At 33.8% G+C, this 59,808-nt stretch overlaps 2 protein-coding genes, 2 long non-coding RNA genes and 3 pseudogenes across 5 annotated transcripts; 3 read left to right on the plus strand and 4 right to left on the minus strand.

Moving 5' to 3' along the window:
- The first annotated feature begins 4,838 nt into the window (after positions 1-4,838).
- On the plus strand, positions 4,839-5,717 carry LOC146916109 (uncharacterized). The gene is made up of 2 exons (XR_015013708.1): positions 4,839-4,979; positions 5,174-5,717. It is a non-coding gene; the product is annotated as an uncharacterized LOC146916109 (long non-coding RNA).
- Positions 5,718-12,493: 6,776 nt separating this feature from the next.
- LOC146916110 (FBD-associated F-box protein At1g66310-like) lies at positions 12,494-13,899 on the plus strand. Its single transcript, XM_085721548.1, has 2 exons — positions 12,494-13,563; positions 13,729-13,899. Exons 1-2 carry the CDS (start codon positions 12,538-12,540, stop codon positions 13,897-13,899), a joined length of 1,197 nt encoding a protein of 398 aa, XP_085577674.1. The 5' UTR covers positions 12,494-12,537.
- Positions 13,900-26,360: 12,461 nt separating this feature from the next.
- LOC146916111 (uncharacterized) lies at positions 26,361-27,907 on the minus strand. Of its 2 annotated transcripts, XR_015013709.1 has the most exons (3): positions 27,505-27,907; positions 27,139-27,216; positions 26,361-26,870 (listed from the first exon to the last, which is right to left on the minus strand). It is a non-coding gene; the product is annotated as an uncharacterized LOC146916111 (long non-coding RNA). The 2 variants fall into 2 exon arrangements; XR_015013710.1 differs by lacking the exon at positions 27,139-27,216.
- A 3,374-nt stretch (positions 27,908-31,281) lies between these two features.
- On the minus strand, positions 31,282-34,800 carry LOC146916112 (phosphopantothenoylcysteine decarboxylase HAL3a-like; annotated as a pseudogene).
- Positions 34,801-37,018: 2,218 nt separating this feature from the next.
- On the minus strand, positions 37,019-37,339 carry LOC146916113 (uncharacterized). The gene has a single exon (XM_085721549.1). It carries the CDS (start codon positions 37,337-37,339, stop codon positions 37,019-37,021), a length of 321 nt encoding a protein of 106 aa, XP_085577675.1.
- A 13,123-nt stretch (positions 37,340-50,462) lies between these two features.
- LOC146916114 (putative F-box/FBD/LRR-repeat protein At1g66300) lies at positions 50,463-51,870 on the plus strand (annotated as a pseudogene).
- Positions 51,871-56,058: 4,188 nt separating this feature from the next.
- On the minus strand, positions 56,059-56,650 carry LOC146916115 (phosphopantothenoylcysteine decarboxylase HAL3a pseudogene; annotated as a pseudogene).
- Between the last annotated feature and the right edge of the window lie 3,158 nt (positions 56,651-59,808).

Genomic DNA, 59,808 nt, shown 5'->3' on the forward strand with positions numbered 1-59,808 from the left:
TAATATGAGTAAGTAATAATAACAAAAAAGAAGTAACATGTTTATTGTAGGAAATTTACAAATGAAGAATTAAGAGCAATTAAGTCTTGTAAGCAAATTAAAATGTCACGTGTACTATTTTTTTTATCTTTATAATAATATAGATTCGTAATTTCGTATATAGTGAATGAGTTAACTTGTATATACCAACAATTTTTTTTTATTGATATATCAAATCACTTTGTTTTATTGGTGCATCTAATCAAATTGCTTTATTTTAAAATATAATTAAAAAATTTGAAAAAATAAACAAAGACAATAAAAACCAACCAACAATATTCCTTCAAAAAAAAAAACCAACAACATTAACGTAGCAAAATTATAATTTGAAACGACCAAATTATTTTTCTAAGGAGAAACAACTAAATTATTCCTTAAAAAAAATTAAATTATATATTTCAGCCAAAATAAATAAATTATCAACAAACAATTTGATGATAATACCAATAAACACTAAAAAGAACATTATTACGTGTTTATATCCATGTTTCATAGAAAGAAAGAAAAAAAACTCCATGTTTCATAGATCCTTATCAATCCTTCTCAATCTTAATATTCTTCAAAAATTCTTGGACGAAATTGTACTGCTACTACGTGTTGATCCTGATATCAAATGATCGCTTGAAAGGTGTGAGTTCAAAATTTAGATGTCTAATTGCTAGGTCTAGCCTCCACGTTACATATTAGATCCATAATCCCTGGACTTTGATAAAGAAGTTTAGAATTTATAAGTGAATTAAAAAAAATGATAGATAATACTATCAAATAAAAACAATACAATGAGAGAAAACTAACAGAAAATACTATAAATGAAAACATCTTTTTACCCGAACCACCATCATATACAACTTTCGTTACGATATTTGGAAAGAATTCTGAATTCTTTGAATGAATATGAAATGGTGAAAGTTGAATCAATATTTATAGAGAAAAATTGAGCAATACAATTGTTGATGTAGATCTTAAATTAGAACTTTTTTCACACGTAATTCTAAGACATTTATGGACATTAAAGGGTGATTGTTTGATTAGTGAAAATACACATACAAATTGAAATGGTTGTAGGTTCAATAGAGAGCATATTCTTATAGGATGCCACTTTTGTATTGGCATTCATATCGGTATCAATTGTAATAAATGGCAAGGTCAAACATGTGTTAATATGTAACAATGATTTATCAATAGCCAATAATCAAGCTACAATTAGATGATGAGGTGCACATGTGTATTAGTGATGCTTAGGTGTGTAATACATTAAATGAAGTTTAACATAGAAGAGTGCCAAGTGTACTTTTCAAAAAAATTAAGGCAAATATATATAATAGAGATAGAGATAGAGATGGGTTGATAGACCTATTGTAAACGACATCAATTGGTGGATGAAGTTCGATTTCTCAGATTATGTTGCAAAAAATGTGACAACAGTAACAAAAATTAACGCTTGAACTTTGACATATTATTCTCTTTGTTGTTATGCTAATGCATTAGTATGTATGTTAAGAAGCTAATGTTTAAATTTATTTTAAGAGTGTTCTTCATTACATTCCAAGACAGTTCTCCATTAATTATAAGGTTTAACCAAAAGCATTAGTTATATTGTTATAGGTATAATATAAGAAACCATTTGCCCACTGCAAAAGCAAACAGTTATCTGAGTGTTTTAACTTATGGAACAGAAGCACCAAAGATTAGACAATAAGTTACCTATATTATTCTTAGCATAATCTCTCAAATCATCTATAAGGAAAATTATCATAATCCATCCATGGTTCAGCTAAAAAACAAAAGACATGTTTATGATTTAACAGTGACCTATTCAGGGCCAATCCTTTAGTATTCTAAAATAGACTCTTCATTGAAAACAAGGTTTCTTTCCAACATGGGATTTGGTTGCAAAGGAATTCTTAGCTTGAGAAGATTTCTTCTTTTTCTTAGTTAATGAACTTCTAACTGAAAGCCAGTGTTGTCTTTTGTTATTGGCCCTTCTTCTTACTGATACATATTTTTGAATCTAAATTTATTCAATTATATCTAACTTTTCATCCCACCAATGCCACCGATCACCATGAATCATATCATCATCCCACGATCATTGTTTTTTCTTTTTTATTTTCTTACTTAAAATATTGTTCACGTCTTTTGTTAAGTATCGACGATATAGGTTTCTTTCATATTTTTTATATTATTGATAAGTAAAATGTATTTATTAATATTTTTATCAAAAAAAATTGTATACTAAATAACGAAACAATTGTAATTTTTCATTTGACTACCTAAAAAAGAAAAACTCATATGAAGTTAGTTCTATTACATTAAATAGACCAATTGTTTGCTACAGATTAAAAGAAATATTTTGACATTCAATAATGTAGAGATTATTTTTTAGATATTTCATGAAAAAAACATAATCATTTTTGTGTTTGCTTATCGTAATAATAATCACTTATTTTAAGCAAAATTTGTTTAGATACATCTATATAAAATGTATTTTCAGTTAAAAAATTACCTTTCTTTTGATACTTAACTAGTTTAGAGACCCGACGTTACCCGGGTTAGATATTAAATAAGTTTTATAAGTTTATGTGCACGAATACACGTGTCAGTATATTAGATTGAATTTATTTAAATTTACAATTATAATAATATCTTAAAAATAAATATAAATGATGAAATGAATGTCCAATGCAAGAATAAAAAGTGTAACAAAATCAATAATGAATTAGTTCAAGTGGTAAGAGTTTTGGGTCCATTTAAACATGTGGTCATGAGTTTGTTTTGTGGCTCATGCGTATGAGAGAGAAAAATCAATTGAAAGGGAAGAAAGTGATATATATATATATATATATATGTATATATATCGAAGTATATGTATGAGAAATAATAAAATTGGTGTTTCGCAAACCTGAAGAAGGAAAAATGTTAGATGAAAAGAAGGTTTGGGGTTTCTGCTTGTGCACAAAATATGTAAATATGTGATTAACGAAAATTTATTTATTTATAGTTAACATTTGCATTAGAATATGCTGCTAAAAGATAACATAATAACTAATCGAACCCTTTTTTTACCAAAAAAAAAAAACCTAATCGAACCTTTTTTTTCCTCAAACATAAAAACTAATTGAATGATATAGTGCTAAAAGATTAGTAATAACTAATTGAAGCTTCTTTTTCTAAAAACAAATAAACAAATTGGAGTCTTTGAATCATAAAATATGATCATATATGTAAACTTTGTTGAAAGTATTATGTGTAGTTTGTTGAGATATTTATGCTACATAAAATATTAGAAATTCAATAAAAATTTAAAGAAAATATTGAGTGGATAAGATCAAAATGTTTTTGAGATATTTATGTTAAATAAAATAGGGTTAATTAAGTTTTTAGTCCCTATAAATATTCGCAGTTTTGTTTTTAGTCCCTATAAAATAAAATCACACTTTTTAGTCCCTGTGATATTTTCCTTAAGCATTTTATGGACCAAAAATGATGATGGAAATTTTTTATAGGGACTAAACATGCTAATGGAAAAATTTTATAAGGACTAAAAATGCTGATGGAAAATTTTATAAGGACTAAAAAGGGTGATTTTATTTTATAGGGACTAAAAACAAAATTCTGAATATTTACAAGGACAATTTACTTAATTAACCCAAGAAAATATTGGTTTTTAAAAATAGAAAAAATAATAAAAATATTGAGAATGAATGTGGAAGTGACACATGGCATAAAAAACCTTACTTTATCTATACCTATTAATAAAGGCAAAACATTGTTTTGGTGTAGCCTATTTTATATACCATTTTTGCCCTTCAGTCTATTCAATTACTTGCTCATGTCCAAAACTAACTTTAGGGCAAAAATGACTTTTTTTTCTATTCTTTTACGGTTTTTTCCTTAACTGCATTAAAGGAGGTTATATGATTTTTTTAACAAAAACTTCTTTATCCTTTCCATGTTTCTCTAATATATTTTTTGTTTCTCTTTTGCATTCCAAAAATATCTTACCAACCACTCAAACTAGAATTTGATTAAATTTGTACTTTTAATTTTTCCTTTTAATATTGCTCAACCATTATGAAAATAATTGTTGTATCCAAGATAGCAATTGATGCCATAAAAATCAGATCATGAAACAGTTTTCTTCAAAGTGAAATCTAATTGTGAATTTCATTCTCTGATGCATATATAAGAAAGAGGGGAAAGTGGAAGAATATTTGCATATATATGGTGATCAAAAATATAAAGGCAAAACATTGTTTTGGTGTAGCCTATTTTATATACCATTTTTGCCCTTCAGTCTATTCAATTACTTGCTCATGTCCAAAACTAACTTTAGGGCAAAAATGACATTTTTTTCTATTCTTTTACGGTTTTTTCCTTAACTGCATTAAAGGAGGTTATATGATTTTTTTAACAAAAACTTCTTTATCCTTTCCATGTTTCTCTAATATATTTTTTGTTTCTCTTTTGCATTCCAAAAATATCTTACCAACCACTCAAACTAGAATTTGATTAAATTTGTACTTTTAATTTTTCCTTTTAATATTGCTCAACCATTATGAAAATAATTGTTGTATCCAAGATAGCAATTGATGCCATAAAAATCAGATCATGAAACAGTTTTCTTCAAAGTGAAATCTAATTGTGAATTTCATTCTCTGATGCATATATAAGAAAGAGGGGAAAGTGGAAGAATATTTGCATATATATGGTGATCAAAAATTTGTTACACTAGGACAGAATTGCTTGCAAAAATAGCAAGTTCACCGCAGCAGTCACTGGTGGAGTCTTTATTATAATTTTCCTGTTGCAATTTACTTTTAACCATTTTCATTTTGTTTGTGTTCATAATCCAACAGTTAATAGAATTTAATATTAGTGCTTCACATTTCCAAAGAAAAGGAAGGAAACAAAAGGCACAATGTGGACAAACATATCAGGTAGTTCATTTTGCCACCATGCATGCATATTCACTTCAATTTCCACTTTCTTCCTTATTCTTCTACATCAATCTATTTTTTTATCCTATCCTTTCACTTTATCTCTACTTCGTTTTCAATGTCTTTGTCCAAATTTTGTGTAGATAATTCATAGATGAATTATATGTTTTAATTTTTCTTTTTTCCTTTTTCAGTGGCTCTGTTTATGGTAAATAGGAGGGCTATGCCGATAACGGTGATATTATGCGAGGGAAAACCCAACATCATATCAAAGAAGATGAGTAGCGACCAAAGTAAGAAATAAGAAACTCAACCCATATGAAAGAGAGAGGGGGTGCGTTAAGGAAAAGGCTAATGACCAACCATATGCGAGAGAGAAGGTGGATGAAGAATAGAAGACTAAGGCGTTGGCGACAATAGTAGACCTAGAAGATAGTCACCCTTTGTAGTGGGAACACAAAACTGAGAATGCATATTGTCCAACTTTCGCGTTCTGGTTGCGTCCAATGATCTCCGCGTTAAAACTATGGGAAGAATGACAATTAGTAATTTGTTTTAATTTTGTGCTTCTCTTTTTATTATTTATTTGATTTGATTTTGGAGTATTTCGACTCAAAGTAGTTTAAATTTAATTCAATTCAATTTGATTATTGCAATATTCAAATATGTAAGATGCCTGAGAAATTTATTTATTTTTTGAATTAAGATGGTGGTAATTAACCTTATGGTTCATGTATATATTTTATTGCCTATTGCATTCCTTCATTTTTCTTCTTTAGTCACTGTAACATAGAATTGTCCTGCATTATCAAAAGCATAGAGGTCTCCGGTAAGATTCAATACAATTTACTTATGTTCCAATAATCAATGGTTAGTGTAACGTGTTTTTATCCACTCTTTCCCTCTATCTACTTTATCAAAGGGAACTTAGAAATTATGCAAAAAGAATGTTGAAGACGGCAGGAAGATTGATAATGCATAAATCTCCTTGACTCCAATGGAATGATTTGGCATCATTTTTATTTTTATTATTATTTTGTTTTTGGTTGTTAAAAAGTTTTGTATATTCACAAGTTTAACTATTGTGCATGTATTAATTTTTTTTTACAACTTGCAAGAATTTTTTTTAACAAATGACGGATGATATTATTACATGTTTTTTTAAAAGAAGGATGATATTATTACATATCATCCCATAGTTGCTAAGGTTAGTGCATTGATTCAACCTTCCTTCTCTTCTTCGAATATTTTCATAAATAATTTCGAAGTCTTGATCACGTCTACCATCTATAGGGCAAATATATTAAAATAATTTTTAGACACTTAAGTTATTCATCTATTAATCACCTTGACATATAAAGGAATATAGAGAATCGTATGATACTATGATAGGTTGATGATGCGATGAAAATAGAGACAAAGGAAAGAAGAAGAAAAAAACATTGAATGAGTGTTAGAAAAATGAGGTGTCCAACTATCATTATATTGTTAAAAAATATCTATTTTCATGACAAAAAGAAAAATCGCTACTATGTATATTCAATCTTATTCTTCATGGCATATGATTTGCTTTTTTCAAGAATGTGATGGAACTGATTAGAGTGTATGAAGACTTGGAAAACATTGATGTTTGCACGATTTTTCGGAATAGTCAAAGATTATGTTAGTACTATGTTTATTTCAATTTTAATTAAGACCTCAATTTTGTTGTCTTTCTACATGGTGTTAACTCGATTATATTTGTGTATAATATACTATATGTTAATTTATACAAAAAAATAAAATAATAAAGTATATATACACACGTCAGTGCAGTAGAAAAAGCGGACAGACGGGCACGGGAGTGCCCGTCTGGACGCTAGTATATATAATATTGATTAGCTCCCTCTACACGAATATATATTTTTTGAAAACATACTCTTAACATCTTTTGATTTGAAATTATTTGTAGATATTTTTTAGATCTTCTTTATTTTTTTTTAAAAAGCTAAATTAACCCAGCTAAATTGGCACTGTGGAGAATCGAACCTGAGACCTCAAAGAGGAGCACACAGATACAATGTTCTTCCAAATAATTATTTTAAGCTTATATATATCGTCTAAGAGGGTCTATTGGTTACTAATTAAAATAAATATGATTTTCTTGATAAAAAATAAATAAATATGATTTTGACTTAAATCATTTAGAGATTTTATAAAAAAAATCTGAATCTTTTTTTTGTTTGTTTATTTTAATAAAATCATTTGTTTTTTAAATAATATCAATAGTATATATATAAAGTAAGGTTTTTTATGCCACATGTCACTTCCACATTCATTCTCAATATTTTTATTATTTTTTCTATTTTATTTAACATAAATATCTCAACAAACTTTTGATCTTATGCACTCAATATTTTTTATCTCAACAAACTACACATCAATCAATCAATCAATCAATCAATCAATAGTATATATATAAAGTAAGGTTTTTTATACCACGTGTCACTTCCACGTTTATTCTCAATATTTTTATATTTTTATATTTTTTCTGTATTTTATTTGACATCTTATTTGACATAAAAATCTCAGCAAACTTTTGATCTTATCCACTAAATATTTTATTTAATTTTATATTTAATTCCTAATATTTTGTGTAGCCAAGATATCTCAACAAACTATATATAATACTTTCAATAATATCCATTAAATCTTCCTTTATTTTTTTTATTTCTTTTTTTTAGGAAAAGAGGTTTCAATTAGTTTTTTTTCATTGAGGAAAAAAAGGCTTCGATTTGTTTTTTTTTAACAGAATTTTTTAATCACATAAACACATATTTTGAGCAGAAACTGAAACTCAAACCTTCTTTTGATCTAAGCTTTTTCTTTCTTCAGGTTTGACGAACACCTATACTATTGTTTCTTTTACTTATGCTTAGATTTTTATTTTTATATCTAATATGAGAGTGAACTAACACCTACGAGTGAGTTTACCGATTTTTTTTTTTCCAGGTCCTTGAACTATTGTTGCTGGCATCCATTACAAACACCTACAAGTTTCAGGTCCTTGAACTAACACCTATACTATTGTTTCTGTTTTAAGTCCTTGAACTAACACCTATACTATTTTTTTTCCTTTTCGTTTCAACAGTAGCGTTTTAATATTATTAATCACCTATACTATTATCACATATACTATTTTTTCAGGTCCTTTTCGTTTTAATATTATTAATCAGTAGCGTTTTGATTTTAATAATTATATTTCAGGACCTGAAATATTTTTATTTAATTTTATATTTAATTCCTAATATTTTAAGTAGCCAAAATGTCTCAACAAACTATATATAATACTTTCAATACTATCCATTAAATCTTTCTTTTTTTTAGGAAAAAAAGTTTCAATTAGTTTTTTTCATTGAGGAAAAAAAGGCTTCGATTTGTTTTTTTTAACTATAAATAAAGGAGAATATTTTAATCACGTAAACACATAGTTTAAGCAGAAACTGAAACTCAAACCTTCTTTTGATCTAAGCTTTTTCTTTCTTCAGGTTTGACGAATACCTATACTATTGTTTCTTTTACTTATGCTTAGATTTTTATTTGTATATATAATATGAGAGGGAACTAACACCTACGAGTGAGTTTACCGATTGTTTTTTTTTTCTTTCAGGTCCTTGAACTATTGTTGCTGGCATCCATTACAAACACCTACGAGTTTCAGGTCCTTGAACTAACACCTATACTATTGTTTCTGTTTCAAGTCCTTGAACTAACACCTATACTATTTTTTTCCTTTTCGTTTCAACGGTAGCGTTTTAATATTATTAATCACCTATACTATTTTTTCAGATCCTTTTCATTTTAATATTATTAATCAGTAGCGTTTTGATTTTAATAATAATATTTCAGGACCTGAAATATTTTTATTTAATTCCTAATATTTTATGTAGCCAAAATAACAAACTATATACAATACTTTCAATACTATCCATTAAATATTTCTTTCTTTTTTTAGGAAAAGAAGTTTCAATTAGTTACTATATCCTTTAGCACCATATTATTCAATTAGTTTTTTCATTGAGGAAAAAAAGGCTTTGGTTTTTTTTTTAACTATAAATAAAGGAGAATTTTTTAATCACGTAATCACATATTTTGAGCAGAAACTGAAACTCAAACCTTCTTTTGATCTAAGCTTTTTCTTTCTTCAGGTTTGACAAACACATATACTATTGTTTCTTTTACTTTTACTTATGCTTAGATTTTTATTTTTATATATAATATAAGAGGGAACTAACACCTACGATTGAGTTTACTGATTGTTTTTTTTTCCAGGTCCTTGAACTATTGTTGTTGGCATCCATTACAAACACCTACGAGTTTCAGGTGCTTGAACTAACACCTATACTATTGTTTCTGTTTCACGTCCTTGAACTAACACCTATACTATTTTTTTTCTCTTTTCGATTCAACAGTAGCGTTTTAATATTATTAATCACCTATACTATTATCACATATACTATTTTTTCAGGTCCTTTTCGTTTCAATATTATTAATCAGTAGCGTTTTGATTTTAATAATAATATTTCCAGTCCTAAAATATTATTATTTCACCAGTAGCGTTTTAATATTATTAATCACCTATACTATCATTTTATGATAACACCTATACTATTATTCTAGGTCCTTATTTCTAAATAATTATTATATACATATATCAACTTTTTAATCCTGCTTTTTAATATAACATGTTTTCATCTTTTTGTTATTTTTATTTTTTGATTTTTGTAGACGAATTTTTAAACAGCATTTTAAAAATTTCTAATCATGTTTACGCACACTTGCAATACCTTCATTTAAATTTGATTCCTATTTAACCAATAAATTTGATCAGTTTGGTTTGTAATTTTCTTTTTCAGAAATTATGGCTGCAAAATTTTGATCTCATTGATAGCAAAACAATCAATAATAAGTACAGAGTATGGAGATTCAAGATTAGGATCATTAGAATGTGGAGAATGCCAAACTTTAAAGATAGAGACTAGGTTGATTTAATCGATATGGTTTTCATGGATGAAAAAGTATGCATCAGTTCTTTTTCCTTATTAACTTTTACAAACTAACATGATTTTACATTATTTAAAGTTATTTTTTATATTATCATTAATCTTTACCGGTTTTTATTTGTTTTGTTTTATTATTGTTTTATTATTCACAATTTTTGTTGACTTTTGTTCTTTCTAATATTCAAGAGGAGAAGATTCAATGTACTGTGTGGAGTGACAAAGTTACAAAATATCAATCTATCTGAGACATTGTTCTCATTCCTAGAATTACAGACAACCTTAATCTACCATTCAAGTTTAAAAGAAGAAAATTTTCAGTATCCATTTGTTCTGGTATGACCATTAACAAATCTCAAGGACAGACACTTTCAGTTGTTGGGTTGTATCTTCCAAGACCAGTCTTTAGTCATGGTCAAATGTATGTTGCTCTTTCAAGAGTTAAAAGTAAGCAAGGGCTAAGGATACTTATTGAAAATAGTGTTGATCTTCTTCCGAATACAACAATTAATGTTGTATACAAAGAAGTATTTGAAAACTTAATATAGCAAGATATGTAGCATTTGTCTTTCATACATTAGTTGGGATTTAATTTTATCGACAAAGTACTATTCCTTTCAATTATCACATTATTATATTTTATTTTTGCATACTACACTTATTAGTTACAACTTTTGTATTCCAAGATTAGATAGCTTATTTTATGTTCTTTAATAATTTTTATTTCTAAATTTAAATCATTTCAATTTTTTTCATGTCTCTGTCCATGAACATAACCTTATTTAATATTTTCTATGACTATCCCAGGCAACGCCGGGTCACTACACTAGTAGTTTATTTAAATAAAACTATTTAAAATAAATTTTTAGTTACAAAATCACCTCAATCCTTTCACACTTAATTTATCTCCTTCTTTTGTTACAAAAAACGTCAAAAAAGTAAAAATATGTTTGTGTCAAGAGGATAATTGTGTTTTAATTACTGGTGAACTTTAAAAAGATAGATAGATTATCACGGAAAATGAGATTTTAGGACTTGGGTTTTTGATATTGGGCTTTCAATTTGCATATTAACTTAGCTGTGATTGTGAGACACCAGAAACCTGCCACTTACTTTACGAGATTCCAAGACGCTAAGAAGCCGACTTGAAATTGCAACAGTTGATTCACGATTGAAATTTATCAAGGTAAATTCTTCTCTCGTGTATTCTGTATCTCTCGTGTCGTGTTGCTATATGTGTGCTAATTTTTAGTTAAACATGTATATACTTACTATACAAAACACCATAGTCGTTTCAAGGTGAAATTCAAACCCTAGGTTTGTAATCTATTATTGGCTTAAACACCTTTTTGGTCCCTTATCTTTACTTTGGGGTTCATATTGATTCCCTATTAAAATAAAGGTGCAAATAGGTCCATTAATTTTTCAACCGGTACCTTGTTAGTCCTTTCCATCCATAAAAGGCTAACGACGTTCACCGCAGTCAGTATACGTGACATGGGGGTTAGCATCTCCGAAATTAGGGTTCATTTTCCCCCAAATTCTTCACCCCAAATTAGGGATTGCAACCAATCTTCTTCCCTATATGAGCTAACATGCCAAATTTCCAAGGTTTCTTATCAGTTTCTTTTATGAAATTGTTAAACAAGGGGGCAAAGGGTGGATACAACATGAATTCACATGGATCTCAAGCTTCGGAACCATGAATTCACAAGGAAAGGACCACCGTGGTATCAATTAAACAAATTGAAAGACCTATCCGCACCTTTTTTTTTTAAATAAGGGACCAATATGAACCTCTAAATAAAGGTAAGAACCCAAAAAGGTGTTTAAGCCTTTATTATTTTAAATAAAATATGAAATTTTGTTTTGGCTTAGTTTTCGTATTTTATTATTGGGTTTAAATATAAAAATGGTCCCTGCAAATATCTGGGTTTTGGTTTTAGTCCATGTAATTTTTTTTTTTTTTGGTTTTAGTCCCTGCAAATATAGAATATTTGGTTTTGGTCCTTGGTATTTTGGTTTAATCCTTGTAAAATCATTTCATATTGAAATTGGTCCTTATAGTATTCATTTTAGTCCTCGTTTTGAGGGACTAAAATCAAATATTTTACATATTACAAGGACCAAATCCAATATGAATCAGTTTTACAAGGACTAAAACAAAATATCGAGGACCAAAACCAAATTTTTTATATTTGCAGGGACTAAAACCAATTTTTTTTTACAGGGACTAAAACCAAAACCCAGATATTTGCAGGGACCATTTTTATATTTAAACCTTATTATTGCATATACAATATTGAATTCTGTTTCTGATCACACTTCTAAAGTACATGTCTTTAGATGATATTTCTTATACCTCTTGTTATCTTTTATATTTTACAAATATTTCCTTTTTTTTGGTACAATACAAATATTTCATCCCAAATGGGGATCTTATGACGCCTGTAAGTTTAAATTTATTAGGTTAGGTGTGACCGAAGGAAAAGAAAGAGCAGTGGAAGTTGAATTGAAAAATGGAAGATGAAGCCGAAAACGACAGGATGAGTAACTTACCTGACTTTGTTTTGCTCCACATAATGAGATTTATGAACACAAAACAAGCTGTTCAAACTTGTGTGTTGTCGACTAGATGGAAGGATCTTTGGCGACAACTTACTAATCTTACATTGAATTATTTGGACTTCACTGATGGTTCAAAATATACCGCATTTGTGTTTTCATTTTTGTCTCATCGTCATGACTCAATTTCTTTGCTTGATATTTTTTTAAGTAACACGAGCAGCACTGCACTTGAACCTGAACACGTGGATAGGGTCATAACATATGTTGTGGCACATAATGTCCAAAACTTTACACTTAATTTTAATTTGAAAGCCAAACATGGTTACACTTTGAACCCTTGCATCTTTTCTTGCCATTCTTTGACACATCTAAATCTTTCCTGTTGGAGTGCTCCCGGGAGCATACAACTTCCTTCTCCCATGCAGTTGCCTGCATTGAAAAGCTTGCATCTTGGATATGTCACTTTTGCTGCAAATAACAACGGCATTGTAGATCCCTTTCGAGACTGTCACATGTTAAGCACATTGATCCTTCACTGTTGTGCAGTAGGTCGCAATGCAAAAATCCTCTACATATCTAATTCTAAGCTTTCTAATTTGAGAATGAATATGCTTCAAGATTTAAATTACAAAATTGTGCTTTCTACTCCAAACCTTAATTCTCTCACACTCTGGTGTGCTCTTCTTCCCGAGGTGTCTGCTTGTGATCTTTCTTTTCTTGAAGAAGTAAATATTCATGTTTTTTATTTTCAATCACGTGCTGAGAGGATATATTCAGCCTTAATTATTTGGCTGCAAGTACTCGCTGATTATGTTAAGATATTGACACTCTCTTCAAATACTCTTAAGGTAATCTCTTGTGTATGTTTTCTCCTTTATGTTTCTTATATTGCTTATAAAATGTTCGATGTGTCTACTTTCTTGTCAATACTCAATCTCTCCATCGTCCAGATGAGTATTATGAATTTGCAAATTGTGGTTTGTTCAAATTACGTTATGTTATGTTTCTATTTTACCAAAAGTTAAAAACACTTTGTACTGAATAGTGAATCACAAAATAATAGCGAGTTGTTCAAACTCTGCTACGATATAGCTACAATTTAGTACTCTTCAAAATATCTCTAATAAACTTTATTTGTGCAGGTTCTACTTCTCCGAACTTCGGATATAATCATTAGTCAACTTCCTTGCTTTGTTAAATTGAAGTCATTGAAATTGGAAGTGAATCCGTCACATATATCGGATGGGGAAGTAAGAAGGCTAGTGAAGTGCTTTAATACAAAATCTCCATTCGCCGAAGTGTTTATAAATTGATGTGATTTAAAGGCATGCATCTTCAGGTACATGTTCTTCTGAGTTCTTGTGTATACATATTTTTTCCCAGCTTATTCATATTGGTTTATGAAAAATTTTAATTTGGAGGAAATGTATTTCAATGGGGTGTGAAATGTTAAACAAGCAAATCAATTTACCCATTTAGCTTAAGCTAAGAGCCTAAGGGTGTGTTTGGTTGTGAGAAGAAGTTGAGAAGAGAGAAATAGGTGAGAGAGGGTATAGTAAGAGAGCAAGATAGGAAAAATAGAGTAGATTTGATTTGTTGTTTGGTTTAAGAGAGAGAGAGAGAGAGAGAGAGAGAGAGAGAGAGAGAGAGAGAGAGGTGTTGATAATTTTTGAAAATACTAATATACCCCTTCATTAAGAAACATATCAATCTCACATTTTTATTTTATTTTAATTAATTTCAGTAATTAATTAAGCCATCTTTTTTTATTTGATAATCTAAAATATAATCAAATTAATTAAATTATTCAAACGGACATTGATAATTTATTTTGTTAAAAAATTAATTAATTAAATGTTGAAGGAAAAAAACCACAAACGGAGAATATATACAAGGGAAGAACTATTTCTGTCTGTTCTTTAAAAAAAAACTGTTTATGTGTGTTACTAAAAAACAAATCATATTCATGTGTGAAAAAAAGAATTGCACTGCGTAGAACAAAAACATAAGGAAGGAGAATACTTGCAAAATATAACTGAGGAAAGGGTATGAAGTGGAAAGTGCAAAGAATGATACTTGCACATCAGCGAAGAAAGGAATTTTGGATTGAATAATTTTTTAAGCTAAGAATGATACTTGGGCTACTTTAGATTAGATGATAGGATGTTGAATTTGAGCTTTAACCAAATAAACTTGGACACACAAGTGGCGGTGCCGATGTTAGAATCCCAGTCACGGCGTCTGACCTAACAATTTCGACATTTTTGCATGTTGAACTAGGATTTCTGGGCCCAGTAATATTTTTACCAGTCACTAGCATTTGACTCAAAAATCTGTTTGCTTACAGTATTCTCGTTTTATTGTATTCTCGTTTCATTTTGTTTACTTGATTAAGTTCATTGTTTTGGTTTTTTTTTTTTTACGGCAAAATATTTCATATATTAATCATGGAAGCAAATACAAGAAGTACTACATCCAATGATAGGATAGAGTATAATGGGTACTTTGCCCAACAAAAAAACATACCAAATGATACCTATTTTATCAATTTTACCTTTAAATAAAATTGATATTTAACCGATTTTGATTTTGATTTGTTTTTTTTTTCCTTCTAATGATTTAATATTATCATTCCAGGGATATATAGTTTGAAGTTGACTCAATTGAAGATGATTACAATGCTTAAGGAGAATGCCCTCTTTACATTTATGCTTAAGATTGTTATTTTTATAGTTTGAAGCTATGTTTGGTGACTCTAGACAAGATCCTAAATCTAAATAGATATTTAATTGTGGTTAGTATTAATTAAATTTGTTTATCAATTATCTTTTCCCTTATGACGTTTTGGATGCAAGAGATGTGTTTAAATTGTTTGATTTCTTAAATGACCACAACGTTAACAGTGTCATTCCTTAACTAACAAAAATATTGTACTGAAATTAAATAAAAAAAACTTGAAATAATTTATGTATTAAAAATCATGTACTCAAATTAATCAAAAAAACTTGAAATAAGTTATGTATTTGATTGTGTCAAAAACAATAGTAGCAGTATTTCTCCCAGGAGTTTCATTATCTGATCCCCACTCAAATCCAAAGCTCCTTTTTCCTAAGTAGACTACACAAGTGGTGGGGTGACGAGATTCACTCTACGTACCACCGATGACCAAATTGTGATGGATGAAATTGGTAAGTACACCAAATTGTAACAAGTAATATGTATTAAGTATATCGTTTTCACATGGATTGTCGTTCAACTTAGCAATTAGTAAAAGGGTTAATAGTGTTTTACCCCCAGTAACATAGGTCATTTCCAGTTTTACCCCCTGTAAAATAAATTTTTTGGATTTCGTCCTTGTAATTTGAAGATTTTTGGTTTTGGACCTTCATGAATTTTGACTGTACAAAATCAAAGATATGACATGGGTAAACTGAAATTAGCTCAAATTAACAGTGGGTAAACCGAAATTTTCTCAAATTACAAGGGGGTAAACCTAAATTTGCTCAAATTACAGGGGGTGAAATTTTCCATGAAGGTGCAAAATCAAAAAATCTTCAAATTTCAAGGATGAATTTCAAAAAAACTATTTTACAGGGGAAAACCGAAAATGACCTAAAATATTTTACAGGGGAAAACCGAAAATGACCTATATTACAGGGGGTAAAGCACTATTAACCCTTAGCAAAATTTATTTAAAGAGTAATTAAAGAGATTAAAAGTGGATTGCGGGTTTTGATTACCCTGCCCAATTCGAGATTAGGTTTGCAAATAAGATATTTAGCGGCGATTAGGGAATTCTTGAATCCCCCTCATCTTTGATGCAATTAACTTAGTAAAACATCAGTTATGTGGTGTCTACTTATGATTTAAGAAACCAATTTTAGAACTCTTATTAACCCCAACGACAACATGTGCAGTACGTTAACCTAGTTAAAGTTACGGTGTCCCCAAAAGAAAGAATTAGAAAACATGAGGTTTCATACTTAATTTCATTAACTAGAATTAAGAAATAAGCAATTAGAACTGCCATTAAAAAAAGAATTTTGGATTGTCAATCCTGTTAATCTATACGGATCAATTATCAAGATTATCAATACGGATTCTCAATAGAAAAAGTATTAAGTACACACAAGAACGAAATAAATTGGACACAAGAAAAGCATAACCAAATAAAAACTTTATTAATATAATGCAACCTGATAGAATTCTGGCAAGTGCACCAAATACTATCGAAGTAGTAAAAATATCGATCCCACGAGGACTGTTTTTAACTTCAATAATTCAATCGCGTTATAAAAATGGGATGTATAAAAGTTTATTTTTGTTTGCCACTAGGCAGTAGATTTGGTTTGATTTTATGAAATCAAATAAAAGAATAGATTTGATTAAGAAAATATGGAGAGAGATGAGATCAGGTCTTCGAATCCTTTATGTTTCCCCTAATTGGTTACTGCACCTATTATTACTAATGATTTTCTAGTTTCACGATAGTTAACAAATTAGCCCGAATCAATCCCTTGAGTTAGGACCCTCTTCTTAAACTACAGCCCCTAATTCCTTAGGTGGTCTAATAATCCTTGAAGGTTTTAACGAACATTAATTTAATATCACTAACAAACGATTATCCATTCCTAGACTAACCATGTTTATTAGAACCATTCAATTAGGTCTAAGTCGAAAGCTATGGTCAGTAGTCATTCGATCTCACAAAATCATGTTTATATTTGATCAGGATATAAAAATCATTAAGAACAATTGAATTGAATAAAGACTAGAAATTCATTAATAAACAATAGAGTTTCACAGCAACATATGATCAATTAGGGTTACATAGGTTCATCTCCGACCTAATCTCTAAGAGATTTAGCTACTCATAATTAAGTTTACAAATAGCATAATCAATGGAAGAATTAAAACATACATAAAATGGGTTAGAGATGATGAAATCCTCTCCGCTGCAGCCTTCTGGGTGTTAAAATCGCCCTTTAGCTCTCCAAAATCGTTCTCTTTATGTTTGAGAGTGAGATGAGCTTAAATAGGCAACTTCTGGATCGCCCAAAATCGCACTACGATTGTAAAATCGTACCACGATGGCTTCATTAAACCCTAATTTCCTTTAAAGCCCTTCTTGAAATCGTATCACGATTGTCTGGATCGTATTACGATCCAGCTTCTTCAAAAACATGCTCTCTGACTTCAAGAAATCGCATTGCGATTAAAGAATCGCAATACGATTGGCTTCATTCCAGATCTTCCAAATTTGATGCTTTTAACTGCTCCTGGACACTTAATGTTGCTTAGAACTCTATCAAAATGTCAAAATAAGTCCTAAAAATCACGTAATGACAGCATGTCATCACAACCCCAAACTTAAACCATTCCTTGTCCTCAAGGAATTTGCTTGCAACAGTGACAGACGACAGTAAAATAACAGTTACCTGACAAAACGATAGTACCCAAAAGTTCATTCTCCTTCTAGCTAAAGATGAGCTAGTTTGACTTGTTCGCATCCACCAATTCACAACTCCTCGCATCAAATTGAAATAGGGTTCTACCAGTCGACATGCAGGTCTACATATTACCATACGCTTGAAAAGTTTCTAAACATCAATCAAAGTCAATATCATTACACACTTTTGAGGTCTTTAGGGTTATAACGGGGCTTAGGTGAAAGGTGGGATATATTTGGATAAGTAGGCTACACAAAATTTGAGTTAGGCATTCCTACGGAAGTTAGAGCACAAAATTCAATCCTTTAATCATTCACCTTGTGGAAATACAATTAATGCAAAGGTACTAGAGAATATTTTTAACATTTAGGGACAATCGAGTTTGAAGTTACTCGGATTTTCAAAGTTTTGTCCTTTTTTCATCATTCATTTTCATCATATTTTTTCATTTCATTTTTTTCATACACCATTTTTGTGTGTATTTTTCATGATAAAGTTCATTCTTTGTTCTCTTATTCTCTAGTACCCCCACCCCAAACTTAGTTGGTTGCAAATTCCAATAGCAACCCCAAACTTAATCTTTAGCAACATTCTACAATGCCTAACTCAGAAAAACAATAAGGGACAAGTCCTAAAAGTCTCTAAGCTTGTAATGTAGTTTGTCACCGAACAAAAAGTTCTAATCCTACCGGCTCAAATTTGGCTAAGAAATGGATAATATATAACAATTAAAATCAGGGTAGGCTTCAAAAAGGCTCACAGGACCAAGCACTTTTGCCTCAGTGTGTATTTAACAAAGACCAATCAATAATAGAGAAACAATGCAAGTTCTAGGAATGTAGTTGCATGGAAAACTAATCTAAATATAAGTAAATTGAAAAACAAAATTTGGCAATGAACCTTATGGCTGAGATTTCTGGGAGTATGTGACTACCTAGCAACGCCGTACACTTCACCTTTGAATCAAGTCACCCCTCCTTTAGAACTTTTGGAATACCGTTTCATCAAACAACTGTTACTAAACTGGAATAGGTCACATAACAAACAAATTCGTCAATAATAAACAAGTGCAAATTTATCACAAACGGGGAAATAAGTTCAACGGACTTTTGACAATACAAGAAAATGAAGAAAATACTTCAAAAGAAAAATAAGCAGAAATAAAGTAAATTTAGTGGGTTGCCTCCCACCCAGCGCTTCTTTATCGTCACTAGCTTGACTGCTAAGGGTCCTTAGAGGTCCTTCAGAATGAGTCCCACCCTTCCTTTTGGTAGGTCTCCACCTAGGTATGGCTTAACTCTTTGTCCATTCACTTTGAAACTTCGATCTCCTTCAGGTGTTACTAGTTTAACAGCTCCATACGGTGACACACTTTTGACCAAGAATGGTCCAGACCACTTTGACTTGAGCTTCCCAGGAAACAGCTTCAACCTGGAGTTATACAACAAAACTAGTTGTCCACAGTTAATATCCCTAGACACTAAGTTTTTGTCATGATACCTTTTTGTCCTGGCTTTATAGATGAGCGCATTTTCATACGCTCTAAGCCTCATCTCCTCAAGTTCATTAAGTTTCAGAATTCTTTTCTTACCAGCGGCTACTTGATCAAAATTTAAGGCCTTAATGGCCCAATAAGCTTTATGTTCTAGCTCTACTGGAAGATGACATGCCTTTCCATAGACTAACTGATAGGGTGAGTACCGAAGATGAGTCTTAAAAGCTGTCCTATATGCCCACAGTGCGTCATCTAATTTCCTAGACCAATCTTTCCTATTTGACGCAACTGTCTTCTCCAAAATCTGTTTCAACTATCGGTTTGAAACCTCTGCTTGACCACTAGTTTGTGGGTGATAGGGAGTTGCAACTTTGTGCTTAATGTTATACCTTTTGAGCACATTTTCAAGAAAATTATTGCAAAAATGCTTCCCCCCATCACTGATCAATACTCTAGGGGTTCCAAACCTAGTGAAAATATTCTTTTGAAGGAAGTTGACAACCGTTTTGGCATCATTAGCAACACATGGTATCGCTTCAACCCACTTTGTGACATAATCAACACAGACTAGAATATGGAGATAAGAGTAAGAGGAAGGGAATGGTCCCATAAAATCAATACCCCAACAGTCAAATGGTTCAACTTCAATGATTCCTTTTAGGGGCATTTCATTCCTCTTTGATATGTTACCTGTCCTTTGGCATCTGTCACATCTTGTGACAAAGTCGTGACAATCTTTGAAATGGGTGGGCCACCAGAATCCACTTTGCAAAAATTTTTCAGCTGTTCTTTCTCCACTGTGGTGGCCTCCATAAGCTGAGCTATGGCAGTGCCACATGATACTATGTGCTTCCTCACCTGCAACACAACGTCTAATCAAACCGTCAGTACCTACCTTAAACAGATACGGGTCATCCCACAAGTAGTGGTTTGCATCTTTGAAGAACTTTTTCCTCTGAGGGTAAGTCAAATCATCAGGAACTATGTTGCCAGCCTTAAAGTTTTCCATGTCAGCAAACCAAGGTCTTTCTCCAATAGCAAACAGCTGTTCATCGGGGAACTCGGCCTTGATGGCCTTCTCCTTCTTTGTCACCTCATCATTCTCCAGCCTTGAGAGGTGGTCAACTACCACGTTCTCGACTCCCTTCTTGTCACGAATCTCAAGATCAAATTCTTGCAATAATAGGATCCACCTCAACAGTCGTGGCTTTGAATCACCTTTTGTTAAGAGATATTTAAGAGTTGCATGATCTGTAAAAACAATGACTTTGGAGCCTATTAGATAAGAACGTAATTTTTCCAACGCAAAGATTACAGCAAGCAATTCCTTTTCAGTGGTGGAATAGTTAACTTGATTTTCATTTAAAACCTTGCTTGCATAGTAAATTGCATGGAAAAATTTGTTCTTGCGTTGGCCTAGGACTGGACCAACAGCATAATCACTTGCATCACACATAAGTTCAAAAGGTAAATCCCAATCGGGTGCAATGATTATTGGTGCATTCACCAACTTGTTTTTTATCAAAGAAAAAGCATTTAGACATTCAGAATCAAAATTAAACTCGTTTTCTTTGACCAAGAGGTTACAGAGGGGTTTGGAAATTTTAGAAAAGTCTTTTATGAACCGCCGATAGAACCCGGCATGCCCCAAGAAACTCCTCACTCCTTTAACATTAACAGGTGGGGGAAGTTTCTCTATAACCTCTATCTTAGCTTGGTCCACCTCAATGCCTTTAGCACTTATTTTATGCCCCAAAACTATACCTTCAGTTACCATAAAATGACATTTTTCCCAATTCAAAACAAGGTTAGTTTCGGTGCATCTTTTAAGTACTGCATTTAAATGGAACAAGCATTGATCAAAAGACTTACCAAAAACAGAAAAATCATCCATAAATACCTCAATGTTCTTCTCTATCATATCAGAGAAGATGGAGAGCATACACCTTTGAAAGGTCGCCGGCGCATTACACAGCCCAAAGGGCATCCTTCGATAAGCAAACACTCCAAATGGACAAGTGAAGGCAGTCTTTTCTTGATCTTCCGGAGCCACTGCAATTTGATTATACCCCGAATACCCATCCAAGAAGCAATAAAAGGCTTGGCCAGCCAATCTCTCAATCATTTGATCCATGAATGGTAATGGAAAGTGGTCCTTTCTTGTTGCGGTGCTCAACCTCCGGTAGTCTATACACATTCTCCAACCAGTGACGGTGCGGGTGGGTATCAATTCATTTTTTTCATTTGCCACCACCGTCATTCCTCCTTTCTTTGGTACCACGTGAACTGGACTTACCCATGAGCTATCTGAGATAGGGTAAATCATACCTGCATCTAGTAACTTCAGCACCTTTTCTTCACCACTTCCTTCATTGTTGGGTTAAGTCTCCCTTGAGGTTGAACCACCGGTTTGTATTCAGCCTCCATGTGTATTTTGTGCATGCAATAAGCTGGACTAATACCCTTCAAATCAGAAATGTTCCACCCCAAAGCTCCTTGATTGTCTCATAACACCCTCATTAATTTTTCTTCTTCCAAAGGTGTCAAGGTATTGCTGATGATTACTGGTTTAGAGGCATCCTTAGTGAGAAAAACATACTTCAAGTGAGAAGGGAGTTCTTTTAATTCTGGATTTTTCTCTCCTTCTCCACTCAAAATAGGAGCATCCATAGAATACTTTCCCATTAATTCTTCTATTTTTACCGGACCCAAGTCTTGCTTGCGTGCTTCTAGTTGCTTAACACAATCACTTACTTCAAGATCTTCATCATCTCCACATCTTGCTATAGAATTCACAATTGCACGTTCAAGAGGTTGTGTTGGTTGATGTTCACAAGAATCATCTTTAACTATTTCTTCAACAACGTTAATCCGGTAACACTTGGGATTTTCATCTTTGTGCTTCATGGCCTCAAATATATTAAACACGACTTGCTCCTTATGGAATCTCAACATTAGCTCTCCTTTCTCAATGTCAATCAAAGCACGGCCAGTTGCAAGGAAAGGTCTTCCTAGAATGAGTGGCATATCCTCATCTTCAGCCATATCTAAGATCACAAAATCTGCCGGAAACACCAAGTCATTAACCTTGACTAGCACATCTTCAAGCACACCGAAAGGATAAGAGATTGACCGATCAGCTAAAGTAATGGTCATTCTTGTTGGTTTTGGCTCCCCACACTTAAGTTTCTTCATCATTGAAAGGGGCATCAAGTTGATACTTGCTCCCAAATCACATAAAGCTCTACCAATGTCTACCGGTCCAATTGAACAAGGGATAGTAAAGGCTCCAGGATTCTTCAACTTAGGTGGCAGCTTCTTTTGAAGAATAGCACTACAATTTTCAGAAAGTGCGATGTTCTCATCGTCCTTAGGCTTTCTTCTTTTAGTCAACAAGTCTTTCATGAACTTAGCAAACAACGACATTTGATCAAGAGCTTCACCGAAAGGAATATTCACCTGAAGTTGTGAGAAAAGTTGCATGAACTTCTTGAATTGACCTTCATCCTTTTCCTTCTTCTTGGATAGGTGGGGATATGGAAGCTTCACATATGATGGAATAACTTGTGGTTTATCTCCATCTTTCAGAATTTGACTCTTCGACTTCCTCAAGATTGAATCTTCATCTATCAATTTCTCACTTTTTTCTCCCTCTATTTCTTTCTTCCTTTCATTTTCAACTACTCCATGATCATTTCCTTTTTCAACTACACCCTCATCATTCTTTTCCTCAACTACTACATCATCAACCTTCTTTGGAGCTTTTGGAACTAAAGGTGTCAAAACCTTTTTGCTCCTCAATTCAATAGCATTACAAGACTCATTCTTAGGGTTTTCTTTAGTGTTACCTGAGAATCTGCCTTTGTTTTATTCAGCCAATTGCTTAGCTAATTGCCCCAACTGAGTTTCAAGCATCTTTCTTGAAGCTTCATTATTCTTTCTTTCAGCTTCTTGACTTTTCTTCATCTCTTCGAAGTTGCCTTGAGTCATCTTCATGAAATTCATCATAGTTTCCTCGAGAGCTGATGGCTTTCTTTGTTGTTGTTGTGGAGGAGTGAGCATCTGAGAGTTCAAAGCATTGTTATTTGAGTAGCTTAGATTGGGATGCTTATTGATGCCTGAATTGTAGTATTGATTTTGCCTTTGATATCCTCCCATGAAGTTAGCTTCTTCACTCGATCCTTCTGGAACACATTCACCGTTGGGATGTTCTTCACCACATAAGTCACACTTGATTGCAGCTACTTGTTGTTGCTTATGAGCCAAAGTGAAGCCTTGAAAATCCTTAGTTAGAGCTTCGATTTGTTTGTTCATAGCTGCTTGGTTAGCAAGGATAGCAGTTTGCTCACTTACCCCAAACACTCCTCTTTCTTTCTTCTTAGCTAGATCACGATACTCATTGCCAGCCATGTTTTCAATTAGAGCTTGAACTTCATGATCAGTTTTGCTTTTGAGACTACCTCCCGCGGAAGCATCTAAGAACATTCTCATGTTTGGTGTCACCCCCTCAGTGAAGATTTGGAGGTATTGCTTCTCGGTGAACTCATGATTAGGGCATCTCTTCAGAAGCAAATTGAATCGCTCCCAAACATCATACAATGATTCACCTTCTCCTTGCTTGAAGTTAGAGATCTCCATCTTCTTTTCCCAATATTTAGACATAGGGAAATATTTCTCCAAGAACTTCAGCTCTAACTCTTCCCATGTTTGGACAGTCCCGTTTGGAATTGTTAGCAACCAATCTTTTGCTCTTCCCGTCAAGGTAAAAGGGAATAGCCTTAGTTTCTTTTGTGCTTCAGTCACGGTGGCTGGTTGCACACAAAACTCGCAAGTTTCAGCAAAGCGGCTCAAGTGTTCATGAGGACTCATAGCTTCAGTCCCATCGAATTGCTTGTCCCTCAAACCGTTGAGGACAGTTGTCTTGATGTCGAAAGCTACGGGGTTAGCTGGTTGAAAAGTATGGGTCAGTTGACCGCGATGAGTGGCTAACCCGTAGTCTCCTAGCTTAGGTCTCGGTGGTACAACTCCTTCTCCTTCCATAGTTGCAGATTTAGGAGAAGAGATCGTTTCAGATTCAGTTGAGAGTGGTTCCGGTATTTGTTCTCGAACACCCGGTGGAACGGACTAAGCTAACCTTTGCAACCGGACAGCTTTCCGAAGTGCTCTAGCAGTTCTTTCAATTTCTGGATTGTACTCTAAGTCGTCTGAGCTCTGTTTACCTCGCATAAACAACAAAATACCTTAGTAGCACTGCACAACGCAAAGTAATCAAGTGAATATGAAAACAAAAAAATAAAAATTAAAAACAGAAAATTGAATTGCAAAAACCCTAAATTATAACGTAATTGCCTTGTTGAAATAAATCAACAGTCCCCGGCAACGGCGCCAAAAACTTGATAGAATTCTGGCAAGTGCACCAAATACTATCGAAGTAGTAAAAATATCGATCCCACGAGGACTGTTTTTAACTTCAATAATTCAATCGCGTTATAAAAATGGGATGTATAAAAGTTTATTTTTGTTTGCCACTAGGCAGTAGATTTGGTTTGATTTTATGAAATCAAATAAAAGAATAGATTTGATTAAGAAAATATGGAGAGAGATGAGATCAGGTCTTCGAATCCTCTATGTTTCCCCTAATTGGTTACTGCACCTATTATTACTAATGATTTTCTAGTTTCACGATAGTTAACAAATTAGCCCTAATCAATCCCTTGAGTTAGGACCCTCTTCTTAAACTACAGCCCCTAATTCCTTAGGTGGTCTAATAATCCTTGAAGGTTTTAACGAACGTTAACCTGATATCACTAACAAACGATTATCCATTCCTAGACTAACCATGTTTATTAGAACAATTCAATTAGGTCTAAGTCGAAAGCTATGGTCAGTAGTCATTCGATCTCACAAAATCATGTTTATATTTGATCAGGATATAAAAAGCATTAAGAACAATTGAATTGAATAAAGACTAGAAATTCATTAATAAACAATAGAGTTTCACAGCAACATATGATCAATTAGGGTTACATAGGTTCATCTCCGACCTAATCTCTAAGAGATTTAGCTACTCATAATTAAGTTTACAAATAGCATAATCAATGGAAGAATTAAAACATACATAAAATGGGTTAGAGATGATGAAATCCTCTCCGCTGCAGCCTTCTGGGTGTTAAAATCGCCCTTTAGCTCTCCAAAATTGTTCTCTTTATGTTTGAGAGTGAGATGAGCTTAAATATGCAACTTCTGGATCGCCCAAAATCCACTACACCATTTATCCTCTCCTGGAACAATTGAAAAACGTTGCCAGAACTGTTAAAAGCGTTGCCAAAAAGAATAGGGGACGTTTTTCAGGGGTCTCCTATGCGAGCGTCGCCTATAGTCTAAGGCGACGATTTTTTCACACTTTTGGGCACACTTTTTATAAACGTCTCCTAAAGTCCGGGAATAGGGGACGCTTTTCTGGAGAAAAATAGGCGACGTTTTCAATTGTTGCCATATCTAACAACAATTCATAAGCGTTGCCTAATACTTGAAAAAATAAAAAAAAATAAAATTAATTTGTTTGATATATTTAAACCTAGGCTGATTGGATGACATTTTATAAATAAAAATAGAGTCATCCTCATTTCTCAAGTTTATGTCCTACATCAACATATTTTCATAAAAATTCATATATTACAAACTTTTATCAATACAAAAACTCATACCAATATGATGAGTATTTTACAAACTTTTATCAATACAAAAACTCATACCAATGATGAGTATTTTTTTAACTTCAAATAACAGGGAGCATTTCCTTACCGATAACAAAGGCAGTATGTTCTGGAACAAATCAAACCCAAGAGTTCAAACTAAATTGTTTGGCTAACTCCACTAAACAATGAGCATCACATTCTTACACATTTTGATAAAAGTTACCATACAATTAGAAAAACTAGATAAAATTCCACAACAATCTAACATAACATTACTAGTGGAAGCTACTTCAATTTTGCCTTCGAGGCATTTGACACAGACCCCAATATCCATTTCCACTAGAAAGTGACCACCTTGATTAGTAGCTTGAATCCAGTTCAGACACCAACGAAGGGCAAGTGCTTCATCCAAGGTGGGGTCAACTTTTAGTTGTTGCACGTGTCTATGAAGGAGAACAACAACCATCATGCTCCAATGCTTTGCCTTACTTTCTATGATAAGTTTTGTCTTACTTTCTATGAATCAAAATAACCAACATCAACATTAAGTATTGACTAAACAATATGAAAAGCTTTGCCTTACTTTCTATGAATCAATTTCATGCACTAATACTCCTTTCCACATCTCATTTAATTACTTCCTACACAACAATGAGAACAATTATACAATAAGGAAGTATACACATCTACATATTACAAAAAAGCAATTGTGCTTCAGCCAACACATAAGTGAACCCAACAACAAAAATATGTAACTTAGAAATAAAACATTAACCATTAGATATAGATTAACTAAAAGGTCTCTCAACTTTCAACAAAATCCAAATGCAAGAACAAAATGAAGAGAATTTAGTAGAAGCAGAAGCATGCGAAGCAAAACATGAATGTATGTCACAGTATAACACAAACCTCAATAGTAGAACCCAACACATCCTTGCTAACATTTTCTAAGGGGAAACCCATTTCTTCTTTAATTTTTACATTTTCCTGACAAATTCAATGAATGCAAGAAAGTAAAGCTACATGTCATTGAAGTGGATAATTTCCGAACCTACAGCAATATACTCCTAACAATAGGTACTTTTGTAGCTATATAAATATACCAGCAACCTACAACCATACACTTCTAACATTGATATTTGTGAAAAACAATGCAAAGTATTATTGAATCTATTAGTATTACAAAACCAAATCTATTAGTTAAAGTTTCAATTAATGCTCAATAACATTAACAAATAAATCAATCAACTAACACTAAGGAAAAAAAACACTCACTTGATCATTGTGCCATCGTATCCAATTGAAGGCCTGCACTCATGTCACCATACTCTAGTGTCAGCGTTGCTTTGCCGCGCCGCGCCCAAGGCTTAGAGGTGCCGGCCGTAATTGATTCCGTACCATCTCTTACTAATTGATATCCCTTGCAGAACTTCCAACCAACTCAAAAACCCAAATAACAAATAACAGACAAATTGATGAATTAAATAACATACAAATTTCATCATCATCAATAATTTTATAAATTAAATCCAAATTATTTAAATCAATGAATCATTGTTAAATAAAAATTAGGGAAAACATGAAACCTAACTGAAATATGAAGGAACTGCAATGCAAAATTAAGAGTGAGACGTAAATAAAAAATAAAAAATCATACATATATCATATAAACACAGAAAAAAAATAAGAATCTTGATAGCGTAATACTCTTGCGATTCATCAAACTCAGAGTCAGAATCTTGATAGCGTTTCAGATCACGCAAAGTCTGAATCCCACTTTGCCGACTACCAGAGCCGCTTTTCTTGCCAATTGACCTTCGGGATCGAAGCTTATACAGAGCACGTGACAGCGACTGTGACAACGATTGCGAAAGAGGAGAGTCATCATGGTGAAAATCACGTGAAAGAGAATCGGAAGGTGAAACAGGATTTGAAGAGAGAAATCGAACTCGTAAGGGGTTTAGGGATTTGAAGAGAGACATCGAAGGGATGAAGTGAGTGGAGTACGTGTCTCTGGAAGGGATAATGTTTTATTTATTTATTTTTGACAGAAGGAAAGGGATAATGTTCTAAACTTCTAATTGTGTAATTTCTAATCAAGTGTGTATTTTTCTTTTAAAATAATAATAATTAAATGTGTATTATTTCTTTATGGATAAGCTCTACGGATTAGTTGTGTAAAAAAAAAAAGCTCTACGGATTAGTTCAATTGGTTACTTAGGAACTGACCGATAAAACTTAATATTATATTATATATTATAGAGTTTAATTAATATATTTTATTAGTGTAGAATTATTTTATGCGCATCCTTTCAAAAAAAAAATCAGCCAAAATTTTTTATTTGTTTTTCCGCTCTTTTTATTACACTAACGTTTAAGAAAGTTGTTTACTAGTATAATTGAGATAAAGAAAAAGTAAGTATAGCAATTTTATACTTAACTACTCTTTTTTTTACGTTTACTTAACAACTCCTTCAAAAAAAAATTATATACTAAATGACAAAAAAATTATACTTAGATTTTTTATTAACTTTTAAATTTATTTTTAATAAACCTCTCCATGTAATTTTTATAATATTTTTTATAATATTATAATTTATTTTTAATAAACCTCTCCATGTAATTTTTATAATATTTTTTATAATATTATAAAAAAAAATTATAATATTTTTAATTTTAGTGTGTGTGTGTGTGTGTATATATGGGCTGGAAATCAGTCGAATCGAACCTGTTTGAGCTCGACTCGAATCGATAATAATTGGCTCAGCTCGAAACTCGACTCGAGTTCGATACGAACCTTTTTTAACTAGAGTTCAACTCGTTTAAAGTTCACGAACAACTTGTTTCGGCTCGTTAGGTTCAATTCATTGGCTCAAATTTCAACACATGTAACAAATAGATAAAAATAAATTTAAATATTAAAAAAAATGTAACAAACACGATATGAATAAATTTATGTTTGGTTTTTTCCTTTATCATTTAAAAAGTGTAACAAATTAGATGAGTATATTTATTCTTACTTTTTATTATCCCAATTATACCCTTGAATTGTGTCATTCAAAAAATATTCTAGATTAATTTTTTTTTTGTTATATTGATGTCATTGAAGTAGATAATCACCGTTAGTTTGGTTTTTTATAACTTGAAAGCAAAAATATTTATATTTTTAGTTTTAATCAAAATCAAAAAAAAGATTATAAAAAAAAATATTGTTCATAATTTTCAAACGTTGGCACAATAAAAAGAGCGAAAAGACGGCCACGTCCGTCTTTTCGCTAGTAACCATAAAATATACTTCTATATTATATTATTATTATTATTATGTGTTAGATATATTTTATTTTTATTTTTATTTCATTAAATTTTTTTACCAAATTTTATAAATGCTACCCATAAAATATACTCATATATTATATTATTATTACTAGCGAAAAGATGGACACTCACGTGCCCGTCTTTTCGCTCTTTTTTAATACGCTAACGTTTGAAAAAAAATGGGTTCAACCGGATTATTGATGAACTACATGACTAAACCGGATTAAACCGGATAAATCAGATTTATAACTCGATCTCTATAAAAAAAACGTGCACTTGTATTAAACTGGGTTTGATTAGATTAATCTGGATCACTCAATCACAGAAAATAAAAACAAAAACTAATAAAACTTACCAGTTGTCAAAACTTATATCAAAATTTACCATTATATGTGAATTTCATACCTACACAAATTCATTCTGTATATAAATAAATATTAGAAATTTATTCTAGTTTTAATAAATAGGTTTAGAGAGAAACATTAAAAATATGTTATAATTTAAAATAAGAAACATTAACAATATGTTATAATTTTAAAATAAGAGTTAAATTAATTTTTTTATATGAGTTAATTTAACCTTATATGATTCAAGTGGTTAATTTAACCCCTCTCTCTAGAAATTTGATGTTGGTGAAATTTTTATGCAACAATCTAAAATTGTCCCCAAAAGTATCTAAGGGGACAATTAATGGTTGTCACCAAAGAAATGATAGTGTGACACTCTAAAATCGTCCCCAAAAGTATCTAAGGGGACAATTAACGGTTGTCACCAACGAAATAACAGTGTAACGCTCCAAAATCGTCCCCAAAAGTATTTTAGGGGACGTTTATCAGGGGTTGCGAAAATATATTTGGCAATAGGCATAAATCGTTGCCTTAGAGACTTTTAGGGGACAATTTTTACACGTCCCCTAAAAAAGTGTTGCCAGAGACAATAAATGGTGTAGTGATCGCACTACGATTGCAAAATCGTACCACGATGGCTTCATTAAACCATAATTTCCTTTAAAGCCCTTCTTGAAATCGTATCACGATTGTCTGGATCGTATTACGATCCATCTTCTTCAAAAACATGCTCTCTGACTTCAAGAAATCGCATTGCGATTAAAGAATCGCAATACGATTGGCTTCATTCCAGATCTTCCAAATTTGATGCTTTTAACTGCTCCTGGACACTTAATGTTGCTTAGAACTCTATCAAAATGTCAAAATAAGTCCTAAAAATTACGTAATGACAGCATGTCATCACAACCAATAAGAAGGGGTTCATACTAGAACCCTAATCAAAGAGGTTTAGTTGCACATGGAAACAAACATCTTAACAAAACAATAGAAAAACTTACCTTAGAGAGAACAAGAGGAGGATGGAGAGCCTCTGCCTTGAAACTCTGATGTTTGATCCTTGCCTTGGAACTTGATACACATTTCATAGGTAAGGTTTGACAGAAGGAAAATTAAGATTAGGACAAGTTAAATTTGTTGAATAAAATACAAATTTGTATGATTCTATTTTGCTGCATATCATGTACTTGTGTATTGTCGACTAGATGGAAAGATCTTTGGAAACATCTCGTTAATCTTGCATTGCATTTTTCAAACTTTTCCCTCAACCGTTCTAACTTCGGCAAGTTTGTGTTTTCACTTTCTATTGATTTCAGATAATCATTTCGGAATAGCATCGAGGGGTCAAGAGAAGTCCTAGTAAACCATTCATACTTGAACTGTGGTTAAATCACTAAACATCGCCGTTACCTTGCTGAGCCTTTGACACATAAAAGAGCAATACAGTAGAGTAAATGGTAGAAAGTTCAGCTATTGCACCATTGCCATAATCCCCACAACCTGACCTCTTTGTAACAGGTGGAGTGAGAGAAATACCAAGCTCGTCAATGGAGTTGAGATGCAGCTCTGTGAAAGGATTGTTCCACATAATAGTTGTTGCAGATTCGATGAGAAAACACACCAATAACAAACTTGATGTGTGGAGCAAGGGATAATTAAGCAACCAATATCAAAGTGAATTGCAATTAAACAAGCAAAAGTAGAAAAACAGCGAGAGAAAAGCAGAGAGAACACAAAAGAATCTGTTTACCCAGTTCGGTCCAAATTGACCTAGTCTGGGGGAGAGAGCAGCCCTCCGTTCCACTATATGATGAGTAACGTTACAAAAGAGATTTCAATGGGTTACAAGAATAAGTCTCCCGCCTAATTCTACCCAAATCCCATCCTCTTCCCGTAACCAAGAGACTCAATCCTAATAGTGTTTCCCAAGGTGAATCAACCTTCAAACCCTAGTTTGTTGCCAAGAGACAAACTCTATACAAACCCTAGTTTGATTTCTAAACCCTTGTTTCAGCCCCCTCTATCTCTCTCAATAGTCTGATACAAGGCCTATATTTATAGTAAAAGAAACTCCCATAAAATTGTAACAAATCTGGCCCAAAAATACGTTTCTGAAAAATAACAGCACGCGAAATCGGCCACCGATTTTTCCCGAACAGAAAGCCTCCCAAAAGGCAGCCAAAATCGGCCACCGATTTTCCAAATCGGCCACCGATTTGTACTTTCAGCAAACATCAATTTTGGCCTCCAAACTCCAATTTTGAGTCACTTTCACAACAATCTCCACCTTGACTCCAAATTAGTGATGATGCCCATTTAACATCAACACCTTGCTGCTCTTTCCCTTGCTTCCCACTACACCAAGTAGCTCCACAAGTTTGCACCCTAATCTCTTCAATCATCGGAATGCCTTCCGCCCCTTTGAAGATCCTTGTGTCCAAACTACTCAAGGAATTTTAGGTAGTTCCACAAGTACACACCTTAACCTCTTCAGCCATCGGAATGTCTTCCGCCTTCTCGAAGATCCTTGTATCCAAACTACACTAGGAATTTCAGGTAGTTCTACAAGACTACACCATACCTCTTCAATACGAGACATCTCCCGCTTCCTTGAAGATCACCTTGCATCCAATCACCCTTGGACTTTTAGGGTAATTCCACAAGCCGTGCTATACATTCTTCAACCTCCGGAATGCCTTCCGTCTTCATGAAGAAAACCCTTGCTCACCACTAGAGCATAGCACCCAAGGTCCTCCATAGTCGTACCACTCCCAGTGTGTTCAACTCCACCTAAAGCTGAGCTTCCAACCTCTCAACTAGCAAATGAGTACATCCCACTATATCTTCCTTGAACCTCCACCTCAACCGGTAGATCATGAGTATTCTTACCACCGCCTCTCCAGGCTGATGTTGAGTGTTTAACGTCTCTCCAGACGACCACCGCTCTACCAGGCATCACCCCCAAGGTGAGAAACATCACCTTCATCCTCCAAACAGAACACCATCAAAGCACCTGCATCCTCATAACCCTCAGAGACAATTTGTACGGAATTACCATTAATCTCCGGACAATCCTTCTTGAAGTGACCCATCTTGTTACACTTAAAGCATTTAAACTTTGTCTTGTTACTACTTTTTCCCCGGTTACCTCTACCTCCACCATTCCCTCTTGAAACACTTAGGCCTTCCCCGTTTTCATCAACTCTCAAGTCCTTCGACTTAGTCAACTCCTTGGTTCTCAAAGCTGCTTGAACTTCTTCCAAGGTAACAGTGCCTTCTTTTCCATAGAGCATGGTATCTTTAAACGATTCAAAAGATCTAGGTAGAGCACACAACAAGAGTATAGCTTTATCTTCATCCTCAAGATTCACCTCAATATTCTCCAAGTCATCAAGGATTTTGTTGAACTCCGTAAGTTGCTCCATGATGGCCTTTGACTCCACCATCTTGAATGAGTAGAGTTGTTGCTTTAGGAATTGCCGATGAGCCAAAGACTTTGTCATATACAAAGATTCCAACTTTGCCCACATCGATGCCGCGGTTGGTTCCTTTGCTACTTCTCTCAAAACTTTATCTCCGAGGCACAAGACAATGGCACTCCTGGCCTTGTCCACCATCTCGGTCTTCTCCGCTCGTGTCATGGTGACCGGTAACGAACCTTCACCCTTCAAAGCTTTCTCACACTTCTGCTGTATTAAGACCGCTTCCATCTTTACCTTCCATAACCCAAAATCGTTATCTCCGGTAAACTTCTCAATATCCCACTTTGAACCCATGGTACTTGATTATCCTTTGACCTTTGCCCCACGGTGGGCGCCAATTGTTGCGGATTCGATGAGAAAACACACCAATAACAAACTTGATGTGTGGAGCAAGGGATAATTAAGCAACCAATATCAAAGTGAATTGCAATTAAACAAGCAAAAGTAGAAAAACAGCGAGAGAAAAGCAGAGAGAACACAAAAGAATCTGTTTACCCAGTTCGGTCCAAATTGACCTAGTCTGGGGGAGAGAGCAGCCCTCCGTTCCACTATATGATGAGTAACGTTACAAAAGAGATTTCAATGGGTTACAAGAATAAGTCTCCCGCCTAATTCTACCCAAATCCCAGCCTCTTCCCGTAACCAAGAGACTCAATCCTAATAGTGTTTCCCAAGGTGAATCAACCTTCAAACCCTAGTTTGTTGCCAAGAGACAAACTCTATACAAACCCTAGTTTGATTTCTAAACCCTTGTTTCAGCCCCCTCTATCTCTCTCAATAGTCTGATACAAGGCCTATATTTATAGTAAAAGAAACTCCCATAAAATTGTAACAAATCTGGCCCAAAAATACGTTTCTGAAAAATAACAGCACGCGAAATCGGCCACCGATTTTCCAAATCGGCCACCGATTTTTCCCGAACAGAAAGCCTCCCAAAAGGCAGCCAAAATCGGCCACCGATTTTCCAAATCGGCCACCGATTTGTACTTTCAGCAAACATCAATTTTGGCCTCCAAACTCCAATTTTGAGTCACTTTCACAACAATAGTGTTTGCCGATACATGTGAGTAGATTGTCACACAACCCTCCAGCAATCTTGCCAAGAGTGTTTGCCGACAATGGAGCAATGATCATGATATCAGCCCATTTGCGAAGCTCAATGTGAAGCACATGATCGCCAAATTTGTTCCATCTAGACCACTCATCATCATCCGTATACAAATTCACATCCTTGGGAATCGCTGTTCTTTCAATAAAATGCAAAGACGATTTAGTGGCAACAGCTCATACTTCTGTCCATTCAGAGAAAAATTGAGAATGATTTGGAAATTTAACCGCATCAACACTTCCACTGGTAGCAAGTAAAACTGAGGCTTCCTAGTGGCCGCAACATTCATTGACATATTATCTCCAACTGAACTCGCAGGTTCTGGGTTCAAACAAAAGCCAAAGGAATTCTTAGATCTTCAAAACCCTTGGTTCCCTTCTCGTCTTGTGTCGTGTTTCAAAGCAACACATAGATCTGCACTCCAAGCTTAATTTAAGTTTCTGTTTTTCATGTCCCTTATGGTGTTTAAATCCATGTTTTAAAAATTTAAGTGGAACTCGAATGAGTTAGGAAATAAGAGTTTATAAATTAAAAAATATTTTAGAAGTTTTTTCAAAAACCCACAGCTCCATCTCATAAATGACCATAATATTAACAGGTTTTCTGTTTTTGGATGAGTAGGAATTGAATTTAGTATCTTAAAGTTTACAAAATGAACACACTGCGCACCCACTATCTCCACTATATCCCGTGGTAAACTAATAGTTTTGTTTCTTGACAGGCTAAGCTAATTAATTTGAAACAATGTACTTCGAACTTTGAGAGTTTTGTGCATCTTGACTATTCTTAGAGGTCTGATATGCAATTAATTGTCTACAATACACATGCCTTGATTCTTCTTTCACTTACACAAATAACGAATTTAGACTTAACCATGATATGTTAAATTTAAGTATAGTAACCAATTCAAAATAAGATTCATTGAAAACACTGCTAGATAATATTTTCTGTCAAGAATGTATTGGCATAAAGCATGACAGATATGAAAAATAGACTATTATTGCAGCCACTACATACGGATAAGCCAGTTTCAATTTTCGAAAACAACAATTGCAAAAATTCGCAGGGTGGATTTGCGAATGCTTCCCGAGTTCTTGGAGTGAGGAGAATGAATGCCATATTATAACAAAACTGGAAGAAGTTAAGATGATGATTAGTTTTGGAGAAAGAAATGAATACACAATTAAGAAAATTATCCTATTTTTATTAATACATGACTAAAACACATGACTAAAACATATGAATATCATTATGGACATTTGTTTGAATTCGTTGCCGAATGACTTGTAACTTTTGATCATCTTCTTTAACTTGATTATGAACATTTCTAAATACTTTCATTGTTGCAAATTCTGATCTTAACCTTTAACAACTGCAATTTCTTGTTGAGAATGTACATGGGGCACCCTATAATCCTAGTGTTCCAGATGGAGGACACCACATTCTTGCAGTGCTCATGACATGTCCACATTTTCATGAATTTGAATTGAGAAGCAAATCTATTGATATCAGTTTTAAATTCTAATAATATATATAGGATAATGGTCTGACCTTAACTTGAGAAGAGTTATGCAAAAGAAACAAGAGATTACATATGCAACCAGAGTTGATTGCAAATGTTTCTATCCAATCTTATTTTTGGTATGCCTCCTACCATGTTTCCCATTATTCCGGGTGAGTTCTTCCCCTTCGGTGGGGAGATGCACAAGATTATTGATTTTTAACAAAAATTGAAAGTCTTCCATCGAAATTCTAGAGGGTGAGTAATGGCCTCTATGCTCATGAGCTCCAAAAATACAGTTAAAATCTCCCATGAAACTCCAAGGTATCTAAAGTTGCTGCTGAAGTGCTTGATAAGAGCGCTACACAACTATTCTTCTCAAAATAGCAGTAAAACCACGAGTTATATTGTCATAAGGTATAATACAAGAAACCATTTGCTCATTGCAAACAATGATCTGAGGGTTTAAACTTATAGAACAGAAGCACCAAAGATTAGACAATAAGTTACGTCTAGTATTATTAGCAAATAACTTATAGCATAATGTCTCAAATCATCTATAAAACAAAAGTCATGAGGTTTATGATTTAATAGTGGCCTCATCAGGGCCAATCTTGTAGGGGAATTGGTCAATCCCCTAGCATTCCAAATTTTTATGATTTTATGCATAGGAATTCTTAGCTTGAGAGATTTCTTCTTTTTATGAGACTAATGAACAACTTTTCTTTTATAAAGCAAACAAATATATAAAACACCAGGAGACGGCCTGGACCCCCAAGTTACTACAAATTACATCATAGTTATTCTTTGAAATGGTTGACCTGTACTATCTCTAAGAAGGGTGGATAAAACAAAATTAGGGAGAGTGTCCCACCATTGAGAGGTGAAAGGGGTCCGACTTTGACCATTTTTTGCCAGAGCATTAGCCACTTGATTCCCTTCCCTGTGTATGTGAGAGCAATGACAACCATGGGATCTAGCTAGGAACATACAGTTATTCCACCTATTCCTAATATTCCAGGGAACAATATCAAAATCCTTAAAAGCCAAACATGACAACACAAAATTCAGCAGTAATGCAAGAAGCGTTACGGATATTGTGAACAAATCCACCAAGAAAAATAGCATCTCTGTCGCGAAACATCACCCCAATAGAAGCGGAGGGAGGGTTACAAATAGCAGAACTATCAACATTAATCTTGATAATGTTACCTGTGGGTGGGAGCCAGCGTACCTCTGAAGTAACTACTGGCCTAGCCACACGCATAGGCAAATGGAACAGCTGGGCTATCTTAAAGTCTGTAACAGAGGAGTTGCTTGCACCAGAAGAGCAAATGTAACTATATTTTACTTCGGCCATAACGCGGTTAATAAGGCTATGAATGGGTTGGACTTGGACTTCATCTTTAAAACACCTATTACCTCTCAATCCAAAAGCACCAAACAATATGCAGAACCATAAAAATTAACACTTTCTGAGTCATTCTACTCCACCTGCCTATACACCAAGAAACTAGATTTGACCAAGTATCAGACTGGATCGGTTGGTCTATACCACTACTGAGCCAGTGCCAAATTTTAACAGTTTCAGCACGTCGAAAGAAAAGGTGATCAGTGGATTCAGATTGAGCTTTACAATAACAACAAACAGAAACAATACAACAACCTCGCTTCCTTAAATTTTCATCTGTTGGCCATTTGTTGTGAGCAATTCACCACATTATGAAGGATCTAGAAGGAGGAACAAATTTGTTCCATATTAGCTTGCACCACCGTAATTGACTACTCGAACCAGTGAGATGAGAATAAGCTAGCTTGCTTGTAAGAAACGCCATCTATGGCCTGAGTCCAACTCAAGGAATCTGCAGCTGGTTCAAGAGGGAGGGAGTAATTCTAGATTTTTTGAGCAAATAAGGGGCGCTTTGGAAATAAAAAAATCTGGAATATTCCAAGCCCCATTGTGAAGACTGAAGAAAACCACCACTTTCATGGGCAGAGAGTCATGAAGAGCAGCAGGGATTCCAAGTGCCTCTACTAAAGGTTTATCCAGCCACCTATCAAGCCAGAAAAGGACAGAATTACCGTCACCATTCCTCCAAGAGGAGTGCTACAAAATTGTACAAATGTGGGACTTCAGGCCAGGCAAAATAGAAAAGGTTAAGCCATAAGAAATTGGCTTTCCGTGTCTGAAAAACCGAGCTCTACACATTCAGGCCCATTGCTCTTGAGAAGTTAACAACTTCCGACTCAAATGCATGATAGAAACTCAAATGCATGACTCAAATGTGGGTCCCTGATGTCCAGGCCTCGACTCCAAACAAAATGAAAGCCAGTTTTGTCTTTTGTTATTGGCCCTTCTTTAGGTGGTAATGCTACAATGAGAAATTGCGCTTTTGCAGAGCATTTTTCCTTAGAAAATCTCTCCACCTCTATATTATTATTTAGAAGACACATAAAAAAAAATACTTAATTTTTTGCATGGTTAATGAAAAAACTTAATTTAATTAATTAATCAACGATGGATTGTTGTCCCGTGTAAATTAACGATGGATTGTTGTCCCGTGTATAAATTGTAAAACTATATTATTTATTGACTCATTGATCATATATCCGATGTTTTTAATAGCCATACTTTCAAATGTTACAATAATTAATGAAGTTTTCTAACTTAGACCAACAAAAAATATGCAGGTCCAAGTTAACAAAAGTGAACCTTTTCATTTGGACAAAAAAACCAATATCCACTAGTGTATCAGCAGACAAAAAAACCAATATCCACTAGTGTATCAGCAAGAAACAATCGCGTTTTTTCTTTTTTATTTTCTCACTTCAAATATTGTTCACATCTTTTGTTAAGTATCGACGATATAGGTTTCTTCCACATTTTTAATATTATTTTGTTTAGTATCGACCATATTAGCTTTCTTCCATATTTTTTATTTTATTGATAAGTGAAATATATTTATTTTAATTAAAAAAAATTGTATACTAAATAACGAAACAATTGTAATTTTTCATTTGATTACCTAAAAAATAAAAACTCATATGGAGAGAGTTTTATTACATCAAATAGACCTATTGTTTGCTATAGATTAAAAATAAATAAATTGACATTCAATAACGTAGAAATGAATTTTTATTGATTTCATGAAAAAAAAAACATAATCAATTTTGTGTTGGTTTATCGTAATAATAATCATTTCCTTTAATCAATTTTTTTTTAGATACATCTATTTAAAATGTAGTTTTTGTTAAAAAATTACCTTTTTTTCATACTTAATTAGCTCCCTCTAAAATTATCTTTTCATTTGAAATTATTTGTAGATTTTTTTTTAGATCTTTTTTTTAATAAAAAAAATATAACAAATATAATGTTCTTCAAAGTAATTTTTTTAAGCTTTGATATATCGCCTAATAGGGTCCGTTGGTTGCGGATTAGAATAAAAATCAGAATCCATTTTTCGTTTATGAATTTTAATAAAATTATTTTTTTTTAAATATTTAGTTTGTTTAAATATAATATTTTGTTACAAATTCACCTCAATTGTTTGACAATTATTTTATCTCTCCATTTTTTTTACGATAAATAAAATTTCAATAAAAAAAGTTTGGCAATAAATCAAAAGTCAAGACTGCAGAAATATAAGGCGGGTCTCTTCAATCCATATATAGTCGGGATTATGAAGAGAGTATTGAGCTAGATAATGAGCAGCTTGTTTAAACTCATGTCTAACATGCAAGAATCTTAAACTACGAAAAAAGACATTGCAATTAATGCAATCTCCAATAATAGATCCAACATAGTTGGGATGTTGTTGATACGTCTGAACCACATTATAAGCATATGATTCCGCTATAAGATTTAGAAGAAAAAAAAATGTCTTTTGCAAATTCCAACCCCTTTCGCATAGCCAAAACTTCTGCTACCTCTGAATCTGGTAATGAAACGATTTGACAATAACTAGTAGCAACCACAAGACCTTCATAATCTCTCACAACAACACCAATACCCCACTTACCCCCTCTATTGGACCTGCTGCATCAACATTTAGCTTATAGCAAACCATTATCGGGGGGTGTCCAGTGAGCATTAGATATGGGTATGTTTGAACCTCCACTTAACGTCTCCAACAACACCATATTAGCACTATTAAAATTAGCAATAGATCTTTGTGCCTTTTGTATAGTGGTAGCCACATCAATTTCAATCCCTTCAAGACATTTTTTATTTCTAGTGCACCAAATTTCATAACACATTAACTATAATATCCTCAATTTCATCCGTTATAATTCTTTTCAACCACTATTGAAAGGGCACATACCTAGAAGCATGTGAATTGGACACCACACCCAAGGAGGAAGAAAACCGTATATGCTTTGACCAATGACAATCCATAAAGAGATGTGAAATTGTTTCATTATGCTGCTCACAAAAAACACACAATGGATCACAACTGATTCTTTTTTTTAAAAAGATCATTTTTTAGTGGTAATTTTTCATGTAAAATTCTCCAAGCAAAATGGATGTGTCTTGGAATACTTTTTATTTTTCACAATTTTTTTCACACTTGTTGGTCAATGTCCTGCATTGAGCTATGAGAGTCAAGTACCTCACGCCTTGCCTCTAAGAAACGGTATGCACTCTTCATAGAAAAAATAGCAGATCGTGAAGCACCCCACACAAACTCATCTTGTGATTGAGAGAAAGAAATTGGCAACTGAAGAATTTGTTGAGCCTCAAAGGGGAGAAAAGTTTCATTAATTAAAAGAGCATTCCAACATCAAATATCGTTGAAACAAACATAATATCACAATTAGTAAGTTTAGGTGACCGAATTCTCCATCTTTTTGTTACAAAAGACCTAAAAAAGTAAAAATATGTTTGTGTCTAGAGGATAATTGTATTTTTATTACTGGTGAACTTTAAAAAGATAGATAGATTATTGCGGAAAATGAGATTTTAGGACTTGGACTTGGGTTTTTGATATTGGGCTTGCATATTACTAACTTAGTTGTGATTGTGAGACACCAAAAACCTTCCACTCACTCGACAAGAGATTCCAAGACGCTAAGAAGGCGACTTGAATTGCAACTCAATTGATTCACGATTCAAATTTTTGAAGGTAAATTCGACTTTCCAATCATTCCTTGTATTTTGTGTCTCTCGTGTTGCTATATATGTGCTGCTTTTTAGTTCAACATGTATATACTTATACTTAATATACACAATACACCATAGGCGTTTCAAGGTGAATTTCAAACCCTAGTTTTGTATTTTATTATTGGCTTAAACACCTTTTGTATTTTTATGTTGGAGTTCATATTGGTCCCTTGTTAAAAAAAGTGCAGATAGTTAGCATCTCCTAAATTAGGGTTCATTGGAACTCACTTTTCCCCAAATTAGGGATTGTAAACAATCTTCTTCCCTATATGAGTTAACATGCCAAATTTGCAAGATTTCTTATTAGCTTCTTTTTATGAAATCGTACAACAATTGATACAACATAATTCGCATGGATCTCGAACTTCAGAACCATGAATTCACAAGGAAAACACCAACGTGATAGCATTAACCAAGAGGAAGTAAATTGGGATAACGAATAACAAGCGATGCTAGATGAAGGGACTACATTATTATTCGGTATCAACAAGATTAGCAAAATTGTTATAGGAAAGTAGTTTTAAATTCGTTTGTTATGCTAGGTATAATATTAGGGAATTTAGTTTCATATCCTTGTATACAAACAACTCTTTAGAGACTTTGAAAAGAATCAAGAAATAATAAGTATTTAGTGAATAAAATTTGGAGTTTGGTACCTGATGACAGTCAGTCATGCACTATTTTTAGAGTCTTTTTCATGATATTTTTGAGTTCACAAGCAAGTTTAAGCAGCAAGAAGAGCAAGAAAAGCAAGAAAATTGGAACAACTGCAAGATGCCAATCGTACTGCGATTTTCACAATCGTAATACGATTTTTGAAGTCAGAACGCATGTTTTTGAAGAAGCTAAATCGCAGTACGATGCTTCCTGGCGTGGTACGATTGCAAGATGGATCTGGAAGGATTTTTAGGGTTTAAGGCCAAATCGTAGTACGATTATTGGCATCGTGATACGATTTTGGCGCGGCCAGATTTGCCTATTTAAGCTAAAGACAGTCTCAAACATGAAAATATATGACAAAATGGGTGGTGTGAATAAAAAAAGTCATGAGAAAATATATTGGGCTTAGCAAATCAAAAGAAAGAGAAACGTGATTGGCTTGGAGAATAAGAAAGGAACTAGGTTACATACCACCTATAAAAAGAAGCAAGCAACAAAAAGAAAAGGCATTACGGCTGGTACAACAATTCACGTTTTGTGCAATCAGGTTTTTGGGATTGGAAGCCGCACTCATCATCACGTTTTGGGGAGAAGAAAAAGGCTGCGCACATGGGAATTCAATAGCAGCTATCCGAATTAAATTGAGGAGCAACGCCGACAACAACGGAACTCTATCGGTTTATTTTCCTTTATTATGTTGTTTATTCCTTTGATCATGTCTAGCTAATTTCCTTAGATTCGGTCCGAGATGATTCTGGTGTAACCCTAATTGAAACATGTTGCTGTGAAACTCTATTTATTGTGAATGATTATTTAGTCTTTATTCAATTCAATTGTTCTTAATGCTTTTTATATCTTGATCACATATAAATATGATTTAGTGAGAATGAATGACTACTGACCATAGCTTTCTACTTAGACCTAATTGAATTGTTCTAATAAACATGGTTAGTCTAGGAATGGATAATCGTTTATTAGTGATATTAAGTTAACGTGCTTTAAACCTTCAAATATTATTAGACCACCTAAGGAATTAGGGGTTGTAGTTTAAGAGGAGGGTCCTAACTCAAGGGATTGATTAGGACTATTTTGTTAACTATCGTGGGACTAGAAAATCATTCATAAGAATAGGTGCAGCATACCAATTAGGGGAACATAGATGATTCGAAAGACCTAATCTCATCTCTCTTTATCTTTTCCAAAACTATATCTATTTTCTGTTTATTTACTTTTTATGCAAATCAAATCTACTGCCTAGTGGCAAACAAAATATTTTACACATCCTAAATATTAACCTTATTGCTGAATTGAGATTAACACAGTCCTCGTGGGATCGATATTTTTACTACTTCGATGCATTTTTAGTACACTTGCTAAAAGTCTATCAAGTTTTTGGCGCCGTTGCCGGGGACTGTTAAGTCATTTCAATTTGGCAATTTTGTTTTTATTTAGGATTTCTGTCATTTATATTTTTGTATATATATTTATAAAATAAAAAAATAAAAAAATTATGCTCTTTATTTTCCTCTCATACTTTGCTACTGAACATTTTATCCAAGTTTTGCAGCTATGATAGACAGGGTACTCCTCTATGACACAGAAGAGATTGCTAAGTTGCAGTATGAAAAATATATGCTATCTTTTAAGATCAAAATTTTGGACAACAAAATCTCGAGTTGTGGTCATTATGAGGCGAATCAACCAGGTAGTGATGGTGAAGGGAAGAAAGAGATGATCAACATCGATTACAATACTCAACTTCAGAATATTTTAGATGATTTCTTCGTGTCAAATCAAGTTTCGTTTGAGAAGTTTGATGTTCAGTGTGGTGATCTTGTTGAGAAAGCACATGAGTCTCAGAGGAAGCTGGTTCAGATGGAGATTGAGTGTCACAAGGTTGTGGTGGAAGAAAATCCAAAAGTAAGGAGTGCTGACATTTTTCCGAAGTCTGAACAAACAGGGGTTAAGAAAATCACTCGTGTGCAGATGGTTGCTTGTCCTTCTCTAAGGTGGGAGAGCTTAAATTCCAAAGGTTTAACTATGAGCGCATGGGAGCATCTACTTCTTTGCTACAAATTCATGGAATTCCTACCAAACAAGAGGAAGAAGAAGGATGATGTGTTCTTTTTGACATATTTGCCACCCTAACAGTGGTTGAAGCGTCAAGCTCAATGACGTAAAAGAAAGCGCTTGGTGGGAGGCAACCCATCCTTTTTATTATGTCTTTATTTTCAAATTTTATTTCTACTGTTGAGTCAAACAATTTGTCTTTAATTTTCATTTTTGTTTAACTCGGTTATACCCCCCGTTAATGTAATTGTTCTTGAACTTGTTTATTATTGATGAATTTGCTTGTTTGTTGACTTTTTCCAGTTTAGTAACAAATGTTTGATCAAAGTGATATTCCAAAAGTTCAAAAGGAGGAGTGACTTGGTATTTCAAAGGCGAAGTGTACGGCAGTTCAAGATAGGTAGTCACAACTCCCAGAAATCTCAGCCATAAGGTTCATTGCCAAATTTGTTTTTCAATTTACTTATATTTAGATTAGTTTTCCATGCAACTACATTTCTAGAACTTGCATTGTTTCTCTATTATTGATTGGTCTTTGTCAAGTACACACTGAGGCAAAAGTGCTTGGTCCTGTGAGCCTTTTTGAAGCCTACCCTGTTTTAATTTGTTGAATTTACCCTTTCTTAACCAATTGTGAGCCGGTAGGATTAGAACTTTTTGTTCGGTGACAAACTACATTACAAGCTTAGAGACTTTTAGGACTTGTCCCTCATTGTTTTTTCTGAGTTAGGCATTGTAGAATGTTGCTAAAGATTAAGTTTGGGGTTGCTATTGGAATTTGCAACCAACTAAGTTTGGGGTGGGGGTACTAGAGAATAATTGAACAAAAGAATGAACTTTATCATGAAAAATACACACAAAAATGGTGTATCAAAAAAAAATGAAAATGAATGATGAAAAGAAAGGGACAAAACATTGAAAATCCGAGTAACTTCAAACTCGATTGTCCCAACTGTTAAACATATTCTCTAGTACCTTTGCATTGATTGTTGTTCAATAAGGTGAATGAATGATGGATTGAAAGTTGTGCTTTAACTTCCGTAGGAATGCCAAACTCAAATTTTGTGTAGCCTACTTATCCAAATATTATCCTACCTTCACCTAAGCCCCGTTATAACCCTTCAAGACCTCAAAGTGTGCATTGACATTGATTTTGATTGACGTTTAGAAACTTTTCAAGCGTATGGTAATATGTAGATTGCATGTCGACTGTGAACCCTTTTCAAATTGTTGCGTGGAGTTGTGAATTGGTGGATGTGAACAAGTCAAACTAGCTCATCTTTAGCTAGTAAGGAGATTGAACTTTTGGGTACTATCGCTTGATCAGGTAATTGTTATTTTACTGTCGATTGTCAATATTGCAAGTAGATTCCTTGAGGACAAGGAATGGTTTAAGTTTGGGGTTGTGATGACAGTCAGTCATGCACTATTTTTAGAGTCTTTTTCATGATATTTTTGAGTTCACAAGCAAGTTTAAGCAGCAAGAAGAGCAAGAAAAGCAAGAAAATTGGAACAACTGCAAGATGCCAATCGTACTGCGATTTTCACAATCGTAATACGATTTTTGAAGTCAGAACGCATGTTTTTGAAGAAGCTAAATCGCAGTACGATGCTTCCTGGCGTGGTACGATTGCAAGATGGATCTGGAAGGATTTTTAGGGTTTAAGGCCAAATCGTAGTACGATTATTGGCATCGTGATACGATTTTGGCGCGGCCAGATTTGCCTATTTAAGCTAAAGACAGTCTCAAACATGAAAATATATGACAAAATGGGTGGTGTGAATAAAAAAAGTCATGAGAAAATATATTGGGCTTAGCAAATCAAAAGAAAGAGAAACGTGATTGGCTTGGAGAATAAGAAAGGAACTAGGTTACATACCACCTATAAAAAGAAGCAAGCAACAAAAAGAAAAGGCATTACGGCTGGTACAACAATTCACGTTTTGTGCAATCAGGTTTTTGGGATTGGAAGCCGCACTCATCATCACGTTTTGGGGAGAAGAAAAAGGCTGCACACATGGGAATTCAATAGCAGCTATCCGAATTAAATTGAGGAGCAACGCCGACAACAACGGAACTCTATCGGTTTATTTTCCTTTATTATGTTGTTTATTCCTTTGATCATGTCTAGCTAATTTCCTTAGATTCGGTCCGAGATGATTCTGGTGTAACCCTAATTGAAACATGTTGCTGTGAAACTCTATTTATTGTGAATGATTATTTAGTCTTTATTCAATTCAATTGTTCTTAATGCTTTTTATATCTTGATCACATATAAATATGATTTAGTGAGAATGAATGACTACTGACCATAGCTTTCTACTTAGACCTAATTGAATTGTTCTAATAAACATGGTTAGTCTAGGAATGGATAATCGTTTATTAGTGATATTAAGTTAACGTGCTTTAAACCTTCAAAGATTATTAGACCACCTAAGGAATTAGGGGTTGTAGTTTAAGAGGAGGGTCCTAACTCAAGGGATTGATTAGGACTATTTTGTTAACTATCGTGGGACTAGAAAATCATTCATAAGAATAGGTGCAGCATACCAATTAGGGGAACATAGATGATTCGAAAGACCTAATCTCATCTCTCTTTATCTTTTCCAAAACTATATCTATTTTCTGTTTATTTACTTTTTATGCAAATCAAATCTACTGCCTAGTGGCAAACAAAATATTTTACACATCCTAAATATTAACCTTATTGCTGAATTGAGATTAACACAGTCCTCGTGGGATCGATATTTTTACTACTTCGATGCATTTTTAGTACACTTGCTAAAAGTCTATCAAGTTTTTGGCGCCGTTGCCGGGGACTGTTAAGTCATTTCAATTTGGCAATTTTGTTTTTATTTAGGATTTCTGTCATTTATATTTTTGTATATATATTTATAAAATAAAAAAATAAAAAAATTATGCTCTTTATTTTCCTCTCATACTTTGCTACTGAACATTTTATCCAAGTTTTGCAGCTATGATAGACAGGGTACTCCTCTATGACACAGAAGAGATTGCTAAGTTGCAGTATGAAAAATATATGCTATCTTTTAAGATCAAAATTTTGGACAACAAAATCTCGAGTTGTGGTCATTATGAGGCGAATCAACCAGGTAGTGATGGTGAAGGGAAGAAAGAGATGATCAACATCGATTACAATACTCAACTTCAGAATATTTTAGATGATTTCTTCGTGTCAAATCAAGTTTCGTTTGAGAAGTTTGATGTTCAGTGTGGTGATCTTGTTGAGAAAGCACATGAGTCTCAGAGGAAGCTGGTTCAGATGGAGATTGAGTGTCACAAGGTTGTGGTGGAAGAAAATCCAAAAGTAAGGAGTGCTGACATTTTTCCGAAGTCTGAACAAACAGGGGTTAAGAAAATCACTCGTGTGCAGATGGTTGCTTGTCCTTCTCTAAGGTGGGAGAGCTTAAATTCCAAAGGTTTAACTATGAGCGCATGGGAGCATCTACTTCTTTGCTACAAATTCATGGAATTCCTACCAAACAAGAGGAAGAAGAAGGATGATGTGTTCTTTTTGACATATTTGCCACCCTAACAGTGGTTGAAGCGTCAAGCTCAATGACGTAAAAGAAAGCGCTTGGTGGGAGGCAACCCATCCTTTTTATTATGTCTTTATTTTCAAATTTTATTTCTACTGTTGAGTCAAACAATTTGTCTTTAATTTTCATTTTTGTTTAACTCGGTTATAACCCCCGTTAATGTAATTGTTCTTGAACTTGTTTATTATTGATGAATTTGCTTGTTTGTTGACTTTTTCCAGTTTAGTAACAAATGTTTGATCAAAGTGATATTCCAAAAGTTCAAAAGGAGGAGTGACTTGGTATTTCAAAGGCGAAGTGTACCGCAGTTCAAGATAGGTAGTCACAACTCCCAGAAATCTCAGCCATAAGGTTCATTGCCAAATTTGTTTTTCAATTTACTTATATTTAGATTAGTTTTCCATGCAACTACATTTCTAGAACTTGCATTGTTTCTCTATTATTGATTGGTCTTTGTCAAGTACACACTGAGGCAAAAGTGCTTGGTCCTGTGAGCCTTTTTGAAGCCTACCCTGTTTTAATTTGTTGAATTTACCCTTTCTTAACCAATTGTGAGCCGGTAGGATTAGAACTTTTTGTTCGGTGACAAACTACATTACAAGCTTAGAGACTTTTAGGACTTGTCCCTCATTGTTTTTTCTGAGTTAGGCATTGTAGAATGTTGCTAAAGATTAAGTTTGGGGTTGCTATTGGAATTTGCAACCAACTAAGTTTGGGGTGGGGGTACTAGAGAATAATTGAACAAAAGAATGAACTTTATCATGAAAAATACACACAAAAATGGTGTATCAAAAAAAAATGAAAATGAATGATGAAAAGAAAGGGACAAAACATTGAAAATCCGAGTAACTTCAAACTCGATTGTCCCAACTGTTAAACATATTCTCTAGTACCTTTGCATTGATTGTTGTTCAATAAGGTGAATGAATGATGGATTGAAAGTTGTGCTTTAACTTCCGTAGGAATGCCAAACTCAAATTTTGTGTAGCCTACTTATCCAAATATTATCCTACCTTCACCTAAGCCCCGTTATAACCCTTCAAGACCTCAAAGTGTGCATTGACATTGATTTTGATTGACGTTTAGAAACTTTTCAAGCGTATGGTAATATGTAGATTGCATGTCGACTGTGAACCCTTTTCAAATTGTTGCGTGGAGTTGTGAATTGGTGGATGTGAACAAGTCAAACTAGCTCATCTTTAGCTAGTAAGGAGATTGAACTTTTGGGTACTATCGCTTGATCAGGTAATTGTTATTTTACTGTCGATTGTCAATATTGCAAGTAGATTCCTTGAGGACAAGGAATGGTTTAAGTTTGGGGTTGTGATGACAGTCAGTCATGCACTATTTTTAGAGTCTTTTTCATGATATTTTTGAGTTCACAAGCAAGTTTAAGCAGCAAGAAGAGCAAGAAAAGCAAGAAAATTGGAACAACTGCAAGATGCCAATCGTACTGCGATTTTCACAATCGTAATACGATTTTTGAAGTCAGAACGCATGTTTTTGAAGAAGCTAAATCGCAGTACGATGCTTCCTGGCGTGGTACGATTGCAAGATGGATCTGGAAGGATTTTTAGGGTTTAAGGCCAAATCGTAGTACGATTATTGGCATCGTGATACGATTTTGGCGCGGCCAGATTTGCCTATTTAAGCTAAAGACAGTCTCAAACATGAAAATATATGACAAAATGGGTGGTGTGAATAAAAAAAGTCATGAGAAAATATATTGGGCTTAGCAAATCAAAAGAAAGAGAAACGTGATTGGCTTGGAGAATAAGAAAGGAACTAGGTTACATACCACCTATAAAAAGAAGCAAGCAACAAAAAGAAAAGGCATTACGGCTGGTACAACAATTCACGTTTTGTGCAATCAGGTTTTTGGGATTGGAAGCCGCACTCATCATCACGTTTTGGGGAGAAGAAAAAGGCTGCACACATGGGAATTCAATAGCAGCTATCCGAATTAAATTGAGGAGCAACGCCGACAACAACGGAACTCTATCGGTTTATTTTCCTTTATTATGTTGTTTATTCCTTTGATCATGTCTAGCTAATTTCCTTAGATTCGGTCCGAGATGATTCTGGTGTAACCCTAATTGAAACATGTTGCTGTGAAACTCTATTTATTGTGAATGATTATTTAGTCTTTATTCAATTCAATTGTTCTTAATGCTTTTTATATCTTGATCACATATAAATATGATTTAGTGAGAATGAATGACTACTGACCATAGCTTTCTACTTAGACCTAATTGAATTGTTCTAATAAACATGGTTAGTCTAGGAATGGATAATCGTTTATTAGTGATATTAAGTTAACGTGCTTTAAACCTTCAAAGATTATTAGACCACCTAAGGAATTAGGGGTTGTAGTTTAAGAGGAGGGTCCTAACTCAAGGGATTGATTAGGACTATTTTGTTAACTATCGTGGGACTAGAAAATCATTCATAAGAATAGGTGCAGCATACCAATTAGGGGAACATAGATGATTCGAAAGACCTAATCTCATCTCTCTTTATCTTTTCCAAAACTATATCTATTTTCTGTTTATTTACTTTTTATGCAAATCAAATCTACTGCCTAGTGGCAAACAAAATATTTTACACATCCTAAATATTAACCTTATTGCTGAATTGAGATTAACACAGTCCTCGTGGGATCGATATTTTTACTACTTCGATGCATTTTTAGTACACTTGCTAAAAGTCTATCAGTACCGACTCGAAGACTGCAGTTTACTATACGTGATACCAAGTAAACAAATTGAGGGGCCTATATCTGCAACTTTTTTTTAAATAAGTGACCAATATGAACCTCTAAATAAAGGTAAGGGACCAAAAAGGTGTTTAAGCCTTTATTTTTTTAAATAAAATATGGAATTTTGTTTTGGCCTAGTTTTTGTATTTTATTATTGCATACATATAAAATATTGAATTTTGTTTCTGATCACACTTCTAAAGTACACGTCTTTAGATGATTTTTCTTAAACCTCTTGTTATCTTTTATATTTAACATAGATTTTCGTTTTTGGTACAATACAAATATTTCATCCCAAATGGGGATCTTACGACGCATGTATGTTTAAATTTGTTAGGTTAGGTGTGACTGAAGGAAAAGAAAGAGTAGTGGAAGTTGAATTGAAAGATGGAGGGTAAAAGAAGTAGAGAGGTAGCCGAAAACGACAGGATGAGTAACTTACCTGACTTTGCTTTGCTCCACATAATGAGATTTATGAACACAAAACAAGCTGTTCAAACTTGTGTGTTGTCGACTAGATGGAAGGATCTTTGGCGACAACTCACTAATCTTGCATTGAATTATTCGGACTTCACAAACGGCTGTTCCAAGTATAGCAAATTTGTGTTTTCATTTTTGTCTCATCGTGATGACTCAGTTTCTTTGAATGATATTAGTTTAACTAACACGAGCATCATTGTACTTAAACCTGAACTCGTGGATAGGGTCATGACATATGTTGTGGCACATAATGTCCAAAATTTTACACTTAACTTTAATTTGACTGTCAAACATGGTTAGACATTGAACCCTTGCATCTTTTCTTGCCATTCTTTGACACATCTAAATCTCTCCTTTTGGAGTGTTCCTAGGAGCATACAACTTCCTTCTTCCATGCAGTTGCCTGCATTGAAAAGCCTGCATCTTGGATATGTCACTTTTGCTGCAAATGACAGGGGCATTGTTGATCCATTTCGTGACTGTCATATGTTAAGCACTTTGATCCTTAACTGTTGTGCAGTAGGTCGCAACGCAAAAATCCTCTGCATATCTAATTCTAAGCTTTCTAATTTGAGTATAGATATGTTTCAAACTTTAAGGACTGACAAAATTGTGTTTTCTACTCCATACCTTAATTCTCTCACACTCTTGTGTGATCTTCTTCCCGAGGTCTCTACATGCGATCTTTCTTTTCTTGAACAAGTAAATATTGATGTTCTTTATTTTCATTCAAGTGCTGAGAGGAAATATTCAGCCTTAATCATTTGGCTGAAAGTACTGGCTGATTATGTTAAGATATTGACACTCTCTTCAGGTACTCTTAAGGTAATCGCTTGTGCATGTTTTCTCCTTTATGATTCTTATATTGCTTATCCATCCAAATCAGTATTATGAATTTGCAAATTGTGGATAATTGTGGTTTGACAACACTTTGCACTAAATAGCGTATCACACAGTTGTTCAAATTCTACTACATATAGCTACAATTTAGTACTCTTCAAAATATGTCTAATAAACTTTATTTGTGCAGGTTCTACTTCTCCGAACTTCGGATATAATCATTAGTCAACTTCCTTGCTTTCTTAAATTGAAGTCATTGAAATTGGAAGTGAATTCGTCAGATATATCAGATGGGGAAGTAAGAAGGCTTGTGAACTGCTTTAATACAAAATCTCCATTCGCCGAAGTGTTTATAAATTGATGTGATTTAAAGGCATGCACCTTCAGGTACATATTCTTCTGAGTTCTTGTGTATACATATTTTTTTTCCAAGCTTATTCATATTGGTTGATGAAAATTTGTAATTTGGAGGAAATGTATTTCAATGGGGAGTGAAATTTTAAACAAGCAAATCAATTTACCCATTTAGCTTAAGCTAAGAGCCTAAGACTTGGAAAAAATCAATTTAGCTTAAGCTAAGAGCCTAAGGCTTGTGAACTGCAGTTGGGCAATTCAACGCATTTTTTGCCCAACTGTTCCGAATGTATAGAAACACGGATGACTTACAGAGACCTTCAAGTTCAACAGGGGGCACCTAACATAACAAACTAATAATTAGGCATATGATTGGTTGATGTCGTTCGGCAGTTAAGTGTAGTTGGAACGACAGTTGTTGGGGGTAAAAAGGTAGTTTTGGAGTGCCTAGGAGCAATTTCGGAAACTTAAAGAGCAATTTCTTTAGATTAGATTATAGGATGTTGAATTTTAGCTTTAGCCCAATAAACCCAGACACACAAGTGGCGGTTTTTGAATCCCAGTCACGGCATCTACTAACCATTTCGGTAGTTTTATCGGTTGAGTTAGGATTTCTGGACCATATATAATTTTACCAGTCACTAGCTTTTGACTCAAAAATCTGTTTGCTTACAGTATTCTCGCTTTATTTTATTGCACGACTAAGTTCATTATTTGGTTTTTTTTTTTTCACCGCAAAATATTTCATATATTAATCACAGAAGCAAATACAAGAAGTACTACATCCAATGATAGGATAAAGTAACATGGGTATTTTGCCCAGTAAAAAAACACACCAAATGATGCCCTTGGTGCCACACCTATTTTATCAATTCTACCTTTAATTTCAATCTAAATACTTAGATACTCTCGCTAAATACTTAGATTTTGATTTTTTTTCCTTCTAATGATTTCAAATTATCATTCCAGGCATATTATAGTTTGAAGTTGACTCAATTGAAGATGATTACAAGCCATGCTTAAGGAGAATTCCCTCTTTACATTTACGCTTAAGATTGCGTTTTTTATAGTTTGAAGCTATGTTTGGTGACTCTTGCTAGACAATATTCTTAACCTAAACAGATGTTTGATTGTGTTAGTATTAATTAAATTTGTCTATCAATTATTGTTTCCCTTATGACGTTTTGGATGTAACGGATGTGTTTAAATTGTTTGATTTTGTAAATGACCACAACGTTAACAGTTTCATTCCTTAACTAACGAAAATATTGTACTTTTGTCAAAAAAAAAAAAATATTGTACTGAAATTAACCAAAAAACTTGAAATAATGTATGTATTAAAAATCTTGTACTCAAATTAATCAAAAAAACTTGAAATAATTTATGTATTTGATTGTGTCAAAAACAATAATAGCAGTGTTTCCCCTAGGAGTGTCATTATCTGATTTAAAATTTTCTCTCTGAAGATAATTTTTTTTGACCTTCTCTCTAGAACCAACCCCCCCCCCCCCCCCCCCCCCCCCCCCCCCCCAATCAAAAGTTCCTTTTTCCGATGTAGAATACACAAGTGGTGGGGGGACTAGATTCAATCTACGTACCACTGGTGACCCTTTTTTCATCTACCAGTCACATTGGCAAGAACACTAAATTGTAACAAGTAATACAGTAGTAAGCATATCTTCTCCACATGGAATGTCATTCAACTTAGAAATTAGTAAAATTTATTTAATGAGTAATTAGAAAAGAGATTAAAAGAGGGTTGCAGGTTTTGATTGGCCCGTCCAATGCGTGATTACGTTTGTGAATAATATATTTATTGGCGATTAAGGAATTCTTCAATCCCCCTCGTCTTTGATGCAATTAACTTAGTAAAAATCCGTTATGCGGTGGTAAGTTAACCTAGTTAAAGTTACGGTGTTCCCGAAAGAAAGAATTAGAAAACAAGAGGCTTCATACTTGATTTCATTAACTAGAATATTAAGAAATAAACGCAATTAGAACTGCCATGAACAAAAGAAGAATTTCAAGAATATCAATACGGATTCTCAATTGAAAAAGCATTAAGCACACACAAGAAAGAATTAAATCGGACACAAGTTAAATTTGTTGAAGAAAATAATGAAGAGTGAAAGAGACCAAAATTAAAAGGCTAAGGAATAGACTCAGTGGCTTGCATGACTCTATTTTGCTACATATTATGAAATTTTTGAACACTGAACAAGCTGTTCAAACTTTTGTATTGTCGACTAGATGGAAAGATCTTTGGAGATACCTCGTTAATCATGCATTGGATTTTTCAAACTTCTCCCTCAACCGTTCTAACTTCGGAAAGTTTGTGGGCTCGGTTTTTATGTCATCGCAACAACGCAATTTTTGCATGAAGTTGTTTTAAAAAAAAATTTCACTGGAGGTAAGGTCGTGCATAGGGTCGTACTATATGATAAGTCACATAATGTCGAAAATTTGACACTGGAAATTGGTTTCATTTTCCAATCAAGTTACACTTTGGACCCTTTGCATCTTTTCTTGCAAATCTTTGACACATCTTAAGATTCCCATCATGACTTTCTTTTTGAAGACAAAACTTGTAACCTCCCTGCAATTTCCAAAATTAAAAATATTGCATCTTATGTATGTTACTTTTGTTGCGAATGCCAATGGCATTGCTGATCCCTTTTCAAATTGTAGCAAGCTAACCAGTTTGTCCTTGACCATTGGTTTCTACATCACAATGCAAATGTCCTGTGCATATCAAATTCTAAGCTTTCTATCTTAACCATAGGCGCGGTGTAGCATTCCAAAAGAAAGTTACAGAGTTGTGGTTTGTTGTCCAAACCTTAATTTTATCACTCACATGCGTGATAGCATTCACCACGTCTCTATATGCGACATTTCTTTCCTTGAACAAGCAAATATTGATGTATGCGACCTTTCTTTTCATGAACAAAAAAATATTGACGTTGAACAATATCGAAGATTTGAGCTTACATATTCAAGCTTAATGTATTGGCTACATGCACTGGCTAATTATATCAAGATATTGACACTCTCTTCAAGTACCCTTAAGGTAAGCACTTTTGTATTTTGTATCCTTCTTTATTTGCATAATACTCATCAGATCTTCCTTTTGTCTACTCTCTTGTCAATACTCAATCTCTCAAAATTCCGCTGTGCTACAATGTTTAAGTGCCTCTACGGAAACTATTTAACAACACTTTGAATTAAACAGCATATGTTGAAGAATAGTGATGTACAGTTAAACACATTTCATTTGTGCAGGTTCTACTACACCCATCATCTCGTTAGATTAGAAGTAAACTTCATTGTTTTGTTAGATTGAAGCCATTGAAATTGAAAGTTAAACAGCCAAATATATCAGCAGACCCTGAGGAATTAAGAAGGCTGGTGATCTGCTTTCGTAAAAAATCTCCATAGGCCAAAGTGCATATAGATTTCTGTGATTTTGGTGGAAGCATTTATGCATATTCTTGACAATTTTTCAAATTGAAAAGAAAACAAGGAAATTATTGTAATATTAGAGCTGATGAAAGAATTGTGATTGCTAATTCAGAAATTTTATGATATGAGTGAAGGATTGTCGTTGGATTTTATTTTGTACTTTATATACGTTGCACTGAAAAAGTGAACTTTGTTGTTTAAAACCTTGGAAATGGAAGACGATTTTCTTAGTGCTTTTTCTTTTGGTTCATATTAAATTCAGAATTTGACTCAAGTTTTTTGCATTTGATATCAATATCATGTTATACCTAAAAAAATAATATATCCAGTTATTAGAGGTATGAAATGTGATTATCTTTACAAGTGTTTTGGCCATGATGCTTCGTTGATGCCTAAATTGATAACAAAAGTTTCGGCTCAAAAATCTGTTTTGATAAAAGTTAGTGCTCTCAATTTGCTCTTGCTATCTGTTCATATAAAATTCTGAATTTAAGTCTAGTTTTCAGCATTTTGGGATATGATTTTAATATCATGTTATAGAAAAAGCTTTTGTGAGGTCTAAGATGTTGTTATCTATACAAACATGCCAATTCTTCCTCATGGACTGTAAACATATATGTTCCTGTGTTTTCACTTTCTAATGATTTCAGATTATCATTTTGGGGGTATTTTTTTTTTCTGACAGCAACTAAGCAATAAAATAGCATCGAGGGGTCAGAGAAGTCCTAGTAAACCACTAAACATCGCTGTTACCTTGCTGAGCCTTTGACTCATGAAAGAGCCTTACAGTAGAGTAAATGGTAGAAGGTTCAGCCATTGCACCATTGCCATAATCCCGACAAGCTGACCTCTTTGTAACAGGTGGAATGAGAGAAATACCAAGCTCGTCAATGGAGATGAGATGCCGATCTGTGTAAGGATTGTTCCATATAAAAGTGTTCATGGCTAGTGTAACAAAGAATGGCTTGCTGTAGTCCCAGGCTCGCACGATACATGTGAGTAGATTGTCACACAACCCTGCAGCAATATTGCCATGAGTGTTTGCCGACAATGATGCAATGACCATGATATCAGTCCATTTGCAAAGCTCAATGTGAAGCACACTATATCCAAGTTTCTTCCAACTAGACCACTCATCATCGTCCATATACAAAATCACATCCTTGGGAATCGCTGTTCTTTCAATAAAATGAAAAGACGATTTAGTGGCAACAGCTATTTGCAAAGTTAACCGCAGCAACACTTCCACTAGTAACGGGTAAAATCCAAGGCTTCCTGGGGGTAGCAGCATTCACTGACATATTATCTCCAACAGAACTGACAGATTCTGAGATCAAACAAAAGTGAAAGGAATTCTTAGATCTTCAAAACCCTTGTTTCCCTTCTCGTCTTGTGCCGTGTTTCAAAGCAACTTATACTTGGTCAAAACAAAATATGCTTAACTTATACTTGAAAAATTTGATGCAGTGCTTAATTGGTTTTTGCCTTTGTTGCATGGACACAGCTGATTAAAGGTGTGTTTTAGGGTCTGACACATGTTGTGTCTGACACCAACACGACACTGCCACCTGTGATTACATTGAGTTATGTCATTTTCTCAAAATTTTATCAGTGTCAACATGTCCGTGTCAGTGTCTGTGTTTGTGCTTCATAGGTTGCTACTTAAAAACTTAAGTATATTTCTTGAAACCATGCAATTTGATCTTTATCCTAGTTTCTGAATGTTTCTGTTGACATTTTAAGAGCTTTCTTCATCTTTCTTGACTATTCTTTGAGGTCTGATATGCAATTACTTGTCTACAACACACATGCCTTGATTCTACTGTGACTTACACAAATAAGGAATTTACATTTAACCATGGTATTTTAATTATTCAAACTAAGAATTATTGAAAACAATTGGTTGAATAGGTTATTGCAATGCTAAATAATATTTGTTGTCAATAAGTATTGCCATAATGCTTGACAGATAAGAGAAATAGACTATTAATGCAGCCACTACATACGAATAGCTCAAAGTAGTTACATATTCTAGTGGATCAAACAATGGCTCCTTCTAAACCTATTGACTTAATGCAGATAAGCCAATTTCAAGTTTTGAAAACAATTGCAAAAATTTACAAAGTAGATTTGCGAATGCTTCCTGAGTTCTTGGGGTTAGGAGATCGTATGCCATATTAAAACAAAATTGGAAGACGTTAAGATGCTGATTAATTTTGGAGAAAGAAATGAAGAAAAATCATATCTGTATTAACACGCGACTAAAACACATGGAAAAGTTAAGTTAGGAATTAACTTGTTCAATTTTCTTTAATTGGAAACGATGGGCGTATCACATGAGATTTTTGAAAAATATTCTTAGCATCATTGAAAGGGGATGTTCTGAACAAGGCAAATCAGAAAACAACATTTTCTTTACGGCTCTATAGCAGTCCTAACGACTAATGAGTGTGTAAACCCTGATTGCATGTTTCAGAGAAATGTCAGATTCACCTTTTCTCAAACAAGAGCTGAAGAGAAAAGCCTAACTATGGCTGCATTACCAATATATGTAGAATTGACCATAAAGGTAAATTCAAACAAATAGAGACACCTTGCCAATATCAAGAAAAATAGTTCAACCCAAAAAATGGAGAAACAATGGAGACGGGAGCCTGTGTTTGCGAAGGGTTTGTGGACGAACCCGACATGTCCTCATCTTCCTTCTTTCTCTGGTTCTGTAACCTGCTCTAAAACTGAGTGACTCTCAATACCCCTCACTACCGGATCCACCAGGTCGTCAAGACAAACCATTATCTTCTGAATATCACGCATAAATTCAGAAGCCAACGTCAGGAACGGTTGAACATGTTGTAAATTTTGAGTATATTACAAAAGTCTCAAATATTTTGTGTCCCATATTTTTAATTGAGAAACATAGAAAAATATTTTAATTAAAAATTATTATTATATTTTAATTATAATGTTTGACTTGGTTTTGTAACATATTTTTAATTCCAAATTTTGTAACTGCCTTTCAATTAATATCTCTTGAATGTGCTATATTATTAAGGCTTCTTTCTTGGTTTTACAGAAGAACATTGTTTTGTTGAATGAGCACGTACAGAAGAAGAAAAAAGGGCCACACCTTTTCATTTTGCTTTCTATCAATATTGAAACAAAAACATTTTTGTACACTGTCAAACCAGAAAAAAATAGTTTTGTAAATAAAGGATTGAACACGTGGCTCAATCTGGTGCATTCAAAGAATCTAACAGACGAAAGTAGTTTAAAGGCACTTGCCTTTGGCGCCATAAAGGCACTGAAGTGCCATCCCAGTATCGTTGAGTTCCTGGGTTACATCATTCATGTTGTAACACCCATACCAGACGTATCTAGAAAGTCTAGCACGTGCGTTAAGTTTAGTACTGGATACATTAAAAATTTACAACATAAAAACTTCGAATGAATTTATATACAACAAAACACGTTCGTATACTATCAATACATCATAACTTGTCTAAATTAACATAAATACATCCTTGAGATCCATAATCTTCATACTTCGGATACGAACGAGCTCTCGTTGCAAAATCCATCCGACTACTACCTTGAAGTCCAACCTGATATCTGAAACAAATAAGGATTGGGATGAGACATAATGTCTCAGTGAGTTCCCCTAAATCCTAGGCTATAGGTAACCTCAGGGGAAACCTACGGTCACCACGTGTCTACATTACAACCTGACGGTTGATTATACGTGTGTGGGGACTTGCATACTTAGACGGTCGTGCATACTAGAGCCGTCATAGTCTTATCTTACTTGTTATAGGCTTCACATCCTATACGTGTCATGGCGGTCGAGGGGAAACTAAACCGCATTGCCAAGAATACGCTCTACGTATCAAGGCCTAAACATATCATAATCATGGCACGATGCTAAACCGGACGATTAGGGGAAACCTAAGATCGTCTTCGGTATCATGTTCTTTACTTGTTCTATGCATAACTTGCACTTGTCGTAGCATCTAATGCTCTTGCTCTTTACTTGGTCATACATGTAATCATTCTTTCATAAACCTAACATAATCATAATCATATCATTCATAAACGTATCTAAGTTCATTCATTAGGTTAGCGTTGAACAAACATTCTTATCTTGATTCATTTTACGGATAGTCCCGGGTGGAGTAACCCCGAGTACAATCCCATCATGACCGATGTACGTACATCGGACTCCCTCAGTGTCGTGTGATCCCCTTACGGAGCCTTCCCCGTTCCCATCATGAGAACCCCTTGAATCCATACCTTCATGGATTACAAGAGACACGAACACCTACATTCTTAATTACTCAGTACCATGTGATCCCCTTACGGAGCCTTCCCCGTTCCCATCATGAGAACCCCATGAATCCATACCTTCATGGATTGCAAGAGACATGGCACCTACATATTCATTAATCATGGTCTTGTCGTTCATTTAGGTTAAACCTAATAATGCATACAT

The sequence above is a fragment of the Medicago sativa genome, chromosome 6 (genome assembly GCF_051527215.1).
Source record: "Medicago sativa cultivar Bolivia chromosome 6, Bolivia_mono, whole genome shotgun sequence".
In the NCBI taxonomy this organism is placed as follows: domain Eukaryota; kingdom Viridiplantae; phylum Streptophyta; class Magnoliopsida; order Fabales; family Fabaceae; genus Medicago; species Medicago sativa.

What these genes read in the sequence shown, in the direction of transcription:
- LOC146916110 (XM_085721548.1), top strand. Translation starts at nt 12,538, where the DNA reads ATGGAAGATGAAGCCGAAAACGACAGGATGAGTAACTTACCTGACTTT. An exon ending in TTATGAATTTGCAAATTGTG is followed by an intron (nt 13,564 to 13,728) that starts GTTTGTTCAAAT and finishes TTATTTGTGCAG; the next exon opens with GTTCTACTTCTCCGAACTTC.
- LOC146916113 (XM_085721549.1), bottom strand. Translation starts at nt 37,339, where the DNA reads ATGGCCGAAGTAAAATATAGTTACATTTGCTCTTCTGGTGCAAGCAAC.